The 72,089-nt window shown below is 41.1% G+C and overlaps 1 long non-coding RNA gene across 4 annotated transcripts; it reads right to left on the bottom strand.

Annotated features, from left to right (window-relative positions):
- Positions 1–23,095: 23,095 nt before the first annotated feature.
- LOC104662097 lies at positions 23,096–56,458 on the bottom strand. 4 transcript variants are annotated; one of them, XR_004058423.1, is made up of 7 exons: positions 44,916–56,458; positions 40,303–40,366; positions 35,764–35,900; positions 33,570–33,778; positions 31,609–31,772; positions 24,549–30,520; positions 23,096–23,475 (listed from the first exon to the last, which is right to left on the bottom strand). It is a non-coding gene; the product is annotated as an uncharacterized LOC104662097 (long non-coding RNA). The 4 variants fall into 4 exon arrangements; XR_004058425.1 differs by having other exon boundaries at positions 23,098–24,187; positions 28,627–30,520; XR_004058424.1 differs by lacking the exon at positions 23,096–23,475 and having other exon boundaries at positions 24,227–24,694; positions 28,627–30,520.
- Between the last annotated feature and the right edge of the window lie 15,631 nt (positions 56,459–72,089).

Raw genomic sequence — 72,089 nt, 5'->3', positions numbered from 1 at the left:
GTTATTAGAAACCTGCATTCAGAAACACCTGTTAGAGATCAATAGTTGATTATAAACTACCTTTTAAAGAGGATCAAAACAAGACAACAATTGTCTGTGGATGCTAAAAACTCTTAGGACAACCACTATTGAAGACACTAAGGAAATTTGGCTACTTCTGTGGCATACAAAATTTTACATAACAATTATAACTATTAATAATGTACACTAAGTTATATTAGAATAACAGGAGTTTCTCATTATTTTGGAACATATACCAATTAACACATTTATACAAATATGGCCCAAAGAATACCAAACACTATTTTATATTTGACAATGCCTCCTGTATGATTTTAATATACCAAATAAGCCAAATGTCACTTTTACATTTGTGCATTATTGATTTCAAACCCAATTCTTAATAAAACCTTATAGACAAATCTATCCAATTTTAATGCCTGACAATAAGGTAAGATTTTTATAAACATGTTATTAATCCTTTACATTTTTTGTTAAAGAGCAGATTATAAGCAGGTGTTTGCTCTAAGAAAAATCTGTGTGGGCCAGGCACAATGGATCATGCCTATAATCCCAGCACTTTGGGAGGCCAAGGCAGGCAGATCATGAGGTCAGGAGTTTGAGACCAGCCTGGCCAACATGGTGAAACCTTGTCTCTACTAAAAATACAAAAATTAGCTGGACGTGGTGGTGAGCACCTGTAATACCAGCTACTTGATAGGCTGAGGCAGGAGAATCATTGAACCAGGAGGCAGAGGTTGCAGTGAGCTGAGATCGCACCATTGCCCTCCAACCTGGGTGACAACAGTGAGTCTCCATCTCAAAAAAAAAAAAAAAAAAAAAGAAAAAAGAAAAACCTGTTGTGATTTTATTCCAATGTTCAATTTGTGAAAAAAATTGAATAATACCCCTTTAACTTTAGCCAATATGTTCACACACAAAATTTCTTACAATTAATCTTTGTAGGCCGGGCGCGGTGGCTCAAGCCTGTAATCCCAGCACTTTGGGAGGCCGAGACGGGCGGATCACCAGGTCAGGAGATCGAGACCATCCTGGCTAACACGGTGAAACCCCGTCTCTACTAAAAATACAAAAACTAGCCGGGCGAAGTGGCGGGCGCCTGTAGTCCCAGCTACTCGGGAGGCTGAGGCAGGAGAATGGCGTAAACTCGGGAGGCGGAGCTTGCAGTGAGCTGAGATCTGGCCACTGCACTCCAGTCCGGGCGACAGAGCGAGACTCCGCCTCAAAAAAAAAAAAAAAAAAAAAAAACAATTAATCTTTGTAAACTTTCCACAACTTGTTCAAATATTTAGATGTTTCCTATCTCACTTAAAACCATCCTTTAGCTCTCTGAACTTAGGCAAGCATCCACATTCCCATGCTTTCTTATAATCTTTTATCAAAAGTACATTTTACTTTTCTTAAATGCCTTGCATGTAGAACTGTTTCTGCAGTAGTCTTAATTAAATGTTAGTGTTAACTCTTAGCAACTTTTGGTGAAAAACCTTAGTAAGTTCGGGATTTTAATTATGTACTATTGTGGAGCCTAGCCTAGGATACATCAAGCAGAAGTGCAGATAAGGTCTGACTCTTTCCAGCACAGCTATGGTGCCTGGCTCTCCACATGTCCCCAGGCCTTATCTAGAATCTAATGTCTCCAAGGTAGGTACATTGAACAATTTTCAAAATTCAAAATTTTCAAAAGTCAAAGAAGCAGTTTATGACCTTAAAGCAGTTAGCAAACTTAATATCTGACCTGCCTAATTTAGACCAAATGTTTACATTTTTGAAGATATTTTTGTTTTATCAATAATCTTTAAAACTATTTTTTTATTTTCCAAAGATTACTTCAGTCACATGAACTAAAAGGCATTACACATTTTACTTTTCTGATGAAATATCTGATTTAAGCACTTATTATTTTTAAACCAATTAAAGCTTTTTTATATCACACACACAACACATATAAATACACAGACAGGCAGGGTGCAGTGGCTCACACTTGTAATCCCAGCACTTTAGGAGGCCAAGGCAGGTGGCTCACATGAAGTCAGGAGCTTGAGAGCAGCCTGGCCAACGTGGTGAAACCCCGTCTCTACTAAAAATACAAAAATTAGCTGGGCATGGTGGAGGATGCCTGTAATCTCAGCTACTCAGGAGGCTGAGGCAGGAGAATAGCTTGAACCTGGGAGGTGGAAGTTGCAGTGAGCCAAGATTGGCCCACTGCACTCCAGGCGGGGTGACAGAGGGAGACCCTGTCTCAAAAAGTTAATAAATAAATACACAGACAGAAGAAGATAAAGGGCTTATCCCTAAGGTGGGAATCAAACCCTGAACACAGGCCACCATTGTGAAAAGAAAAAGCACGGCCAAATGGTTACAAGGTCAAGCTCCCAAGGACTTACAAAACAAGAAGGAAACCTCATCCAGTTTTTTCAGGGACCTGCAGCAAAGTTTGTAACTGATCAGTTTACTGGGCCATCTTGAACAGCAGGTTTACAGGTGTCCTAAACTCATGTTCTATCCTAAGATACCCCTCTTTATGACAGAACAATACAGAGAGACACACAACAGATTTGCTACAACTTAAGACTAGCCTCATAAATCAATTTTTTCACTAATCAAAACTTTACAGAGGAAATGAACAGTGATTTTTGCCATCCATTCAACCAGTTTCAGAGAGAGAGAGAGAGAGAGGAAAGCATTGCCTGAGGCAGGGTGGGGAAGGCCAGGCACTCAGAGTGCCAGAGAAAGCCCCACCCATTACAACATCACTGAAAAGTTCAGGTGGCTGCTTGTCAGTCATGAAGGGATTTTTTCCAGCAGTCCCATCAGCTCTCAAGTTTCCCTTTTTAGGGAGGGAAAAGCTCCCCATGTTCCACAATCCTGTACATTCCTAATTCTATCAACCATAGCCATCAGCAAAGAGGGCAAGGCAGATCAATCCAAAGAGAATAGTAGTTAACATCCTATAATGCCAAACCCGTTCTTAGCTGAAAGGGACTTTACTGAGAGGGACTTTACTGAGGGGATCTCTAATCCCCTAAATCTTAGAAGAGACTCTAAACCCTCCTAAGTTGGGCCTCTAACCCAATGTCAGTCAAGCATCTTTGCCTTTTATTGAGAGGAAGCTTTAACCCTCTCTTAAGAGAGACTCTAACTCCCCTAAGTTGAGCCTCTACCCAATCCCATCCTTTACCTGGGTATCCCACCACTTACCCAAAGTTGTCCAATTAGTAGTGCTGCAGTCTATTTCCTTTGTGTTGGGGGGTCTCCTTAGTATTATCCCTTCAAGTTTCACCAGAAAGGTGTTACCAGACCCCATCACTTACCCTAAGTTAGCCTTTGGATCGGGGTTTTCTGCATTATAGTCACTTCAGTGGTTGCCAGAAAGATGTTATCAGACCCCCAACACTTAACCAAAATTAACCTTTGGGTCAGGTGTTTCTGCACTATAGTACCTTCTGTGGTCACCAGAAAGATGTTGCAGGAAAGGGGTCCTGATCCAGGCCCCCAGGAGAGGGTTCTTGGATCTCATGCAAGAAAGAATTCAGGGCGAGTTCACAGTGCAAAGCAAAATCAAGTTTATTAGGAAAGTAAAGGAGTAAGAGAATGGCTACTCCATAGACTGAGTAGCCCCCAAGGGCTGCTGGTTGCCCGTTTTTATGGTTATTTATTGATGATATACTAAGCAAGGGGTGGATTATTCATGCCTTCCCTTTGTAGACCATATAGGGTAACTTCCTGACATTGCCATGGCATTTGTTAACTGTCATGGCGCTGGGGGAAGTGTAGCAGTGAGGATGGCCAGAGGTCATTCTTGTGGCCATCTTGGTTTTGGTGGGTTTTAGCTGGCTTCTTTACTGCAATCTGTTTTATCAGCAAGGTCTTTTTGACCTGTGTCTTGTACTGACCGTCTATCTCATCCCGTAATTTAGAATGCATTAACTGTCTGAGAATGAAGCCCAGTAGATCTCAGACTCGTTTTACCTAGTTCCTATTTAAGATGGAGTTGCTCTGGTTCACACACCTCTGACAGGATTACAGGCATGAGCCATTATGCCTTCCCCAATTATCTGCAATTTTAAGTAAGTAATTTAAACCCTCAGACCTCAGGATCTTATCCCTTAAAATAGAAAATTTCAAGTACATAATTTATAAAGTTAGATTTTTTCAACTCTCTCTTTTCCCAGCCATGCTAATGTGTTTTAAGCCTTACCCCAGCCAAACTACAGAAAAGCAAAAATTACTTTGTTTCACTATTACCCCTAGTGGCTAACACACTAGCAGGTTATCAGAATATTTGCTGTTCCTACAAAATTCCAAGATTCTGTGATGATCCTTTGAGTATAAGAATCACACAGATACATGCTTTCTTTAAGTTATCTATGTTATATTTTCTCTTTACACCCCCCACCCCATTTCTTGACTCCTTTTTAAGGGGACTTTGGGATCATGAAAGCAAAATGCAGCATCCTCAGTGTCATATGCATCCATGTGAAGAGACCACCAAACAGGCTTTGTGTGAGCAATAAAGCTTTTTAATCACCTGGGTGCAGGCGGGCTGAGTCTGAAAAGAGAGTCAGCAAAGGGAGCTAGGGGTGGGGCAGTTTTATAGGATTTGGGTACATAGTGGAAAATTACTGTCAAAGGGGGTTGTTCTCTGGTGGGCAGAGGTGGGGGTCACAAGGTGTTCAATGTGGGAGCTTCTGAGCCAGGAGAAGGAATTTCACAAGGTAATGTCATCAGTTAAGGCAGGAACCAGCCATTTTCACTTCTTTTGTGATTCTTCAGTTGCTTCAGGCCATCTGGATGTATACGTGCAGGCTTGGGCTCAAAGGCTTGACATTCCTGTCTTTTTATATTAATAAGAAAAATAAAACAAAATAGTGTTGAAGTGTTGGGGTGGTGAAAAATTTTTGGGGGGTAGTATGGAGAAATAATGGGTGCTGTTTCTCAGGGCTGCTTCAAGCGGGATTAGGGGTGGCGTGTGAACCTAGAGTGGGAGAAATTAAGCTGATGGAAGATTTTGTGGTAAGAGTGATATTGTGGGGTTGTTAGAAGGAATATTTGTCATATAGAATGATTGATGATGGCCTAGATACGGTTTTGTATGAATTGAGAAACTAAACGGAAGACACAAGGTCCAAATAAGGGAAGGAGAAAACCAGGTATTAAAGGACTAAGAATTGGGAGGACCCAGGACATCCAATCAGAGTGCCTAAGGGGATTCAGCATGATTATTTGCTTGGTTGGTGAATTTTTGGGCCTATCCTTGAGTTTTTTTATGTTGTCATATACCAGGCCAGATTGATTTAGGTAAAAACAACACTCTTCATTAAAAAATATACAGAGTCCCCTTTTTTAGCAGTGAGTAAGTTGAGGCCTTGGCGATTTGGGAAGAAAAAGAAATGCAAAGCCGGCAATTGTTTGTTGAAGAAGGATTAGAAACGGTTAGGAGACAGTGAGTGAGATTGATAGTGTGGTGGAGATAGCTGGGTAGAGATAGAGGGTGGCATAAGAATGGGAATGAGAATAAGAGTGAATATAAAAGTAAAGAATAGGACTTTATTAGGGTGAAAGTATTGGAGTGTGCCTTGCCACTGAAGATCTTCTATTCACCTCAAGAAAGACTTAAGGAAGGCGGTTTGAGGTAAAACAAGGAGATATGAGTTATGATGGTTTGGAGGAAAAGTGTAAACTGGCAGTGTAAACAAGGGCAGGGCATTTACGAGTAGTTAAGAATGGTGAATAGGAGTATGACTAGACAGAAGATAGTAGGGATGACAAGCTTTTGGGGTACAGTCAAAGTAGTGGGGGTGACTGTGTAAAGCCTTGTTGTGAAAAGTAGGGTAATAAACTTAATAGAATGAAAGAATGTATTAGGCTCATAAGGGTTACTACTGTTCTTCAGAAACGTGGGTGAGTTTAAGGAAAGTAGGGTTGAGTACTTGCAACTTCTAGGAAGAAGAGGAGAGATTAGGCTGGCTGTCCAATGGACACAGCTTTATTCTGGAACAGTGAACCTAATGGGGAGGGTCTTGCAGGTGGATGGCAGTTGGGGTATTATAGATGACTAAGTAGGGTCCAGTCTATCAAGGTTGTAGAGTTTGAGGGGTCAGATTCTTAACAAGAACTTATCATCCATCTAGGGTGTCTTTATATGGCTGGGAATATGGACTGGGCAAGAGAAGATTATAATAGTAAAAGTTTAAATGGACTGTACCCTGTAGCATCTCAAGGACAGTCTCTAATTCTGAGAAGGGCAAGAGGTAAAAGAACTGTCCAATCTTTTTTAAGTTGGAGGCTGAGCTTGGTTAGGTGTGTCTTTAAAAGACCATTAGTCCATTCTACCTTTCCTGAAGATTGAGGATGGTAAGGGGTATGAATGTTCCACTGAATACCAAGAGCCTGAGAAACTGTTTGGGTGATTTGACTAATAAAGGCCAGTCTATTATCAGACTGTACAGAGGTGGGAAGGCCAAGCCTAGGAATTATGTCTGACAGAAGGGAAGAAATGACCATGGTGGTCTTCTCAGACCCTGTGGGAAAGGCCTCTACCCATCCAGTGAAAGTGTATACCCAGACCAAGAGGTATTTTAGTTTCCTGACTCGGAGCATGGGAGTAAAGTCAATTTGCCAGTCCTGGGCAAGGGCAAACTCTTGAGCTTGATGTGTAGGGAAGGGAGGGGACCTGAGAAATTCCTGAGTAGTAGTAGTATAGCAGATGGAACACTGAGAAGTGATATTTTCAGGATAGATTTTTACGAAGGAAAGGAAATGAGAGGTTTTAAGAGGCAGGTTAGCAGTTTGCAACTTACATGGAAGATGTTATGAAATGACAACAGAATAGAATGGGCCTATGAGACTGGAAGGAGATATTTTCCTTGGTGCAAGAACCATTTGCCTTGTGTGGAAAGAGATTGATATGTGGAAGTTTCAGTGGGAGAGTAGGTGGGAGTGACTGACTAGAAGGAGGAAAACTGGCCATGAGGGACAGAAGTTGGGAAACTAGCTGCTTCTTTAGCTACCTTATTAACATAAGCACTGCCCTGAGTGATGGGATCTGATGCTTTTTGATGGCCCTTGCAGTGAATGACTCCAGCTTCCTTTGGAAATAAAGTGGTCTTAAGAAGAGTTTTTATTAAAGAGGCATTAATGATGGAGAACCCTTGCATAGCAAGGAAACCTCTTTTAGCCTACATAACAGCATGGTGGTGCAGTATATGGAAGGCATATTTAGTGTCAGTATAAATATTGATGCATAGTCCCTTTGCAAGAGTGAGGGCCCAAGTTAAGGCAATGAGTTCGGCTTACTGAGAGGTAGTGGAGATGGGCAGAGCGGTAGCCTTAAGGATAGATGTGGAAGGTACTATAGCATAACCTGCCTTTACTGATGAGTGGTGATTAGGCCTGATGGACCTGCCATCAATAAACCAAGTGTGATCAGGGTGAGGAACAGGAAAGAAGGAAATATGGGTAAATGGAGTGAATGTCAGGTGGATCAGAGAGATACAGTCATGCGGGTCAGGTGTGGTATCAGGAATAATGTGGGAGCCAGCATAAAACAGTAAGATCAAGTTGTTCAGACAGAACGGCTACAGGGCACGGTCCTGGCTCTTGTGTAAGAATTCCAACTGCACAGTCCTGCACTTTGGCTGGGTGTAATGAAAAAGGGTTGGGATGAGTTAGGGATAGCTAGTGTGGGAGCAGCTTCCAGGGCTTTTTTTAAGGAATGGAAAAAGGAGTGGGGAAAGGATTTAGGACCTATGGAGTCAGCTAGGTTTTCTTTTGTGAGTTTATATAATGGTTTAGTTAGGATGGCAAAACTAGGTATTTAAAGGCAAAAGTACCTAACCATGCCTAGGAAAGAAAGGAGTTGTTGCTTTGTAGAAGGGGTTGGGATTTGGGAGATTAGCTGGACACAATCAGCAGGGAGAGCATGTGTGTTTTTACGAAGAATTATGTTGAGATACCTAATGGATGAGGAAGAAATTTGGGCTTTGGAAGGGGATGCACAATGTCCTTTTGAGAATAAATATTGGAGGAGCAGGAGGGTGTCCTGTTGGGAAGATTTGTAGGAGGTGCTATAAAGTAGAAGGTCATCAAAATATTTAATAAGGTGAGAAGCAGATGGATGGAAAGAGAGTAAATCATGAGAAAGGGCTTGACTGAAGTAATAGGGCTGTCCCTGGAGCCTTGCAGCAGTACAGCCCAGGTAAGTTGCTGAGACTGATGGGTGTCAGGGTCAGTCCAGGTAAAAGAAAAGAGGGGCTTGGACGAAGGGTACAAAGGAATAGTAAAGAAAGCATGCTTGAGATCCAGAACATAATATTGGGTTGTGGAGGGGTTGTGAAGGGAGATATTGAGGATAGGAGAGTATATGGGTTTGGCACCATGGGGTGGATAGGCAAGACAATTTGGTTGATAAGGCGCAAATCCTGAACTAACCTGTAAGACTTTTCCCATTTCCAGTGGCATCCTGCACAGATGGGACATGGCTTAGGAGGAATCCCAGGCTGCAGGCATTCCTTGGCCCAGTGGCCAGATTTCCGGCACATGAAGCAAGATCCTGGGGGAGGAGGTCCTGAAGGAATGCCTGACCACTGTGGCTTAGATGTTTTGAAGTTCTTGTGTGCTGGAGATGTGGCTGGGGTTTCTTTCACAGTGGAGGCAAGTAATTGCAACTCTTCTCTATTATTGTATACCTTGCAGGTGAGGTTGACAAATTCCTGTTGTGTGGTTTGAGGGTGGCAATCAAATTTTTGGAGCTTTTTCTAATGTCAGGAGCTGACTGGGTGATAAAATGCATATTGAGAATGAGATGGCCTTCTGACCCTTCTGGGGTCAGAAGCTAGGGTGGTAAAGTGTCTAAGGGTTGTTGCCAAATGGGTCATGAACTGGGCTAGGTTTTTATATTTGATGAAAAAGAGCCTACACACTAACTGATCTGGGAGAGGTCAGCCAAAGGAAATGGAGCATTAACCTTGACTACACCTTCAGCTTCAGCCACCTCTGTAAGAAGAAACTGTTGGATAGGTGGGGGAGGGCTAGTTGAGGAACACAACTGTCAGCCAGATTGGGTGTGAGGAGGGGAGGTGATAGAAGGATTATAGGGTGGGGGAGCAGAGGCTGAGGAAAAATTGGGACCTAGCTCAGCCTGGTGAAGGGCAGTCTGGGGAGGAGGAGAGAGGTCAGATGGGTCTGTAGAAAAGGAGGATTCAAAGGACTCAGAGCTTGGGGTGGAGACTGAAGGAAGAGACAGGAGAGAAAGAAGAAAGATTTGGGATAAGACACATTGGGAGCAGAGATTAGGAAGTGACTGATGTGCAAAAGAATTCCTGGACATCAGGCACCTCAGACCATTTGCCCATTTTACGACAAGAATTATCTAGATCTTGTAGGATGGAGAAATCATAAGTGCTGTTTTCTGGCTATTTGGAACCATTGTTGAGTTTGTATTGGGGTCAAGTGGTATTGCAGAAGAAAATAAGGCATTTAGGTTTTAGGTCAGGTGTGAGTTGAAGAGGTTTTAAGTTCTTGAGAACACAGGCTAAGGGAGAAGAAGGAGGAATGGAGGGTGGAAGTTTGCCTATAGTGAAGGAGGCAAGCCCAGAGAAAAGAGAGGGTAGAGACACAGAGAGAAGGGGTGGGGGGTACTTGCCCCCCAGGGAGGCGGTGCTTGCCACCAAGGTGAAGGATCAAGGCAGGCATCCCTGCGGTGATCAGACACCTTTGAAATGTGGGTGAATAATCAGGCAGGCATCCCCACAGTGATTTAACACCAAAGGAAGACTGTCTTCCCAAGTCCGTGACTGGTGCCAGAGTTTTGGGTTCACAGATAAAACGTGTCTCCTCTGTCTCTACCAGAAAAGGAAAGGCACTGAAATTAAGAGAAGGGAGAGACTGAAGGGTGGCACAGAAATTGAAAGGAGAAAGAGGTTGAGGGATAGTGAGAGAGGTTGGAGAAGGAGTAAAAGGAGGCTGTTTACCCGATTTAAAATTGGTGAGATGTTCCCTGGGCTGGTTGGTCTGAGGACCAGAGGTCATAGGTGGATCTTTCTCATGGAGCAAAGAACAGGAGGACAAGGGATTGATCTCCCAAGGGAGATCCCCCAATCCGAGTTATGGCACCAAATGTCACGTGCATCCATGTGAAGAGACCACCAAACAGGCTTTGTGTGAGCAATAAAGCTTTTTAATCACCTGGGTGCAGGCAGGCTGTGAGCAATAAAGCTTTTTAATCACCTGGGTGTAGGCAGGCTGAGTCCAAAAAGAGAGTCAGCAAAGGGAGCTAGGGGTGGGGCAGTTTTATAGGATTTGGATAGGTAGTGGAAAATTACTGTCAAAGGGGATTGTTCACTGGTGGGTAGGGGTGGGGGTCACAAGGTGCTCAGTGGGGGAGCTTCTGAGCCAGGAGAAGGAATTTCACAAGGTAATGTCATCAGTTAAGGCAGGAACCAGCCATTTTCATTTCTTTTGTGATTCTTCAGTTGATTCAGGCCATCTGGCTGTATATATGCAGGCTTGGGTTCACAGGTCTGACACTCAGCAGCTACTACCACCACTGGCACCACTGCCACCACTGCCACCACCCCACCACACCCCAGTTGCTTCACTCGTCATCACAGAAGCCTTTTCAGCAACAGCCAATATTTGTACCCTCACCAAGCCCTCTGATTTTCCCAATCACAAGGCCTTCACTACGATATTTTCTTCATTCATAAGTGCAACCTATTCTCCATCCCCAAGGTAAGTCAGTTCTAATTTTTTTGCAAGGGTTGACAGAGGTATAGCCTGTCCAGATACCCCAAAGATGTTTCATCTTGGCAATTCTTGACTCTTTCAAGGAAATAATAATAGTCAAATATAACTAAGTAAAATAAATAAGAATATATAAGGTCTGTAAACCAAAAATAAAAATTCTAAGCCCCCCAACCAACTGAATAGACCCCTCCTCTCAGCCAAGGGCTTTCTAAAGTTAACCTGAAAGACTAGTTCAGACCATGATGGAAATGGGTGATCAGGCATGCCTCATTATATCCTCCTCCCTTTGGAATTTAGGCACAACTGACCAACATTAACATTAAAACAGAGACCTTAAGATTGACAAAGCAGACTCTTTGTAGCAATAAGATATGAACACAACAGATAGCAGGCCCCAAAATATATTTATTGAATATATTTTTAAATGATCCTGCAAAGCTGTCTCTGGTGGGGAAACCTACATTCTGTAGAGAATGCCCTTCCCTTTCCAGTTCTTTTCCCTTATCCAGGAGAGAATTAAGAGTCTGGTACCTTTTTAACTCTGATAAGAAACATTTACAACCTATTCTCTCTGAAGCCTGCTACCTGGAGGCTTCATCTGCATAATAAGAGCCTTAGTCTCAGAAGCCCCTTATGTTAATGCAGATACTCCCTTCTATTGATTTCAGGACTTTAATCAGAAAATATTTGAATTCACCTATGACCTGGAAGCCCCCACTTTGAGTTGTCCCAGATTTTCAGACCCAACCAATGTACATCTTACATGTATTGACTGATGTCTTATGTTTCCCTAAAATGTATAAAACCAACCTGTAGCCTGACCACACTGGGTACATGTTCTCAGGTCTCTTGAAGCTGTGTCATGAGCTATTGGTCACTCATATTTATTTAGCTCAGAATAAATCTCTTCAAATATTTTATAGAGTTTGACTCTCTGTAGACAAGTCCTAGTTTTAAATCAGTTACCTTGTAGATGAAGGAAACCAAAATGCTCCTCTTTAAAATACTGAGGATTGTTGAGCTAAAGAAAATTAAAGTGCAGGGGGACACTGCCCTCCCCCTTCTTGCCTGATGGCAGGATAGCAATTTACAAAGACAAAAGGTCTTCCTGCCCTCCCCTCTGCCATTTTTCACCCCTTTATAAGGCTTATCAGCTCAGAGACAGTGGCACTCAAAAATCTAGAAAATCTAGGAGCAGATTTTACTCTTCCCATACATTTATCTTCTCACATTTTCCTGCCTCTTAGAAGCCTGAAGATGCTCTCTTACTTGTCTTGTCACTATAGGATTTATGGCTTTTTGTTAAAATACTATTTAATCTAGGACCCTAAGCCACTGCCTTAAGGGAGAGATACTTTCAAGCTGAAGCCTCTCCTGCATGATGGGTGTAGCACAAATCAATAAGCTTCTGCTGGTTTTTCTCTTGTTAATTTTACTTTCGTTTTTAGGAGAGTGTCTCAACTAAGAACCTATGAGGGAAAGAAAAGAGATTATATTTTCTCCCCTGCACAGATAATCTGACCACTTCTCTGAGCTCTCCTAAATACAATACAGCTAAATTATCTTAAATAACATATACCCATTAGTCAGCAAGTCGGTCCAGTGCCTCTGCTGGCATAGCTATAAACTAAATGACTTGTTTTTATTTCATTTATTTATTTTGAGATGGGGTCTTCCCTCTGTTACCCATGTTGGAGTGCAGTGGTACAATCTAGCTCACTGTAACCTCTGCCTCCCAGGTTCAGGTCATCCTGCCACTTCAGTCTCCCAAGTAGCTAGAACCACAGATGTGTGCCACCATGCCCTGCTAATTTTCTGTATTTTTATAGAGATGGAGTTTCTTCATGTTGCCCAGGCTGGTCTCAAACTGCTAAGCTCAAGCAATCCACCTGCCTCAGCCTCCCAAAATGCTGGTACTACAGGCATGACCCAAGGCACCCAACTAAAATGACTTGTTTTTAGACAAGAGGTTAGAAATTTCTTTCCTCAAAGGGCCAGAGAGTAAGTAGATTAGGCCAGGGTTTCTGAACCTCAACAGTATTCACATTTTGGGCCAGATAATTCTTTATTGTGGAGTGCTTTCCTTTTCACTGTAGGGTATTTAACAGCATCCCTGACTTCTACTCCCTAGGTGCCAATAGCATCTTATTCTCAGTTGTGACAACCAAAACATTTTCCAGACATTTCTAGATGTCCCATAGGAGGCAAAATTGCCCCGAGGTGAGAATAACTGGTATAGACTTTGTATTCCATATGCTATCTGTCACAACTACTCAGCAGTGCCATTATAGCACAAAAGCAGCCATAGACAATATGAAAATGAATGAACATGGTACTTTCCCAATAAGTACTATGTATGGAAACTGACATTTAAATTTCATATAATTTTTGCATGTAATAAAATATTCTTTAAAAATTTTAAGCATTTAGAGATGGAAAAACCATTGTTAGCTTGTGGGACAAACAAAAACAGGTGGTAAACCATAGCTTTCCAACTCCTATTTGTTTTGCTTTTGAAAGATTAATAATATATGTAATTTAAACTACTATATCAAAATAATACTATTTTAACATGTGGTAATTATAAAAATCAATTCATAAATTCAGTATGTATTTTACACTTACAATATATCTCAATTTGGACTAGCCACATTTTAAGTACTGAATAGTCATATATGGCTAATAGCTAGCTAATATATTGGGCCATGATGCCCTAGAGTATTTGCTTTTAGTTATTAGTCATACTTCCTCTCAAGAGGCCCTAGTCATTGGGAACATGAGGTCACTTTCCTTTGAAGGTAAAAGCCTCTAAGTCCTGTTATTGATCTAAACTCACAAAAAGAAAAAAATAAAAAACAAAAAAAAAACAAGAAAAAAACACTGTAAGTAAGGTTTAAAAGACCACCATGACAAGATTTATCCAATTTGTGACTGTATTTCTGATTGGCAATTCAAAATTGTATTTGGCTTAGTAATTTTTCTTGCTATCTTGAAGAGGATCAATCCCAGAAGGTCTGATAGACAGTGAGTGTTTTGGTGTAACTGGGTTTCTTTATGTACAAAGCTACAGAATTCCCCTTGAAGACACTGTCCTTGACATCCCTGAAACAGCAAAATAGCCTTTTTTGTTTACTCCACAGCTATGTAGTATATGACAGTTAGTGCATTGTAGATAGGGCCATCTATTGAAATCTACATGTAATTATACTCTATTGAATATCTACTTTAAAACAGCAAACATGAGAGCCTACAATTGACATCTCACTGTTTAAAAAAAAACAATTTCACATATATATTCACAAACATACTGAAGTGGTCAATATTCAAAGCAAATAGTAAAGACTCAGATATTCCTCACTTTGCACCATGGTTTAGTTAAATAATACAAGTAACCCAACAACACAGTTTAAATTTCAGTTACCATGGTATATTGACTGTGATACTAAATAAAGTACAAATTTCACTGCTAGGTTTTCAGTATGTAAATTACTATATAACTAACAGATGTGCATCATGATCAATTGTGAATCACATCACTTCTTTCACAGTCTTTGGTGACTGGTCACTTATCATCTATTCAGTATATGTGCAGAGAACAAACCATGTGTTTATGTTGCCTCTTTGTCTCCCAGTGATAAACCCAAGTGACATTTAACAAAAATGTATAATGAAAGAGGGAATTGGCCAATAGAAGATGAAAGCTCAAGAAAGAAACTAAAAGGCACAATGCTGGAAATGAAATTCAAATCAAAGGTAAATGAAGTTATAGAGGAAATAGCTGATGGTGGGAATGTTGACACTTCCACTGGTTGGAAAGGCTATATAGATATGAAGCCAGAGGAACTTAGTTAAATCAGACATTGACATAAATGAGGAATTTGGTTGTGACAAGCAATGCCTATTTTAAACCAATGGCTTGTGTCCTCATTAGGGACTGTCAGTATACCAAAAGAATGGGTGTTAAGTTTAGGAAAATTATAATACATCCTTATGTTGACTTTTAGTTCCCAAGATTTCCTATGACTATAATTACTGTTTTTAGTATTTAGATATTACTGCTAATGGTAAAATGGCCTATGAGTAGAAAATATGAAATTTACATTTCTCTTTATCCAAATTTCGCAGTGGATCCCTGGCCCTAACAATGTTTACCACTTCTTACTGTCCATTTTCACAGATATGGGGTACATGATTATATGCCCTCAACCCCTATGTTTTCTAGGTAACTCTACTACAGAATAAAGTGGTACTCAAATAACTCTCAGCTTGCTTAATATCCACTCTAGGACACTGAAAAACAAACACAAAGGGACTAAACAAGATGAATAGTATGTATTCCATTTCTTTTAAGTCCACTATCTTGATATCATGAGGCCCCCTCACTGGTTTTATGTAGATGTGCTACTGGAATGCATAAGCTAGTGCCAATTCTTATTTTCCAAAGATGTTAAAAGTTTAACAAAGGATGGGAGGAGAGTGAGGATCAAAAAAACTACCTATCAGGTACTATGCTCACTACCAATGTAATGAAATCATTTGTACATCAAACCCCATGACACACAGTTTACCCATGGAAATTTACCTGTTGGCTTTTGCTGCAAAAGTACCCCTTGAACCTAAAATAAAAGTTGGAAGAAAAAAAATTAACATAGCAAATTTTTAGACATTGTTCTGACTTGTTTGCAAGACCTATGCTTTCTTCCTAAGCTGGTGCTGGATAGTTCTTTTGATTTTTTTTTTTTTTTTCATTATCTATCTTCTCCTTCCCTAGCATTGCCACCAAGGGAAACTATTTCATGTAAGACATTCTTTTCCCTCCGGCCACTTGGTTGGCCCTAATTTCTCTGAGCACATCTTTTCTACCTGTATTGTGAACCACAGAGCAGGCCTAAGGGAAGGTTATAAAGAATGTAAGATTGGTCTATATTGTCTCAGTCTCTTTTAATATCTACTCCCTTGTGTATGGTACTCCTTCTTCTCAGAGACTGAAGGCCTATTCTCTAGCTTCTTCATAATCCGCTTTCTTTTTTTTTTTTTTTTTTGAGACGGAGTCTCGCTCTGTCACCCAGGCTGGAGTGCAGTGGCCAGATCTCAGCTCACTGCAAGCTCCGCCTCCCGGGTTCACGCCATTCTCCTGCCTCAGCCTCCCGAGTAGCTGGGACTACAGGCGCCGCCACCTCGCCCGGCTAGTTTTTTGTATTTTTAGTAGAGACGGGGTTTCACCGTGTTAGCCAGGATGGTCTCGATCTCCTGACCTCGTGATCCGCCCGTCTCGGCCTCCCGAAGTGCTGGGATTACAGGCTTGAGCCACCGCGCCCGGCCCATAATCAGCTTTCAAAATAGGATCTGCTAGCCGGGCGCAGTGGCTCAAACCTGTAATCCCAGCACTTTGGGAGGCCGAGACGGGTGGATCACGAGGTCAGGAGGTCAAGACCATCCTGGCTAACATGGTGAAACCCCGTCTCTACTAAAAATATATATATATAAAAAATTAGCCGGGCGAGGTGGCGGGCGCCTGTAGTCCCAGCTACTCGGGAGGCTAAGGCAGGAGAATGGCGTAAACCCGGGAGGCAGAGCTTGCAGTGAGCTGAGATCTGGCCACTGCACTCCAACCTGGGCGACTGAGCGAGACTCCGTCTCAAAAAAAAAAAAAAAAAAAAAAAATAGGATCTGCTGTCAGCGATTTATCCCTTTAGTGCTAGGATGGTAAATAAATTTTATCTTGCATGCCAACTCTAAATTATCAGTAGCAGTCACCTGAAATGCTATGTGAAGGATTCTGGGGATGCATCCAGTTGAATTAGTTATGAGAAGAAAAATTGGTTACTATAGGAAAGAGAATCAACAATTCAATGGATTAAAGAGAAAGAATGTTAATTATTTCTTACATGACAGTATCAATGTAAAAAGTTCAAATCAGAGAGGGAATTCTGTTTCTTAGTCATTCAGGGACTTGATTTCCTTCCAAGTCACTGTACTTTCATCTCATAGGGAACCACTCTCATCTGTATGACTGAAACTGGGTAGCCATTACATCTGAGTTAAAGCTGGTGGGAGAAAGTATGGAAAGGAGAGCATACCCTGTGTCTTAGGACCCAGGTGTGGAAATGGCACACATCATTTCTACTCACATTTTATTGATTATAACAATCATTTGGCTATGCAGAACTGCAAAAGAAGCTGAGAAATGTAGTCTAGCTTGGCAGTCACACATCAAGCAAGAATGGGAGAATGTATTTTGGTGGGCAACGAGCAGTTTTTTCCTTACTAGGCTTAACAGGAATCAATGCTGTGATTAATGAATGAAAGTTTCCACGAGTTGGAAAAAAGAAACTGTGGCAACCACCCATATTATGGTATTAGCTGATTTTGCCTTACGTGTGAAATGGAAGTCTTGTTTTCTTTCCTAGAGGGTTCTGAAGTTTAAATATAATTCAAAAAAATTTAACAGACATTTTCTACTATGAGAAAGGTAATTTTGTTAGGTACAAAAACAAACTAGTCCCTGCTTTATCACTTATTGTAGAACCAAAGATTCATCTCCAGATAATGGAATTTCAGACATCAGCTACCAAGGAGGGCAAATATAGGCTTGGGAAAGAGGGCCTTCTTGTATGAAATCACACCACACAGGCACTAGACAGCTCTAATTACATATAAGTTTAGCTCTGTAAAAATGAGATTGGGGTGTTTCAGATATTTTATTAGGAAATGTACAGAGAAAACAGTTGATGGGGCAAAAGCTATAAACACTAAGGTGAGAAGGAATCAGAATATAGGCAAGAGTTATAAAAGCATCTAAATGGCATTTGTATCTGTTTAATCAGCCTATCAGGTAAATCCGCCCACTTTTCTCCCTACCAGTGAACATCTGTTTTGAACCTCTAGGATATGGGACCTCTTACTTGATACCACAGTCTTTCTGTGCCTACCTATACTAAAGCCTGATGTCATCCTCTGTGCCTTCCCTTACAGGCTTATTTCCTTCAACACTGACCATTCCTCCAGCATTTCTTATTCTAAAGAAGAACAGGTAAAGAAACTTCATTGGAGGGAAAATTAAGCAGGGATTGGCATTAGAGAGGGAGCTGTGCACAGTCCCTGTCTCAACAAAAATAGCTTAAGATGAGATGAGTACCTTACTTAGCATAATCTTGCTACTGAAGGGGCTATTCTAAATGTCCCCCAACACAACACCATTATGTAAACATTCTCTAATATTCACTACTCAATTTAGATAATCCACCTTTCCTTCTGGCCATTGCATTCCTTATCTAGCAATGCAGGAAAAGGGCAAGAAATCAAAGGGAAGGAATAAAAGGACTTCTGATTCCAGACTGTATTTTGAAGGGAAGTCATGGTTGGTTTGTGATTTTCTTTAGCTTTTGCTTTGCCTTTGCAGAATAGCTAATATTATTGTTTTACCTATGGGAACTGGTATCCAATCTAGTGCCTAATGGGGCTGTTGTTACTAGAGCTATTTTCTGTGAACCTCACAGTGGACTCTCTTCTGCTGAAAATGAGATTTACTATTCATTCTGGGTTCTCTCAAAAGCCAGCCTGCCATCTACAAGAATTAGCGGTCACATCCATTTGGCTATAGTTCAGGTAAGTCCCATACTTCATGTCCTGCTTCTCAGCAATCTGCTGCTCAGAGCCAAAAACCCTATCTTAGAACCCCAAAATATATGTCTAGTTGCTGTATTAAAAACCAGGTAGCAGCCTTTACAGAAAGTCCCTTCTCTCAGAATCTAGTTAAGCCAATACTAGGCAGTGGCCACTACATTCTTCTTGGTTCATTCTCTTTCTTTTGGAGGCAACAGCTTAATATGGTGAGGAAAACTGGAATCCATTTCTACCTATTCACCACTTTTTAAGTAGTAAAAGTGGTAACTCAAAAGTAACTTTATTCCCTGCTAAGTCTCACTCTTTCCAATTATTATTCAAACATGAGAGGTGACAGTGAGAAGATTGGTTTGGCATTATAGGATGGTACCATGCAAGGTACTCTAACAACTTGCCTTCTCTCTCATGGTCTATCTCCCTGCAGATTCAGGTTGCATCAGCTGTCCTTCTATGTCCACAATCCAAATGCTATGGGATACTATGCCAGACAAGTTTTCCAGTTCTTCAGGAAGTAGCAACTGTGAGTACTCTAGCTCACAATGGGAGGAGCACAATGACTGGACTCCAGCCATGAGCAAATACAAGTAAAGGTTTAGCTGAGACTGTCTGCTCCCCAGTTCTCCAACCCCTGCCTACCCCAGGCCCCTTTTTGTCTTCATTTATAGTAGAAAAGTAATAGCCGGCCGGGCACAGTGCCTCACGCCTGTAATCCCAGCACTTTGGAAGGCCGAGGCAGGTGGATCACCTGAGGTCAGGAGTTCTAGACCAGCCTGGCCAACATGGTGAAACCTCGTCTCTACTAAAAATAAAATTAAAAAAAAAATTAACTGGGCATGGTGGCAGGCGCCTGTATTCCCAACTACTCGGCGGGCCGAGGCAGGAGAATCATTTGAACCCAGGAGGCAGAGGTTGTAGTGAGTTGAGATCACGCCATCGCACTCCAGCCTGGGGGACAAGAGCGAGACTTCGTTTCAAAAAAAAAAGAAAAGAAAAAGAAAAGTAATAGTCACAAAACGGATATAAAAAGAGAGGTAACAATGGGAAACTACAGGGGGGAAATTAATACTTTTATAGTTTCAGCAGTCCTGTAGTAATAGAAGAAAAACTGATTTTCACTTGGTTCTGACTATCTCCCTGGGCTAGAAGGTATAGGGCCAAGGTAGAGGAATCGGAGGTAGATGAATTATCTTCCTGTGTCTTCCTTTAAGTAGTTCACATTGCTCCCATTTAGGTACCAGCTAATAGTCATAATTACTATAATCCCTCTCTTTGGATATTCTCTAAGACTTTATTTCCCCGTGAGCATAAAGACATACAATAGTACACTGGAGGTTAGCTATGATTAGGAGGAGCCATTCTAACTATAAATTACTCATAATCCAAGCTCTTTCCTGATGAGCATGTATACGTTATAAAAGAGGCTATGATAATATACAGTGAGAAAAGAATTCATTTAGAAATTAAGTGAATTTGGATCTAGGGTCACCTCAGCTATTTTGCACTGTGACATTGAGCGAGTTATTTTCTCTGGGTTTCAGGTGCCTCATCTTTATTTTGTGCATTTAAATACACAATTCTAATTGGTCTAATGGGAATTACACAGCTAACACCATCATGCAGCAAAACAAAATAAAATACAGTGGAATTGAAGTGAGGGAGTGAAACCACCACACTATGCAGATGAGACTATCTGCCTAGTAACAAGACATTTCTTGGACTCTGGTACTTCAGCCAAATGTCCTCTGGGGGTGGGGAGGAAAACAATATAGCCCACTGCCAGATAGAACCCACATCTGTTCCACCATTCTCATTGTTACTGCGTTTCCCGGGATACTTTCAGAATAATTCATTAGCAAGGAAAAAAAAAACAAACAGCAAGGAAAAGGCTATAAGGGGAAGGGTCTTTCTACGTGTTTGGGATATATCTAATAATTTCTTCACGGAATATTATAAAGTAGGGTCCACTCAAAGCTCATCCCTCACAAGCCACCCAACCTTTGACATTCTTCTTCCATTTAATACGAGTCTTGCTAAGGTTTTTTAAAATCCTGCCTGCAAAGCCTGCTTATGAACTTTTTTCCTTACCATGGAGTTCCCAAAAAGGGACAGGTTCTGCCTAAGTAGTTGACTACCTGCAAGGCTGCTCAAATCCAACTTTCTTTCCCATTCTACTTTGCATTCTACTCTCCCTTTGCTCTCCTTTCCTTAGGCCCTCAAGTGATGCCAGCTTTTGTTCTAGCACTCTAGAAAGGAGTTACAATTTTGATCCAGAGTACACAGGGAAGAGAAACTGGAGTGGGTAAAAGGAAGCTCGTCACTGGGAAACCTGGTACTGGGAGAAAGACTGTGGCAAACCCAGGAAATACTAACAATAAGAACGCCTCAAAAGTTCACCTTTATCAAGCCAATGGAAACAATATAGCTGAGTGGGGTTTAAATTTTGAGACCTATTCAAATGAGTCCTCAGCTACCATGTAAATTGCCTTGGTGCTCCATTTGCTATAATTCATAGGAAAGGTACTAAGGTCCTTCAACTGGTTTTCCTTGCTACCTCCACCTTTGTCAGAAGTTGAACCTATGACTAGCACACTTCCTGCTTATCCATTCACAGTGAATAGAATGGCTGGCTAAATTTTAGACCCCATTTAAATTATTTCACTTTGAAATTTGAATGATAGACGCTTGCCTAAGTCTACTAGCCTCAGTAACATTACCTTTTCTCATGACCAAGGGTAAAAGAGTAAACTGATAGGAGGCACAAGTTTTTGTGGATGTGGGTTGGGCTGGCAGCAAATCTAACTACAGACATACAGTGATCACTTCATACTCACCACAAAAAAAATACAAAAGCTGAAAAATACTATCAAATGCTTTGACATTTTCTAAACATTCCTACTGCCCCTATAAAATTGCCTTGTCTGACCTTTCCTCACTAACCAGGAGACATGGTGTTTTTCATTTCCTCTCCCTTCAAATTTTACAAGAGAATGAAGAGAATTTGAGGGCCAAAGCACCACAAACACAAGAGTAAGCACAGCAGATATGACAAGGGGACTGAAGTAAGCCCCTGTGGGAATAGGATCGGCTGAAGGAATCAAGAGGGATGGACAGAGGAACAGAAGACACTCAAGAATAACTTCAGGAAGTCTCCTTACCTCCTCACCTGCTTTCCCTCTGTCCTACACATCTAGCCTTGCAAAGAAATAAGAGTAAAGTCCGTGTAGGACCCTCCCAGTTCAGAAGCAACCCCTAGGATATGGGTCAACTTTATCACCTCAAACTCTACTCATTTATAATGACAAAATTCAACTGTTAACACATATGTAAGAGTTCTTCAGGCATTGGTTTTGAAGGTACATGTACTGGGACGGGCGCAGGGGCTCACACCTGTAATCCTAGCACCTTGGGAGGCCAAGGCAGGTGGATCACCTGAGGTCAGGAGTTCAAGACCAGCCTGGCCAATATGGTGAAACCCAGTCTCTACTAAAATACAAAAATTAACCGGGCATGATGGCGGGTGCCTGTAATCCCATCTACTCTGGAGGAGGCTGGGACGGGAGAATCGCTTGAACCTGGGAGATGGAGGTTGCAGTGAGCCGAGATCACACCACTGCACTCCAGCCTGGGTGGCCGAGCAAGACTGTCCAAAAAAACACCATAGTTTCCAGTTTAATTTCCAACAAAGGAGTAGGAACTTTTGCCTATAGAATACCGTGCTGGGGGCTGGGCACGGTGGCTTATGCCTGTAATCCCAGCACTTTGGGAGGCCGAGGTGGGTGGATCATTTGAGGTCAAGAGTTAAGAGACCAGCCTGGCCAAAATGGTGAAACCATCTTTACTAAAAATACAAAAATTAGCCCAGTGTGATGGTACATGCCTGTAATCCCAGATATTCGGGAGGCTGAGGCAGAATTGCTTGAATCCGGGTGGCAGAGGTTGCAGTGAGCCGATCACGCCACCGCACTCCAGCCTGGAGTGAGACAGACTCCGTCTTAAAAAAATAATACTGTGCTGCTTCATTTGCCTATAAAGTCACCAATCTAATGTTTGGGTATTTGATCATTCCGAATTCTAGAAACACTGAAGATCCTTTCACCTACTCAGCGTCTGGGCCTCTTTCATAAATGCTTAATTCCCACAGACTTAGTTTATTTATACCCTGCTCCTCTCCCACTTTTGGTCCTCAATACTTGTTTGCTTCTCACATTTTTTATTGGGTTTCTGCTTCTCAGTAGCCTTGACCAAAACAACTGACACTGTAAGAAATTAGACTTCAAATCATTTACCCGCACTGGGTGGTTAAGGTCATTTTAAAAAAGAAAGAAATGAGACTGGGCGCGGTGGCTCCCGCCTGTAATCCCAGAACTTTGGGAGGGCGAGGCAGGTGGTTCACTTGAAGTCAGGAATTCGTGACCAGCGTGGCCAAGATGGCGAAATCCCGTCTCTACTAAAAATACAACAATTAGCCAGGCATAGTGGCTCGGAACTGTAATCCCAGCTACTGGTGAGGCTGAGGCAGAACTGCTTGAACCCAGTAGGCAGACGTTACAGTGTGCCAAGATGGCACCACTGCACTCCAGCCTGGGCAACAAAGCGAGACTCCATCTTCAAAAAAAAAAAAAAAGAAAGAAAAAAGAAATGAAGAACTTAGGGTAATTAGTGTGGTTAGGGACAGTGAGTTAGAAATTGTCACATCAAAATACAAAGTTTTCAAAGCAGTATATTTTATTTTACAATAGCAACTCAACTCCCCAGTTTGTTTCAATTGTGACATCTAGATGGCTTAAGATTACTTTTTGGTGGTCACCCATGCTGAACAATATTTTTCAATCTTCAAAACAGCAAAGACTCAAAAGAGATTCTGCATTTCCCATCAGTTCACAAGTTCAAGAGTCTTCCATTTATCTTAGCATTTTGGGATAAATTCTCTTGAGGTAGAAGGGCAATGACGAAGCCACTTAATTCCTTGTGTCTGCATAAAAGCAGATTTATTCATCACAACTTCATTTATGTGAATAAAGCAGATGATGATAAAATGTTCTCTTATTCTTGTTTAATCAGTAGCGGTAGTGATGCCAGAAACTGTGAAAGGAAGGCTTTTAGTTACTTTCTTCTTTCCGTTTTCCAATAATGCATTCCCCATCCCCACTTGAAGAAAGGGGTGTTACTGAGTCCAGCTGATATCACACATTAAAAGACAAACATTAATATTTCAAATCTGATGTCTAACTAAAAATGTACAGAATGAAAGCTAGAAAATTTCAACCCCAGATTATCTTCAACCTTGCTCCCTCGACCAATCATACTTTAACATTTATCTATTTCCTTCTCCACTTATGGATGTAATTGACTTGCCATGGAAACTACAGTTTAGATGCTTTGAAAGTATGTATGAACTACAATGAACAATAAAGTCCTCTTCTTTTGAAGCATATTTTGGCTTCAGCTTTAAGATAATCTTACGACAAGAGGGGTCACACTGATTCACTTAATAAATTCCATTCTTACCTAACACAAGGTTTAGTTGATAAGCACTTGGACAAAAATAATTACTTTTCAAAAATATAAAGCAAACTAGTGAGGACAAAGGATTTTGTCCTCATCTCAACAATGAACAGTTATTGGAACTGCATGAAACTAAACACTTTAGACCTGGAGCTGGTAATGTTCTTAAGGCCAATTCAGAACAAAGGCAGGCTGCCCTTAAAACAGATTTGACCTTTTCCTTCACTCTTCCTCCTGTCCCACCCTCTGTGAGTGATTTAAAATGGAAAAGGTCAAAGCCCAGCCAGGCCTACATTTAGAGAAATTAAAAAAAAAAAAAAAAAAAAAAAAAAAAAAAAAAAAAAAAAAATTCCTTTCAATTTTAGCCAATTATTTCCAATTTTTATTTTATTCTTAAAACTTAAGCATGGTAAAATGTTAAGCTGTTTTCATCCACTGATATTATTCTACTATAAAAAGCCCCTCTTGAGTAGATTTGATAAAAAGGAGAACATTTCTAAGGTATACATTGAGAAGCTGTTGCATGAGAAATCATGTCTCCATCTCCATTTTGCTATGCATTAGCTGAGGATTGTTTCTGAAAGAGATCTATTTAGGCAGTGTATGTATGTGTCAGCACGTAAAAAGTAAATAACTGAAAATAGACAAACCTTGTAAATGCACTTCAAAACCAATTGTGGCTCAAATATGGGTGGTTCCCCAAGGCTGGTACCAATGAGACTGGGGTTTGGGAATTAGTTAGTCATCATCCCTCCTGGTGCCCAGCAGTGGTCAGTCATTTTTCATGAGGGATGGGCTAGGAAAATGAAGTGTCTATTATAAGGAGAGTTCCTGCAACTTAAGGAGCAAGCTCACTACAAAACCCAGCTCCCTGCTTATCGTAGTGGCCAGAGTGGTAGAAGAGATATGGAGTAGGAAGTAAACCACACAATGTTATTTAGGGACTAAGCCATGCCCCTAACAAGAAAACAAGCCAAAAGGAAAGTATTAGGCATTCTCTGGGAAGGGATGCATTTTTTTTTTTCCCATGTCTCTGGGGCCAAAAACCTTATACCAAGTACCTATTGGCACCCAAATATATTTGTAGAATGAATGAATACATGAAAAAAAATAATAAACAGTAACCTTTCTCCTATATTCTACTTTCCAAGCCAATTAATAAGCAAGTGTCTTTTAGTCATGATCTTTTTTGTTTTCTGTCTAGCATTTAACACAATGGTTGATATAACAGTCACTTCTGTTTGATGAAGAGTATCACTTCATTCCATTTATTGTGTTTTTGTTGCATCTCCAAGTCAAAATAAATGACTTTTGGAGCAGATGTATTTCATTTAGCATTTAGTATCATCTTCATCAATATTCATATGACTGAAAAAATAAAAAGCCCTTTCTTATTCCCACTCTACAGAGCATGTCAAAGGTGATCTGTTTAGTTTTTCCTTAGTAACGAACATATCACAGCTACTCAATGAAGTTTCCTCTCAACTAAAGAAACAGTCTCTTAGAGAATGTGTTCCTGTGTTTCCACCATAAGATAAATGAGATAAAGTGCACTTTGGTTTAGGTCTTTCAAGCACTTAAGAACAGCACTTTATTCAGTTTTAATAAATTTTTACTAAATATGGTAAATGGGAAAGAATTTTTTGTATTGCTCAAATGTCTTCCTGTCTCTAAGCCAGACCAATGAGCAAATACCTTTAAAACTAGTTGTTTCATCTTGAACCATGTAACTGCAATAAAAGCAGAATGTTTGCTTAATAAATTAAAGAACAAACCCTGAGTCCTTTCATCAGTCTCCTGGCTTCAAACTAAGCCAATGAGCAAGTGATTTGGGGGATTCCTGAAACTAGGAAAAATGTCTCCATTTTGAAAGAAACTTGCCTTTTTCTTTTTTCTTTTTTTTTTTTTAAATCTCAAAGGCAATTGAGTGTGTCTTCTGGATCAGACCTATTTAATTTACTAATTTACCAAGCATAGGACCTTGCAGAGAATAGGCACAGAAATATTATTTACACAATCAAGCCAAAGATGTTCTTCTATCTTCAGCTGTCAGTAGTCTAATGCCCTCACCTCTCTCATCCTCAGGACCCAGAAAGGTACATTCCACATAAAAGATGCTTTGTTTATCAAATGAATCAAAAAGCAAACCTGAGGCATTTATTTTTACTCCTTCACTGTCTGTAAGCCAGGCCAAGGTGGGTCTAATTCACTTCTATCATCAGTACTTAAGAAACTGGATGGAAGACCACAACACCTTGTTTTTTGCGAAAATTTTCCATCTCTTCAATCAGGCCAGGGAGCACATATCTTCTGGACAGGACTTTATCTCTCTACTTAGCTTAAGTCCATTTGTCCCATGTTTTCATCATTGAATAAACTTATTAAGTGACTTTTGGTCTGGATCTCACACCTATTACTTCATTTCCTTCTGTGAGCACTCTATAATGATGACATCTTTTTTTATATCCTAGGGCATGTAGTTCCGAGCCCCACAGAAAGTAATCACCATTCAGTAAGCCAATAGTTCATTCCTATCTGTATAGAACTGTAGGCTTTGTAAATCAGAACGTAATCACCATTCAGTAAGCCAATAGTTCGTTCCTATTTGTATAGAACTGTAGGCTTTGTAAATCTACACAAAGGTCTCTGTTGTAGGTTCAATAATTATAATAAATGTTTGTGCCCCCAGCTGTTATCTCTAAGGATATGAGTAATCAATGATCATTCAGCAGATACTGCTTATATATGGGTGGCAGTTTAGAAATTATAAATTGATTTTACACTTATTTTCTTCTGCTACCCAGGACACAATAAAGATGGTTTATCTTTGCATCCCCAATGCCTAGCAATGAGATTGGCACACAGTAGATAACTACTATAGTGGCATTCTTCAGACAACCAATCCCTTGCATATGCGTATTCAAAAGTTAATCATTGTTACTCAAATTTTCCTACTTTATTTGCACAATATAATAACTATCACACAATTGTATAACCTAGTACTCAGCACCAAGTAAGAAAATCAACAGTTACATTTACATGGTGCCTCAGAGTTCACAAAATGCTAACATAGGTATTGCCTTATTTTTGGCTGTGGGTAAATGAAATATGGTAAATTTTCAGTGCCTTTAACAATGAGTTCACATAGTAGGCAATCAAAATTGATCCATTTAACAGGTATTTAAACCCTTGGTTTGTATAACTACTTATAGAACCCTTCTCATTGTGGTTTAAGTATACAATGAGAATTTTGTAGAGACAATACCTATCTTACAGAAAGTTTTATTCATACAGAAAGCATCGAATTTTTCACATTTACAAGTGCTTTATAATTTAGAAAGCACATTCGCAAGCTTAATTAAGTGACTTTTGGTCTGGACCTCACTTCTATTACTTCATTTCCTATACTAGCTCCTTCCCGGTTACCCGGGAAAATGTACCGGTAGTAATTTAACTCAACCTCACCAGTAACGTCTTGATTGTTTAAAATCAAGCAATATCTCATTCCTTACATCTGAATAGTCTAGAGGATAAACTTTCCTTTTATTATAGGAGAATTAATCTTGTATTTCACAGTACCCAAAACAATAGCTGGTATGTAAGAGGCAGTTAATTTCATTCATTCATTCATTCATAAATATGTAGCCCATTGACATTTGTATTGTGCTTTAGTTTACAAAGCACTTTAATACGCACCTTTCTGAAATTTTTTGTTCTATGAGAGTATTTTTTTCCCCTTTGGTAGCTCTAGTGCCCAGCATGGTATCTGGCACATTATAGGTGACCACAATAAGCTGAGTCCCTTATGTTTTCAGTATACTTTAAAGTTTAAAAGCAGTTTCCATGTGTTTTCGTTTCTGATACCTGGAATACTGCATTTTTACTCAAAATTACCAGAGCAGCAAACACAAACTGGCCTCAAATATACATATAATTTATTCATTTATCAAACAATTCTTTGTGTCTGCATAGTACTATATCCTTTTGAAAGAGCACTTTTTTATGCTTGCTCCTTTCTTTGTATCCACAATGTTTATCACAGTAGAATACAAGTGCTTTATAGTTTACAAAGCATATTCACTATTTTTCTTCAGGTCACCTACATGTGAATAATCATTGCATTTTGAGTGCCTAGCACAGGGACAGGCACAGAAAAGGAAATTATTAGTATTCAGACATTTTATCTGAATAACGAATAATACATCAGGGGGTGGTAAGCTATGAGCAGCAGGCCAAATCCAATTGGCTCAAAAACTAAGAATGATTTTGACCTTATAAAAAGGTTGTTTAAAAAACAAATACGTAACAGAAACCGTATGGCCCACAGTCTAAAGTATTTATGATTTTGACCCCTTACAGTTTCAAATGTTAACTATGCACTTTCAAATGTTAACTATGCATGATTGCCAATGCACTATTAAGGAGCACGGCTTGGTTTTTCTCTTACATTTTACAGTGCTTTCATATACATTATCAGTCATTTAAATCAACTTCCCACATAAACAGGAAGGAAAAAAATCTGTGCTCAATAGTCCCAGGTTCTCTCGTCTTTAAGCCTAGAGACGGGTATTAAACCCAGGAGTAGGGTTGGCACAGTCCACCAAATTATTTGGCCACTACTATGAGCAGGGAGTTCAGGCTATCCCCTTGGGACCTCACTTTGTCCCAGGCCCAGTCACCCTTTCCATAACCATCACTAGAAATCCCAAACCCCAGAATCCTGCTCACCTAAGCTCAAAGAAGGAAGCTGTTGCTGGCAGATGCTTCTCAGAAGTCTGGCACATCTGTGTATTTCTTGTCTAATTCTTCTCATTGGCCTGGAGCATCTCTTCACATTTTTCTCTAGAGGGCCTGGCACTTTTTTTCCCCAACAACCTGACCATTTTATCTTCTCAGTCTAGGGATTCTGGGGTTAAAAGAGGGGACTGAAATACAGTATCACCTATATGAATGTTTGCTCCTGAGGGGAATAACAAAATCCAGATTAGATACTGACTGGATTCTGGTGTCTCTCTCAAGTGGAGTAGATGTGAATAGAAACAGAAGTTTACAAAACACTAAAGCCTAACAAATAGGTAAAAGCTGTGATTTAAAGCTGGCTCAAGACTGGCCCAGGCATAATACTGTCAATCTAAAGATATGTTCCTTTAAGGTAACTGGCAACATCAAAAAGTACATCTCAAAAGAATCAGGCTTAAAGAGAAACAGGAGAACTGGAAATATGTAAGAGTAAGAAGTATAAACAATAGAAAAGAGGTGGGGTTTGGGGTTCTCATCTTGGGATTTCCCCAGGTCTTCAAGCTTCCATCCTTCCTGGGTTCTGGGTCATGGACCTCCAGATTCCGGCCTTTAGTCTTGAGATATCTGTTTCACTTGGGTCCTCTATCCATATAGGTAGGCTTTGTGACAGAGGCCTTCCATCCTTGGGTTGTAGGTCTTCCAACTACAACCCTGGGCTAATCTTAGGTCTTTGGCCTTGTGTCACAAGTCTCAGTTCTTAGGCCTTCCATGTGTCCTGTCCCAGGTCTTAAGACTTCGAATTCAAGACTTGAGACGTCCATCCAACTCAGGCCTTCTGTCCAATTCAGACCACCCTCTGTTTTCTTGGCTCTTGAGGCTTTTGTTCGTTTCAGGCCTGAGGCTTCTATCTATCTTGGAACATGGGCTTTCCATCTTAGTCCTCGGGTCTCAAGTCTCAAACCATCTGTCTTCTACTTTGGGCCTTTTATCCATATGAGCCTTCCACCTTCTGTCCTACTTGAGTATTGGGTTTTACTGCAGTCTAGACTCTAGGGCCTTGTTTTGGTCTTGGATCATCTCACACGGCAGCCTGGCATAAGGAACCGCTCCACAACGCTCATTCTGATAGCCGACGTTCTGCACCTATCAAGCAGGGGTTAGGAAGCCCCTCTGCCACACATGACACACACACACGTATACATGCCCACATATGCAAAGAAATACTTAAGGAGAGAAGATTACATGAAATCAAAGAGAGGGAGATAGATTCATGAAGAGGCTGAAATACTCAAAGGTGAGTAGAAAGGGAAGAAGCAGAGAAGAAACACAAGCCAACGGAGATTAATACTGAAATAGAAAAGCACAAACAGCAAGAGATGCTGAGGCACGCAGGGGAGGAAAAAGGGAGAAAATAGCCCAAGAGAGGCAGAAAGGAAATGTAGAAATGAGAAATGTGAGATAAAAAGTAGAAACAGTAGAAAGGAGGCCAGACTCAGAAAAAAGGTGAAATTTAAAACGAACAAGAAGGGGAAGGGGTAACAAATAATCACAGTTCACAAAGAGAAAAGAGAGGTAGGCAGAGAAAGGAGAGGTAGACAGAACAAGAGGAGGACAAAAAGCACACACGTGACCCAAAAAGGAGACATGAAATAAAGCGTGAAAGAAGAGCCACATTTAGGAGAGCAAAGAGAAACAGCAACAAAAGGAAAAATGAGAGATATGTCTAAGACAAAGCACAGACCAGTCTTGTGAACAAAAAGAGAAAATGAGGCAAAGGCACACATGAAAGAAATTAGCAAGAAAAAGATGGAAATGGGTAAGACACACTTTAGATAGAGAACAAAGAGCAAAGACAAGGAAGAAAGAGACTAAGAAATACACACTTGAGTGCAAGAGATAAGCAAAGGCAGACATTCAGAGAAAGTAAGTAGCAGAAGAGACAAAATACAGTGAGGGGCACAAGCAGCATGAAAAGCATCACAGAAAGACAAAAAAAATCAAAAAGTGTCATTAGTAATTATATTAAACTATTGTTACTACCAATACTATTTATACTACTACAATAATAATTATAACAACCACCAACACCAACACAGATGCTCTTCTATTTACAAACTTTTACCTTAGGGATTTCTTATATAGAACCAAAGCATGCCAACTCTGCCAGCTACCTGATAGTGCTAGTGGTCACTTATATTGTGGGAAATGAACTTATGAGTCTTCTTGGCTTACCTTTTACTTGCCATGTGCCAGGCACTGCAATAGTGCACTTTACATACATGATTTCATTTAACCCTCACAAACAGGCCAAGTCTAATCAGAGACTTTAAGTTGCCAAAGGTCATATACCTAATGAGTAGCAGAGGATTTAAAACACACAATGTGTGCCTCTTAACATTCTGTTACAATTATTCACTAGGATTTCTGGAAGAGCCAAATGGGATGTCACAGATAACTAAATATTTTCATAAAGGGCTCTTTGATAAGACTTGCTCAATCCCCTCCTTTAGCATCACCTTTCCCCAACTCTTTGGAAAACTGACTTCATTCTCACACTTTTATAATGGCTACTTCAGAGTTTAGTTTTCTTTTTACACTAATCTTAACTGACGATAGAGTCTCTCACAAATGGAGATGAGAAAGGGCTACCCTTTCAGCAGAAAGCAGAAATGGTGTTTTAAGCTTCTCAATGTTTAAGGCTCTAAGAATGACAGAGGACGTATACAGTGAAGACACAGAACACACAAGCAAAGGCTAGATTCTTCTGTGATACAACTGGTAAGAAGACCATAATGTCTTTGAGTCGCTTCAGCGAACTTGGTAATAAGGAAGACAGGTCATCTTTCCATCTCACATTTAGCCCCACTTCACATTAGACCAACACACCACAGCCAACACCAGCTCCCAAAAAACAGCTGTTATTAATAGTTCTGAAGTGATCCTCACAGGACTGCAACACCAACAACTTACTTCATTCAGCTCTCCTAAAGTGCTAGAGTGCCAAGCATGTTGATCTTCAGGTAGGAAGGCTGACCTCCTTCAATGTGTTCAAATTTCTTAGACCTGCTGAAGACTCAGCTCTCTGCACTGCTTGTAGGAAGTGTAATGATTTGGCAGATAGGAACAATGAAGAGCTATAAAAACACATGAGATAAACCATGTAAATGCCATAAGTATTGAGTACTGTGCTAGAGTTATGTAAGATTCAAATTAATAAGCAATAGAAAATGTTTCCACAGAACTTTGAAACCTACAAAGTCAAAACTTTTAGGTCTTTAGAGAGAAAATTTCCTCATTCAACAGAATAGGAAACTGGCATAAATGGGAAAATGTCTTGCCAAATATCACTTGATGAGTCACTAGAGACACCACCACCAGTCATAGCCTTATACCTTGGTTAAAGACTAGAACTGCCAGGCGCGGTGGCTCACACCTATAATCCCAGCACTTTGGGATGTTGAGGTGGGCAGATCACCTGAGGTCAGGAGTTTGAGACCAGCCTGACCAACATGGAGAAACACTGTCTCTACTAAAAATACAAAATTAGCCAGGTGTGGTGACACATGCCTGTAATCCCAGCTACTTAGGAGGCTGAGGCAGGAGAATCGCTTGAACCCGGGAGGCAGAGGTTGCAGTGAGCTGAGATTGCGCCATTGCACTCCAGGCTGGGCAACAAGAGCAAAACTCCATCTCAAAAAAAAAAACTACAATCCTGTTGTAAGTGCCAATCAGCTAGGAAAGAGTCCCTTTAAATGATTAATAACTGAGATCACAAAAATAATAGATATGAGAGGGAAAAACATAAGGTATTTCCAATGTTTAAGGCTCACTTCAATGTTTTAGGACCACCTCAAGTTTGCTTTATTTAAGTCTCCTGGCTCAGGACTAACAAAACACAGCCACAGAGCAGCATTTCCAAAACTCGTAATACTGCTCTTTGAGATAAAGGTGAGTCACTCTGGAAGGCAAATATTCTCACAATAAGAAAATTCACATAGGTTGTTTAACATTGCAGCTAAAATACCAAAAAAAAACAAAAAAAAAACAAAAAAAAAGAAAAACAAAATTTACATAGGCTACTGGCCCTAGGAGAATTTATCTAAAGATTCTGAGTACAATAGATAGATCTTCCTAGATAACTCTCAACTTAGCTTTCTAGTTCCTAGGCTTTCTAACAATGTCTGTTAGTAACTTTCTCTATTTCTAAATCTACAGAGCTTTCTAGTCATATTTCATGAAATTTATAGGTACCCACTATTTATGAAGAATGCTGGGCAAAGCCTATACGATCAGAATTTATTGCACTGAATGGTCACCTCTATCTGCCAATCCTCACTCGCTAATCAGCCTCTCCCAACACTGACCTAGAGAAGGTAGGGTCCTGGTTCTTTAGCTCCTGCCTGATGACAGATAACTTTGTGCCATTTTTAGTCCATTTGTATTTATGCAGCTTCCATCAATCAGCAACCATAGCATAAAAAGACACACCTCTCACTTGTCCTATTATATCCCATGGCATGCCAAGCCATCCCGAAGTATGTAAATGATTGGCAAAGTTCTTCTGTAAGGCTTTAAGAGAGACTTTGGGGACCAGATGGAACAGAATGATTTGCCCATGTGATCAATGTCACTGATGTGGCAGTTGTCCATGTTCTCCTAAAAGAAAGAACAATTTAGCTGTAAGCCTCTGCCACACGTTATAGTCCCACTCTAAACACCCGAACACATGCAACCTGCTACCCTCTTTACATCATAAATTTAACCAATCTCACACCCAGTTGCTTCCCAGGTAAATTAGGAAGCTGTTTTTACCAAATCATATGCAGAATAATGATAAATACGACCTCAGTGAAACGCTAAGTACAATGTATACTGGAAAACAAAATCAAAATTAAGACTACTTATTATGCTTTTAGGGACAGCTTACGCACCTTGACGTGTGGTGGTTGTTTTTGAGACTTTATCTTCCCATCTGGGACCAGGAAAGTATCCTGACAGAACCTCCTGACCTAGGGTTGTTGCCCAGTGGTAGTGACCTTTTCCCCTGGAGGATCCTCATGCCCCATCTCCACCTAGGGATCGTCAAAGGGAATGGATCACTAACACTGTAAAGCAACAAGCCTATTCTTCTGAGGAAGATCTGAAAAAGAGATAAAAGAAAAAGTTTTGAAATGGAGTACACTGGGAAAGTCTCTCCTAATGGGCAACTAGTGGTTGAGTTCAACCATGTTTACCCTTTTCTTCATGTGGATTGAAGAGTGGACATTTACAGTTGTGTGGAGCTGTTATATTCTGGCTACCAACCTAACAAAAAAAAAATTGTCCTATTTGTCCCAGCTCTATTCTGTATGGTTTCCCTCATTTCTAAGAGAAATTGAGAACTGAATAATTGCCAATATCCCCATACTGCATTTTATTCTCCAGTCTTTATTAATGAGCGATCCTCTAAAATGTGGGTTGTTAATGCCCTTGTGTTCTCAGCACAAAATACAGTAGAAGGATCAAGAAATCAAGAGGTTGAAACTAATGGAAGGAGAAGCTAATGCTTTCTCAACCAAGAGAGCCATGAAGCCACACAGAAAAGGTCCAATGTGGTCTAACCCTACGATTTCTGTAAGAATTCTCCTCCACAATGCCTCTGGCTTCTTTTATAAAGCGCTATTTTAAGAAATGAGCAATCCACCTCAATCAAAGTGCCTGTCAGCTAGTTTTGTAGCATTCCCCTCTTTTAATTTGTACTTTAAGTAGTGCCATGCCATAATATTGCCAAGATAAAGAGAACTGTTTTCTACTCAATCCACATGGTAACATTTCTTCAACAACCTGTATGACAGGGAGCCACCAAAGTTCTAGGATATTCAGAGAAACCAAGAATGGTCACAAGCATACAGAACTCCAGTTATAACAACAGCTGGTCAGGCGCAGTGGCTCACTCCTGTAATTCCAGCACTTTGGGAGGTCGAGGCGGGTGAATCACCTGAGGTCGGGAGTTCGAGACCAGCCTGACCAACATGGAGAAACCCCGTCTCTACTAAAATACAAAATTAGCCTGACATGGTCACGCGTGCCTGTAATTCCAGCTACTCGGGAGGCTGAGGCAGGAGAATAGCTTGAACTTGGGAGACGGAGGTTGCAGTGAGCCAAGATTGCACCATTGCACTCCAGCCTGGGCAACAGGAGCGAAACTGTATCCCCCCGCCAAAAAAAAAAAACCCACAGAAACAGTTAAGCAAATCTATGCAGAAGGAAAAACAAGGTACAGAAGACTAGGGATTCAGTAAATTCCTTACACAGGCCACCCCCCAGGGCTCTCCTATTCTACTTTTTAACAATTTCAATTGTTTTTCAAGCTAAGAAACTTTCAATTTCTTAAAACAAGAAAATGGCAGTGATAATGGAATTAGGCCTACCAAAACTGAGCTAATACAGATGAAGTTGGTCTTATTTGTAAACAAATCCTGAGAACTTAATACCCGTCTGCCAAAGGAAAGTGGGAATAATTTAAAAGCCCACTAATCAAAAGGTGTTAAGTTCATTGTATTTCTCTTGCTAACTATGTGGTGAGAAAGGAAATAACTTATTGCTTTGCATCTCTCATTCTTTATTTATGAAATGGGGATCAAGTATGCTTGCCCTTACAGATCTCACTGGAGCCCAGCTCTGAGGGGTAAATGAAACAGGCCAAACTCATTATGAAAAGTTACAACGTATGTGTATATGCAAAAGAAAAAGTATAGGAATTAATGAAAACTGGCTCATGTTCTGCTTTTCTTTCTTTTTAAGAGACTGGGTCCTGCTCTGCCACCTAGGCTGGAGTGCAGTGGCTAATCATGGCTCACTGCAGCCCTGAACTTCTGGGCTCAAGCAATCCTGCTGTCTCAGCCTCCAGAGTAGGTAGGACTACAGGCACTCACCACCAAGCCCGACTAATTTTATTTTATTTTATTGTAGAGACATGGGTCTTGAACTCCTGGCCTAAAGTGATCCCCCCCACCTCAGCCTCCCAAAACCCTGGGATTAAAGGCAGGAGCCACCATGCCCAGCTGTGTTCTGCTTTAAAAACGAGAGTTATAGGAAGTTAAAGCCAAAGACAGACGCCCTACAACAATAAATTCCCCGAATTACCTTTTTCTCCAGGTGGCTGGCAACCCATCCAAGTAGATTTGCTGGAGCTTGGCCAGATTCTCAAAAGGAACGATATGCTGAATTTGAAGCCTCTTGCAGCTGTTTGCAGTTCTCGGGTCTCACATGCTCAGAATGTCCTTGAGAAGAAAGACAGGGCTCAGTAGGCTACCAAAGCACCGGTAGGATACCAAAAGAGTTACAAAAACCCCAACAAAAAAAACCTAGGAAGTATAAACTGAAGCATTAGACATAGGCATTTCCTGTCTCTACTTTCTAGCCTGTTTGGTCTCCCTAAAGTCCTCTAATAACAAGCCCTGGCGGTATCACGGGAGGATTAGACAAGTGAAGAAAAAGAACTACATGAAAATATGGGTCAAACCAATACTGACCTTAAGGGCTGATGCTAAATTTGTGGCTAATGGTCATCCTGTCGCTGAAAATACTTCAAGATTCAAGGTAGTGTGGCCATTGCTACTACTGCTTAGAAGTGCAATTGTCTTGATTGTTTTTAATAATTGGCTATCTAGGCCGGGCGCGGTGGCTCAAGCCTGTAATCCCAGCACTTTGGGAGGCCGAGACGGGTGGATCACAAGGTCAGGAGATCGAGACCATCCTGGCTAACACGGTGAAACCCCGTCTCTACTAAAAAATACAAAAAACTAGCCGGGCGAGGTGGCGGGCGCCTGTAGTCCCAGCTACTCGGGAGGCTGAGGCAGGAGAATGGTGTAAACCTGGGAGGCGGAGCTTGCAGTGAGCTGAGATCCGGCCACTGCACTCCAGCCCAGGTGACAAAGCGAGACTCCGTCTCAAAAATAATAATAATAATAATAATAATAATAATAATAATAATAATTGGCTATCTACCTTTACTGTAGCACAGGAGCTCACTAAAGCAGATCTAAGCCAAATTTGCAGCCTTGAAAGCATTTTGCATGGTATATGGTACGGTGTGAAAAGCACCCAGTATGTTAAACCCGAGGACCTTAAATGAATACAGGCTTCCAGATTCCTGATCAGGGATTATTGTATCATGACGAAACCTTTATGTCCATGTCAAACAGGAATGTATGGAAGATCACTTATTCAACTCTATTCTCTAGCTTTAAAAAGGCCAAACTGTTCTATGATGTTCTCAATATGAGCAGAACAAGCTTCAAAATCTCTTGCCAACATCCTTCCCCATCCTAATTTAATCTAAGATTAGATACTTCACTTCCAAATGCAGGCTTCCAGTTAAACATGGCGGTTCATACATGTTTATGCATTTACTGCTTCCTGAAACTCCGTTAATGAGAGTAAAAGTGCACTCCATGTGCAAGCAAATTGACCTAAAGAAATTTTAAATCAATGGACACTAGCTCAAATTCATTTATACACTGGCATCTAAAAGGAAACAACTATTCCAGTCTCCCCAAGTCTTCTTAACCATATTTATGGAGTATCTTGCTTTAGCATCAAAGCCCTCTAGTTTTGCCTGTCACTATGGTGATGACATACTCAAGGAGCATTCCCTTTCCCTTAACGGGAATCTAAGGCTAGAGAAAATGGTTACATTTTGGAACTGGAAATCTAAGGCTAGAGAAAGTGGTTACATTTTGGAACTGATACAGAACCATACATTTCACTAGGGTTCAATATTCACAGACAAGAATTTTGAGAATCTGTCATATTGCAGACCAACGAAATATCAAAGTATTATGGAGAGAATAGCCAAGTGGCATAGGCAGCCATCTGGTTCAAATACTCCAACATCAGACAGAATTGTCACAGATAGAAGTGATATTAATAATCACATAGGCCAGGCGCAGTGGCTCATGCCTGTAATTCTAGCACTTTGGGAGGCCAAGGCGAGTGGATCACCTGAGGTCAGAAGTTCGAGACCAGCCTAGCCAACACGGGGAAACCTCGTCTCTACCAAAAATACAAACATTAGCTGGGCATGGTGCCGGGCGCCTGTAATCCCAGCTACTTGGGAAGCTGAGGCAGGAGAATTGCTTGATCCTGGGGAAAGGAGGTTGCAGTGAGTCGAGATTGTGTCACTTTACTCCAGCCTGGGCAAAAGAGCGAAACTCCATCTCAAAAAAAAAATTTTGTTTTTAAATTAACATAATTCAACATTTTCATTCTCTAAGGAAACTGGGAACCCAGAAGATGAAACTACCTCAATGTTACACAAACAGTAGGTGGCCAAGTGATACTTAAACCCATGTCTTCCCTCGATTCAAAGTTCTTTTAACTCTGGGGTTTGTGCATGGATTCTCAGGATGTATGGGAGCTTTCTACAAAACTTTTACAATACTCTCATTTCACTGTAAGGATAGTCTAGATCAGCTATATGACTACCTCATAATATAGGACCACATTGCCAGATTAGCGGCAAATGTTCTAGTTTTGCTGCCTGGGGATAATAGAAAAGAACAGAAGCAAACAATATATAAATGTGTTTTGTGCCAAATGAAAGCCAAATAGCATTGCTATGTGCTATAACAGCAGGATTTAAAGCAGTTTGAAAACAGCAGTTTGGTGAAGTGCATCAACACAGCATGTGATAGTACAGACACACCACTCAAAGGAAGCTATAATACTATAATAGTAGTACCATATTTGCATTTTAGTTATCTATTAACTACTAATTTGTACATCTGCTATGTTTTATAGTTGTATTATAGATGTAGACAAACAGATTTCATCCCAGGTTTGTTCATACACTTTAACTTAACAATTATTCCCATAAACCTAAAGAGTACATAATAATATTTTTCTTCTACAGAAAAAGTTTAATCAAATATAGCAAAATATTAATTGTAGAATCTAAGTGGTAGATTATGTAGGTGCACACTGAATAATTCTTTTCTTGAGAGAAAACCTCCATACTATCAAACTTATTATACAGACTTGAGAAACACTGTCTCAAACTAATATCTAATATAAAATATTAAAATTATACTCAACACAATTTCGTGTTATTTTAAATTGCTGATTAATATGCGAGGCACATGGCAATGCTGTTAATCAGGGCAGTTTTTGTAACAGCACACCAACTTTCTTGACTAAACTTGAAAGGTTAAAAATTACATTTGGGTTACAATTGCCAAGGAAGACATCTACTCCTTGGGTCTTAAATAGGCACTTTGGAAGGCTAGCTGGAGGTCAGTACATGAACCTTTCCTATGCACATGTGAACATGCCTTTCCCCTCCTTTCTCACCTCCAGTGTTCTCAGGGTCCTTTAGCTCTTAGAAAAAAACTGAAAGAAGAAATGCAGAAATGCATACCCAAGGAACAGCTTACCTGGCGATATCAGAATAATTTAATCTGAAAATCAATGTTAAAATGTGGATTGAAGTAAATTCTGGTTCTTAAGATAAAGTTTGTTTCTGCAACCTATTTTACGTTTCAAAATTGGCAGAAACATTTAGGGCAGAAGGGTCATTTCTAGTTTCAAGAATACCCTACAGCTAAACTCTCCCTAAACTTAACCATAGAAGCAAATGTCAAACACTCACTACCCTAATATTAACAGAAAAATTTCCCAACCAAGCCAGGTTTCTCACTGTAGAAATGGGAGGTAACAGATAAGCAAGGAGGTGAGACTATAATGACCCATGTGGCAATGATTAGAGTTGGAGATGTAAGTATAAACACATTTAGTTTAATATAGATACAGATGGTTATATATGTTTATAGATATGTGCATATACACAAGTTAGAATGCAAACATGTATCTCCTTGCTCTTGTCAACTGAAAAGGTCTTGAAGGAATGACACTCCAGAAGCAATGAGCGCACCTAGCACTCACTTCTTGATTTCTAATATTACTCTCCAATAAAAAGTATCAAGGCTCCTTGGAGAAATATATCATTCTAGGTCCAGGCAGGAGATATGCAAATGAGCCTGAAGCATCTTGTCGTGCCAAAAATAAGAAAGTGCTCAAACAAAAAACCCACATTCATGGGGTTACATCAAAGCCAACTGAAAGAACTCCCAATGGCCAAAGCTGGAACAATTTGAACAACAGAATAAAGTAATACTGTATTATAACCCAAAGTATAAAATATCCCTGAGATCATACTAATATAAACGACTGAATAAACACAATACATTGTGGAGAAAAGACATCCCATGCAAAAGAATTCCAAATAATTTATGTAAATACTCTGCCCTCAACAAAGTGGAAGATAATTTCCCATTCCTTAGTACCAGCTGCACATAGTGACTTTCTATGTGAACAGTACAGTATGGAAATGGAGAAATAAAGACTAATTTTATGCTGGAGAAATCTGACTAATAGTACCTCAGACAGGTGATTAAGGATAACATAAACAGTGATAAGTCATGTTGATAGCATGTACTCTTGATAAATGATAAGAATGGCACTCTACCTTTGTGGTGTTCCTCCTAAACACTCATAAACCCAATCTTGTCATGAGAAGAACATCAGACAAATTCCAATAGAAAGACATTCTATAGAACACTGGACCATTAGTCCTCAAAACTGTGAAGTTCATCAAAAACAAAGAGTCTGAGAAACTGTCATTACCAAGAGGAGCCTAAGGAGACATGACTACTAAGGACACGTGCAGCATGGTATCTTCAGTGGAATCCTGGAACACAAAAAGAACATTAAGGAAAAACTAAGGAAATCTGAATAAAATATGGACTTTAGTTAATAATAATGTATCAATATTGGTTTGTTGTGATAAATGTACCAAACTAGTTTAAAATGTTAACACTGGGAAAAACTGGGTGTGAAGTACACAAAAGCTCTATCTTCAGAATCATTCTGTAAATCTCTACACTGTTCTAACGTTAAAAGGTTATTTTTTTCTAAAAAATCTCCCAATCAGGGCCGGGCGTGGTGGCTCAAGCCTGTAATCCCAGCACTTTGGGAGGCTGAGACGGGTGGATCACGAGGTCAGGAGATCGAGACCATCCTGGCTAACACGGTGAAACCCCGTCTCTACTAAAAAAATACAAAAAACTAGCCGGGTGTGGTGGCTGGCGCCTGTAGTCCCAGCTACTCGGGAGGCTGAGGCAGGAGAATGGCGTAAACCCAGGAGGCGGAGCTTGCAGTGAGCTGAGATCCGGCCACTGCACTCCAGCCTGGGCAACAGAGCGAGACTCCGTCTCAAAAAAAAAAAAAAAAAAAAAAAATCTCCCAATCAGATACGGAAGACTTATAAGATAGTTTTTAAAAAGCAAGCAAAATGGAACCTGAGAACTGGTAAGTCTATGTTCCAGATTTTGCTACAGTAGGTACCATCATTGTTTGCAGATCTGACCTAAAGACTTACTCTCTTTCTTTTCTGTTTATATGTATTTATAATAGGTAATTTTGATGTTAAAACATACAAGGTCCAAATAACCAGGTATCCATAATATCACAAAGTTATTTTTTAAAAAGCATTAGCAATTAAACTTTGTTTTTGTACATCAACAGATTTCCTGGAAAGACCTAGTCAATCTGCTGTAAAAAGTAAGTCAGTGAGTTAGTAGCTAATTTTCAGTGAAGGGAGATCTATAAGGCTGGCAAACTTTAATGATATATAGATTGTAGAGTGATTATATCCCATCACTGTTCAATGCCAATCACACTAACACCATACTATAAAATAGTTTTATAGTATGTGCAAATAGTTTTCAAAGCTATGGGTAAAGTAACATAGATAATTTTATAATGGGACCTGGTAAAGTACAGTGATGTTCCAGTCACATTCCTATTTTTAAATCCTTATATACACTTGATTAGATTATGTAATAAGAGAGTATTACTTGGGTCTACTGCATAACCTCTCATGTTTCTGGGGACACTAGAAGAATAGCATTCTAACTGGTTAAGGAAAATAATACTTTAAGTCTACCCATAATTTAGGAAGTCTAGCACCGGTCAAATTTATATTTTGTTTCAGTCTCTCATCCTAACATGAAAAAAAAAAATCAAAAGTTATTTCCAATACAAACATCAAAACAGTAAAGGAGAGGCTTCTTTACCAAACTCATTTGTATAAGATGCAAAAGGAGCCCAAGTTCCATGTATCAGTACTCAATTTGAAAAGGTCAAGGAAGAGCTATCAAATAAAGCCTAAGTCACCAACAAAAACATACCCAACTCAACAGTCTAATACACATATATATAGTGATATATAACTGTACATGGCCATTGAAGTTTAACTTGTTAAATTCAGCAGGCCAGCTATGTCTTAAATACATGAGCCCCAACTTCAGTTGGATTTTGAAGGAAACCTGTGTAAAATGCTACTTGCCTACAGCCCAACATTGATAGTGAGAATATCAATTTTCTCCCAATCCAGTCTTTAAGACAAGGCAGAGGAAGGCATTAGCTCTGTTTAACTAGACATATTATTACTCTTTGCCATCCAAACTTATAAGGTTTGGGGGAACAGAAGAGGCATTAGCTCAGTTCAGATATAATCATTAGTTTCTCTTTAAGCTGGTAACACATTTTTCCAGGATGCTTTCACATATAAGAATATTTTAGCAGTCAACAAAGGTCAACTCTTAATTCATTACTTTAAGACACAAACTCCCTCCAAGCTCTACATTTGATAATCAGGGCACAAACACCCTGAAAACAAATTATGTATGCCTAATCACAGCAGCCCTTGGTCTCATAGTCTTCTGTAATTTAGGGAGGTGGCTAGAGAAATGGAAGTTACAGAAAGATAAAGCTGAAAGAGGATATGAGAAAACGGTAAACTTCCCCCAATCCTACATGTTAAGGTTTTATAAAGGGAAAAGTCAGAAAAGAAATAACAATAATCATTTAGAGAAATGCCAAAAAAAATGTTTCTTTTATTAGACTTTTGAAAATTTTCCAAATCACAAAATGTCAGGGATTTAGGTATTTGATTTAAGCCCCTATCTTATTTCACTAGCAGTCTCGAGATGGTCAGACTGATGGTGATTTGAACCAAAGTCAGAGCCAGGACTAAAGTCTAAGCGTTTCTGCCCAACACCATAATGATTTCCTTCTGCATCCTCCATAAGAAAGCAAATTCCTTGATATAAATCCTGTCTTTGGTTTTGCTATTTATTCCAGTACCTGGAACAATAATATTTGTTGAATTAACACAATAATTATCTCTATTTTGAAGATGCCCACATTTCCAGAGCATCCCTTTTTACAATTGCTAGAGATTTTTCTTAACGGTAGAAATTATTTCAAGCAATGAATTTAAATACAGCTTCAAGATTCACCTTTGGATGCTATCTAGCAGAATCAATCCACCTAAAAGCAAGCCATCCTTCCTCTTGAGTTAAGGTACAGAATCACCTCTAAATTCATTCCTTTAAAACAAATTCCAATAATAATTATAATTGTATGTCGACAATGAATGACAATTTAATTAGCAATCCAAGATTTCATAAGCATAGACCAGTATTTCTCAAATTGGGGTGATAATCCTGGGGATTTGTGGATATATTCTAATGGATCCCCAAGTTCTACATAAATTATATAAAACACATCTTTGACAAAGACAACATGAAATTGTAAAACATATTTCTTTTCTTTTTTTTTTTTTTTTTTGAGACGGAGTCTCGTTCTGTAGCCCGGGCTGGAGTGCAGTGGCCAGATCTCAGCTCACTGCAAGCTCCGCCTCCCGGGTTTACGCCATTCTCCTGCCTCAGCCTCCCGAGTAACTGGGACTACAGGCGCCCGCCACATCGCCCGGCTAGTTTTTTTGTATTTTTTTAGTAGAGACGGGGTTTCACCGTGTTAGCCAGGATGGTCTCGATCTCCTGACCTCGTGATCCACCCGTCTCAGCCTCCCAAAGTGCTGGGATTACAGGTTTGAGCCACCGCGCCCGGCCATGTAAAACATATTTCTATTTCAAATACCTTTGTTAAGTCAGTGTTCCTCAAAACACATTTTTTTAGGATCTCAGAAAATTCTGTTCCTTAGGTGTTTCATCATGAAGCATTACTTGAGTTTGAGAAACAATGGCACAGACCATGTTTCCAAGAAGGCTCAAGACCATAATGTATATTATCCCCAGTCAGCCAGACAATGTTGTTAAGCATCTGGAGTGGGGGTGGGGGGCATGGAAACAAGCCATGAGGAAATATGGATGTGAATTAAAATGGGCTATAAGTGAAGCCAGTTCATTTATATGGTTCTCGTTGCTCCTGCTGCGATGCATGAATGTGCACCAGAAAAAAAGTTTCAAATGTTATGTTAAACAATATTTTTTCAGTTGGAAAACATTAAGGAGGCCAAGCTGCTTTTAGCTTTACAAAAGCTGGGAGGAAAGAGGGTATATAAACTACAGCATAAAGTAGGCAAGGAAGGTCAAGGTTTTGACTTCACTTCTCCACTACTCTCTTGGCAAAAAGATTCCGAACTAAAAAAGTATTTATGATATGCATTGTCCATGGTTATGTGTTCTTGGGCAGAAATGTAGTAAAATTGTGGAAAGAGCCGAAGTATTAGATTCATACCTTCAATCTCTGAACTTTAAAATACTCAAGCTTATGAGATTTAACAATCACTAATTTGCCAATCTTGGCAAAAAGCCAAACACAATGGCTATGCCCTATCCCTTTCATCTCTTTCCACGGCTCCAAAAGAGGTAAAAAGCAAATGAAATTAATATAAACCAACTGGACTATCCAGATGGCTGCAATATTAATCCTATCTTTGCTTAAAGAGAAAAAGCAACCCCACTTCCTTAAGTTTATTCTATCAACTTCAAATCCTTGTGGGTTCCCTTCTTAAAACTACTACTTATGATTCACACAAAACAGCACTTTATTATTATTTTCTAAAGTTATTTCAAATGTGCTTATATTAGCTCCTCAACAATAAAACCATCTCAGGAATGGAATTATATAGGATGATATCATTCCCACCCAGGTTATCAATGTAACCTAGCATAGAGCTGGGTCCACAATATTAATTCTACAGTTCTGCTGGTTAACTCACACATATGTATTTATGTATGTATGAATCTATCTATCTATCTATCTATCTATCTATCTATCTATCTATCTATCTATCTATATATATTGCAGATGAGGTGGGAAGAAGGAAAGAAACTTACTGGACCCTCTGACTTTTCTATAGGTGGCATCTAAGAGAAAGAAAATAGAATAGGAAAAAGATTACTTAATAGCTACAAAGTAGTACTTACAGTATTCTAAAGAGCCAGAGACTCTTCTTACAGCTGTCCGAGGAGCTAGTAGGGCAAACTGCTCCCTGAGCTGGGCCGATCTTTTGACATCCTTCTCAGAGAAACAATATTCTTTTTCAGTTATTACAAAGAACTGCTGTTGTGATAACTAGTTATTTGCTTGAGCAGTTCCATGTTACATACTCCTTTGCCACAAAACACCCTGTACACTAGTGGCTGGGATATTATTCATTTCCACTAGGCAGCTATCTCACTGTTGAAATTTATATCCAAAAGAATATTTAATTTTGGCTTATTTTTCTTATAAAATAGGGAACTGGTCTTATCATTTTTAAGTCCTCACCTCAGTGTGGTACTTCGAACTACTTCAAATTATTAGTATAATTAAATGCTTCATTTTATATGATAGACGAATTAATAAAAAAAGGTGGCATATGCTTTTTAAAAGCACCTCTGCATATGTTCCCTCATTTAATCGTTTTACTGCAATCTTCTTGAAATAAGTAGGGGCAGGTGCTCCAGATGAAAAAATTTAAGGATTATAAAATTTAGGTAGTTTTTCTAAAAATGAATCCTGGTAAAGCCCACACAAAGATACTGGTCTTAAGAGTTCCACTCTAGAACGCCTTTGATAATATTAAAGTAGCAAGAGTCAGTGTTCTATCCACAGACCCACCACCCTCAGTTAAAATGAGACACTGGTCATCAGGCACATAGTATAAATGGATTTTTTGGCTTCAAAAAAATAATGACCAGGTTACTGAGTCCAGTCTACAATCCAGATGTCTTTCTTAAAAAATTTTTTTAAATAATAATAACAGCAATTTTTCTGGCTGTATCCTGGCATTTGGCACTTTACAATAACAATATACAAAGGGAACAACAAGAGATTCTTAACCAGGCAATCTGCTCTGGAAAGAAGAATGCAGAGAAAGTGCCAACCTTCCTTACTGGGGAGACAATTTGATAGTGCACACTGGAAACACAAAATAAAAGATGGCAATCCAGCTCCCTGGGTCTGACTTGCCTTGAGTATTTCGCACAGTAAAGCAGTAACAGAGGTGGGTAAGAATGGTTCTTGTCCCTAGAATCTGACAATAATTGAAACTGGGATCATTAATAAATGAAAGAAAATGAATGAAGGCTTATCCACCTAGTTCAGGCCTGCTTTTCATAGTCAACACTGCACAAACACAACAAAGTGGTAGGGAGATCTTGGACTGATGGGCTGAAAAATGGGACAATCAGTACTGTGTTCATTAATAACACAGAAGGGGCTTTGGGTAGTCAGCATACTCAGAAGCAATACAAAAGGAAGTAGAGGGGTTCATGTATAATGGATGGGACCAAGGAAAGTGCAACTGAGTATTTTTTAAATCCAAGAGAAAGGGCCTTGTCCAGTCAACATTACCCAGCAAAGAGGCAAATGGGGCAGGCCAGGGGGAAGGGAGGAGGGAGAGAGCACAATCTTATCTAATATCTGGATATATGGATATCTAAGATTGTGAGCAATAGTCTGTAAAAAGGGGCCAAGGGCACACAAGGGGCAGAAAGGCAAGACTTCGTACATAAAGCATGACACCATGGCTACCTGTGATTTTACACACTGGTGCAATGCAGAAGGGGTGGGAGTATGGTCCACTGTTTGATGGACAAGTGCATGGAATATTCCAATGCTTATACTTTATTATGCCATGGGAAACTAAGAGTGGGGTGCAGTGCTTGCTTAACAAGATCAGTGAGGGAAAAAACCATTGATAACTGCCATTGTGCCTATTAACAGTCCCAGGAGAAGTTTTGAGTAGTTGGCAGCCCCTGCAGTAAAGCAAAGGGGATACTAAGGCATAATATCCCATTCTAACAGAAGGAGACATGTATAATTGCAAATATTCACATTAACAGTCCAAGGGGCCTTAGTGGGTCAGTACCCCGATGTATGCACGAGGAGGCAGGAGTCTTATCTAATGATCAGTGCCCTTGATAACTGTTATTAATGCATATTAATTGTCCAAGAGCTGAGATTATGAGCAGTTAGCACTTTTCAGCAGCAATCCAAAGGGTAGTAGAAGGAACATAGAGTCTTTTTCTACTACACAGGTCCACAAATAAAATTGTGACATTAATATTAAAAGAAAAGGGTTCATTCATAATTAATATCCCCCTGATGCAAGGGGAGTATGTGGAGATCAAGTCTTAGTCTAAAAGAAGAGGTGGACAATTGCATTAATGCATATTAAGTCCAAGAGAAGGGGCACTAAGTGATTATCATCCCCCTGCTCTAAAGCAAAGGTGGTACAGGAACATGCTTAGAGAATTGTGTTTGTGCACATGAACATTCCAAGTGAAAGAGTCTTGAGTAGTGGGCACTACCTGCTAAAAACGCTAAGAAAGTAGGCAGGATCCTTATCTAGTGCACAGACCAGGAGCAAATGTAATTGCGCATATTAACAGTCCAAAATAACAGGACTTTGGTTGATCAGGACACCCTGCTGTACTACAAAGGAAAGGTGATGGGGTATGACTTTAATCTACTGACAAAGACAAAAGAAAATTTCAATTATGTATGTTGATAGTCCACCAGAAGGGGCCTTGCAGGCAAGCATTATATCCCACAGTAATGCAAAAGAGGTGCAATGGTCCTAGAAGTGATACGGTTGTGGACAACTGCAATTATTCCCATTAACTGTTCAAATGTAAAGATCATAAGGAGTGGGCACCCACTATTGAAAAGAGGTGGGGCATCCTTGTCTAGGGCACAAGAACCCACATAAATGCAATTATGCATGTCAATAAGCCAGGAAAATGGGACTTAGGGGTCAGCAACCCTGGTATACTGCAAATGGAGGGTGAGAGGGTACGACCTTGTTTAATTAGGATGAACCATGTGGTGATTATATACATTAACGTCCAAGGGACACTGTTGTGGTCCATTAAAACCATGTACTTTGGACAAATATAAGAATCTTAAAGTAATAGGTACTCCTTCTTGAAAAGCAAAGGGAGTCCATGAGAAGGTGTCCTTAGCTAGTACACAAGAATACAGACAAGCCAAGAAAAGAGGCCTTAGTGATCAGCACCCCAGCTATACTGCAAAGGGGGTCTGAGAGTAGGACCGTATTCAAATAGGATAAGCCGTGTGCAGTTATGCACGTCAATTTCCAAGATGCATGGTTGTGGTCACCTACAATTGTGCACCTTGATTGTCCAAATGTAAGGGTCTTATGGAGTGAGCACTCCCTGCTGGTAGGAAAAGGAAGATTACAGGTAGGTAGGGTAGGGCAGAGGAGGCTTCCTTGTCTAGTACACAGAAACCCGGACAAATATAATCACACACATAACAGGCCAAGAAAATGGGCCTTGGTTATCAGCACCCCTGCTGTACTGCAAAAGGGGTCTGAGAGTAGGACCTTATTCAGATGAGATAGGTCGTGTGCAGTTACACACATTATTGTCTAAGGTGCATGGCTGTGGTCACTTACAATTGTGCACCTTGACTGTCCAAATGTAAGGTTCTTATGGAGCAGGCACTCCCTGCCAGAAGGAAAAGATTGGGGTTGGGGTGGGGCAGGGGAGGCTTCTATGTCTTATACACTGGAACCCAGACAAATATAATCACGTACGTTAACAGGCCAGGAAAAGGGGCCTTGGTTATCAGCACCCCTACTGTACTGCAAAAGGGGTCTGAGAGTAGGACCTTATTCAGATGGGATGGGCCATGTGCAGTTACACACATTTATGTCCAAGGTGCATGGTTGTGGTCACTTACAATTGTGCACCTTGATTGTCCAAATGTAAGGGTCTTATGGAGCAGGCACTCCCTGCCGGAAGGTAAAGGAAGATTGGGGGTGGAGTGTGGCAGGGGAGGTTTCCATGTCTATTACACAGGAACTGGAAGAAATATAATCACACACATAACAGGCCAGGAAAAGGGGCCCTGGTGATCAGCACCCCTGCTGTACTGCGAAAAGGATCTGAGAGTAGGACTTTATTCAGATGGGATGGGCCATGTGCAGTTACGCACATTAGTGTCCAAAGTGCGTGCCTGTGGTAACTTACAATTGTGCACCTTGATTGTCCAAATGTAAGGGTATATGGAGTGGACACTCCCTGCTGGAAGGGAAACGAAGATTGGAGGTGGGGTGTGGCAGGGGAGGCTTTCGTGTCTATTACACAGAAACCAGGACAAATATAATCACACATAACAGGCCAGGAAAAAGGGCCCTGGTGATTTAGCACCCCTGCTGTACTGCAAAAGGCATCTGAGAGTAGGACCTTATTCAGATGGGATGGGCCATGTGCAGTTATGCACATTAATGTCCAAGGTGCATGGCTGTAGTCACTTACAATTGTGCACCTTGATTGTCCAAATGTAATGGTCTTATGGAGACGGTACTCCCTGCTGGAAGGGAAAGGAAGACTGGGAGTGGGGGCGGAGGAGGGGAAAGGCTTCCTTGTCTAATACACAGGAACCCAGACAAATATAATCACCCACAAAACAGGCCAGGAAAAGGGGCCTTGGTGATCAGCACCCCTGCTGTACTGCAAGAGGTCTGAGAGTAGGACCTTATTCAGATGGAATGGGCAATGTGCAATTACGCACATTAATGTCCAAGGTGCGTGCCTGTGGTCACTTACAACTGTGCACCTTGATTGCCCAAATGTAAGCGTCTTATGAAAGGGGCACTCCCTGCCGGAAGGGAAAGGAAGATTGAGGGTGGGGTGTGGCAGGGGAGGCTTCCATGTCTAACACACAGGAACCCAGACAAATATAATCACATACGTAACAGGCCAGGAAAAGGGGCCCTGGTGATCAGCACCCCTGCTGCATTGCAAAAAGGGTCTGAGAGTAGGGCCTTATTCAGATGAAATGGGCCATGTACAGTTATGCACATTAATGTCCAACGTGCATGCCTGTGGTCACTTACAGTTGTGCACCTTGATTGTCCAAATGTAAGGGTCTTACGGAACAGGGACTCCCTGCCGGAGGGAAAGAAAGATTGGGGTGGGGGTGTGGCGGGGGAGGCTTCCACATCTAGTACACAGGAACCAAGACAAACATATTCGCACACATACCAGGCCAGGAAAGAGGGCCTTGGTGATCAGCATCCCTGCTGTACTGCAAAAGGGGTCTGAGAGTAGGATTTTATTCAGATAGGATGAGCTATGTGTAGTTATGCACATCCATGTCTAAGGTGCATGGTTGTGTTCACTTAACAATTACACATCTTGACTGTCCAAATTTGAGAGTCTTATGGAGTGGGCACTCCCTGCTGGAAGGGAAAGGTGAGACTGAGGTATGTGGGAGGACCCTCCTTTTCTAGTGCATAGGATCCCAGACAATTATAATCACACATAACATGGCACGAAAAGGGAACTTGGTTATCAGCACCCCTTCTGTAGTGCAAAAGGGGTTGGAGAGTAGGACCTTATTCACATGGAATGAGCAGTGTGCAATTACGCACATTAATGTCCAAGAGGCATGTTTGTGGTCACTTACAATTGTGCACCTAGACTCTCCAAATAAAAGGGTCTTATGGGGTGGGCACTTCCTGCTGGAAGGGAAAAGTGGTGATGAGGGGGGCACTTCCCTTCACTAGTGCATAGCAACCTGGACAAATACAGTCACACATATTGAGAGGCCAAGAAATGGGGCCTTAGGTGTCACCAACCATGCTGTCCTTCAAAAGGAAGGATCCTAATGTAATTGTCATTAGGCACATTAACAGTTTGAGAAAGAGGCCTTAAGTGAATAGTACCCCATGCAATAAAGCAAAGAGGGTGTGAAAGGTCAGAAACCCAAGTCTAATTGAAGGACCACTGACAACTGCAAATACATGCATCTACAGTCCGAAGAAGGACTTAATGTTGGTTAGCACTCTCTGCTTTGATAAGTACAGGAGTCCTGATAAAAGGCACAGCTGTGTACAAATGAAAATGTGTATATAACAACTAAGATTATGCATGCTAACTTTACTAGTCAAAGGGTCTTAAGTAGTAGGTACTTCCTGCTGGGATGTAAATAGAGTGGGTGGGGTCCTTGCATGGTAAAAAGGTACAGGAATAAATGTAAGTATGCACATTAACAGTCCAAGAGAATGAATTCAGGCTAGTTAGAAGCTCCTGCAGTAATGCAAATGGAGCAAGGAAGCGGGAATTCCACTCTAACATAGAGGCACATCAACTACTGTTAATTATGCGCATTTAAGCAGTATAGGAGAACTAGCTTAGCACTCCTGCTGCTATGCCAAGGAGGGATGAGGGGGATGGGATTCCAGGGCAACTGTTTTACTTTATTTTTCTTTCATGTTGGCCAGGCTGGTCTCAAACTCCTGGCCTTAAGGAATCCTTCCACCTCAGCCTCCCAAAGTGCTGGGATTACAGGTGTGAGCCACCACACCCGGCCTCAGGGCAATTTTGCACACTGGAAGTTCAAGAAAGACTTCAGGAAATCAGTACCCCCTGCTATGATACTGAGGAGTCAAGATATTAGCTTACTGCGAGGTACCACAGACAATTGAAAATATGCACATTAAGAGTCGTGGACAATTAGAAATATACACATTAAGAGTCCCAAGAGAAGGACTTTGGGTTGCCAGCATCCCTTTATATAATATAAAAGGGGTAGAACATTGGTTTAAAGGGAGAGATCACTAACATCGGAATTTTGCACATTCATAGTCCCAGGAAAAGGTAACATGGGTAATTAATACCCCTTGCTGTAAAACAAGGAGGGTACAATGGATGTGATCTGAAAGACATTGCTGTGATGAACTGCCATGGTTCACATTAACTATCCTAGTACAAAGGTCTTGAGTAGAGGTCATCCACTCCTGAGCACAAGGGAAGTAAGTGGGGTCTCTAGTGCACAGGAAGAGGGACAAATGCAAGTAGCACATTAACAGTACAAAAGAAAAGTCTTTGTGATTAGCACCCTCTACTGTAATGCTAAGAGGGTTAGGATCTTAATTTAATGGAAAAGACCATAATTGTAATTATGCGCATTAACAGTCCCAAGTACCCCCTGCTGTAAAACAAAAGGAATATGAGGGGATGAGACCCCAGACTAACAGCAGACAGGGAAATTGCATTTTGCACATCAATAATTTCTGGAGGAGGGGCATTAGGTAACCAGCACCCTCTTGATGTAAAGCAAAGATGATGCAGGGACCATGATATAAAAGACTCAGTTCTAATCACTTAGGATTGTGCACATAAACTGTCCTAGTACAGAGGTCTTAAGTAGTAAGGGTCCCCTGCTGGAATACAAAGGGAGTGGCAGGGTTAGTGCACAAGATCGTGGACAAACACAATTATGAACATCAATGCACAAGAAGAGTCCTTGGGTGATCAGCCCACATTGTAACATGCAAATAGGATACAGAGTCCCTTTCTAATGGACAGGACTTTGGACAATTTCAACTGTGCAAATTAACTGTCCAAGGGCTGTTATTGAATAATCTGCACTCGTTAGCAATATCCCACAGAAGGTGGGATGGGGTGGGAATCCATTTTTATTGCACAGAACCATGAATATATGCAATTATGCATATCAACTGTTTAAGAGAAGGGAACTTGGGTAGTCAGAACTCAGCAGCAATGGCAAAGGAGATATCCTAGACTAACGAGTGGGACCATAGGCATTTAGTGTTTTACATATTAATGCCAGGTGGTAGGCAGTTCACACTACCTATGAGCAATGATAAGGGCATACATATAAGTGAGTCTCTCTTGTTAGGCAGAACCATGAATAATTACTATTGTATCCATTAATATTCCAAGGGAAGGGGCTCTAAGAATGAGTCCCTCTGCTGTTACGCAAAGATGTTTGCAAAGGCCATACTGTAACTAACAGAACTATGGATAATTGGGATTTTACTCAATAATTTAAGAAACTCTTAAATCTCAGGTAGTCAGCACTGCCTCAAGGCAAATGCAAGGGCGACTGGTAGCCTTCAAGATTAATGGGTGAGACAATTAGCAATTACTACTTTGTTCTTTAATCGTCCAAGAACAGCAGGATTCTCCAGAAGCACAGCAAAAAGCGCAGTAGGGTGCCTTTGTTTAATACGCAAAGCTATGACAATTGGGACTGAGCATTTTAACTGTCCAACAAAAGACGGGTTGTCTGAGACCCCCTACTGAATGCAAATGGGGTTCAGAGTGCTGTCTAATCCAATGGGTAGGATTATTGGCAATTAGAATTTTACTCAATGCAAAGCGTTTTAGGTGGCCAACACAGTACACAATAAAAGGTCACTACTCAAAATTGGGACTGTGACTACAGAAGCAATGACAGAGAAATGGTTTCTCCTTTAAGGGCAGGGGATTGGGAAAATGATTAGTAACTCAAACTGTGGGCAATAATGCTCTGATAGAAGGCTCTCAATTGACATTCCCTAACTTCAACGTACTGAGTAAAGAAATTCCGTTCTGAGATCACCGACAAATGGGATTGTATGCATTAACTGAAAATGGTCAAGGAGTCAGTACTGAAGATCAGCGATGCCAAGGATAAACAGAATATCCCAGTATAATAGGATAAGCAATGGACAACTTATTTTGAGCACTGAATCAATGAAACTTAGAGTGACTTTCCAGAGAAGCTGGGCGGGACTGAGGAACTAGGACTGGGGCTAGGGCTGGGGGCTTAGGGGGCTGGAGCTGGGGCTGGGGTCGGGCTGGGGCTGGGGCAGGGGCAGGGGCTGGGGCAGGGCTGGGGTGGGGTGGGAGAAGGGCTGGGGCTAGACTAGGGGGGTTTGCTGGGAGCAGGGCTGGGGAGGAACTGGATGCTAGGCAGGCAGAATACAACAAAAAATTGAAATGTGGACATTAATACTCCCATATAAGTCTGAATAGAGGACACCAGACCACAGCAATTCAAGTTTCCTGCCTGATAAGTAGGTGATTAGTCAATTAGTGCAGCATCAAGGATGGGAACAAAGCAAGGCCTGGACCTGTGTAAACCTTCAAACACTCTTTTTTACATTAGATCATGAAGTTAAATTTTTAACTGTTTCTGTGCTACAGACTCTTCAAAATCCAAAGGAAAGTAGTTAAGTCAATTTCAAAGACAATAATCAGCACATTTTTTAAAAATTAGAAATGATTTGACTTTGACTATCTACTGCCAAAAGGTTAAGGAATTTGTAAAGAGAAACTAAAAACTTTAAGGAATTTTAAGGAACTCAAAATAAAAACTCATTAAATGTAATTAAAATGAATTCTACAAATAAAGCCTCTTAATACATTTCTGTAACAGTCACTTAAGACTTAAATTCAAACACTAGCAAACCACAAAATCAGACTGTATGACTGACATCCAAAAGATAAATATAAATCAAAATCCGACCCCAGCATAAGCCAAGGGGTAGGTGTTCCTCTTGAGGAAGGCAGGAATTCCTCTTCTGCCACCTGTTGGCCAACGATCATCTGTAATCCATTCTGGTCCTTGACACGGGTCACCACCATGTCCACACCAAGCAGGCCTGGAGCACTGCGCATGGCCGCAGTGCAGTGCAGGGCAGACCAGAGGGGGTGGGGCGGTGGGGGGTAGGGAGTTGGGGGAGTGGGGGGGGTGGGGGGGGGTGAGCGGAAGTATACTTAGCCTTAGGTGCGGCACCAATACAGAGGGATGAGGTGAGGTTCAGACCACACAGCCAGATATCCAGCACTGCAAGAGGCAGCACTGGACAGGAGGTGACAAATCAGAGGGGACAGAGGTGGAAAGGCCAAATGTCCTTGAAAAGACCTTGAAAACACCTGGTGTACCGCCCACTGGGAGACATACACGTGGCCCCTCCACTTCTTTCTTTTACTGGCTAAAGACAGCTGCGAAGTGCTATGCTAATTCACCCAAGTCCTCGCTGAGTAGCTGGACAGTGTGTCATCAGTCTAATTCCATCTTCTGCTCTAATTGGCTGTGATCAATTCCACCCCCATTTCTAATTGGTTGGGTTATGCGACAATCCAGCACTGTCCATCCCACTTTCTCTCCCGCTCTGCATGGCACTAGGCGGCAAAACCCGCCATCTTTAACAATGCGGCAAGCCCGCCAAGATTGCACCGAGCAAAAGCCCGCCATGATGTCCACGTGACAAAAGCCATGATATACACATGACAACGCCTGCCATATTGTCCCTGCGGCAAAACCCAACACGAAAAGCACACAGCAAAGACAAAGAGGCCCGCCATGTTTTACACTGCGGCAAGACCTTCAGCCGCCATCTTTTCCTGTGTGACCGCACATGTCCACCACCATGCTAACCACTTAACAAAGCCTCGCCCATCATGATGTGGCCTTCCCGCCACTTGAACACTGCGACAGAACTGGATCCGCCATTTTGGACAACCTAACAAAGCACAGCCCGCCATGCTGAGCAATGCCGCAATGTCAAAATCGCCATTTTAAGCCTTGCACCTTAGTCTTTTCTAACCTTTCATTCTCAAGGAGTGCCTTGTACTGACGAAAGACGATTCTATCTTACTGCCTCCCGATACAACAATCACGCAAAGCTCGTAACAAGCCCCAAATCAACTCATTCAGATAGGTTTAGCTCATGCAATGCACATGACTTCCTCTGCCTGACCTATCATCCATCTTGCCTCCCTAGTTTAAACTTAGCACAAACGACTAGCCCTAAGCTGAGTTATGCGGCAAGTCTAAAATGGCGGCCACTTTTCCTCCACGCCCTTAGCTTAACTGCAGAGTCATTCCCTGCCAAAGCCATAGGTACACTCACACACCACCAAATGATCAGCAGCAAAAAAAGTGTAGATATTCCAGAGAGTGCAACAACCCACAAAACCAATATTTTTTCATCCATAAAAGGCACCGACGGGCGATGGAAAAAAAAAATCAAAGCAGGTATCCGCGGCCCCGATGGGCCAGAAAAACAAAAATTAAAGCAGGTATCCGAGGCCCCGATGGGCAAGGAAAAATAAAAAATAAAAGCAGGTATCCGAAGCCCCGATGGGCCAAAAAAAGAAAATTTTTAAAAAGCAGGTATCCGTCACCCCGATGGGCCAGAGTGTTGGGGGGTCAGAGGGGAAGGGAATCAGCAGGTATCCGATGCCCCGATGGGCTAAGGAAAAAAAAAAAAATAAAAAGCAGGTATCCGCGGCCCCGATGGGCGAATAAAAAGGAATTAAAAGGTAGGTATCCACAGCCCCGTTGGGCAAAGAAAAAATAATAAAACCAGGTATCCGCAGCCCCGATGGGCAAAATATAGAAAAGAAAGTGGAAGAGTGGAAAACTGATCCACAAAATCAAAGATGTCAACCAAAAATGATTCCAAAAAAAATTCCTTAAAAATTAAAAATTGCCTCAAAATATTCCAAATACTTTTTTAAAAAAAAATATGGAGGACGTGTCAAGAAAACACTAGGAGAAAGTATAGAATTTTAAAAAATATTTTATGGAATTTAGGTGATTTTTTTAAAGAAATACGCCATAAGGGGTGTTGGGGGACTAGAAAATGTTCTAGAAAGAACCCCAAGTGCAGAGAGATCTTCAGTCAGGAAGCTTCCAGCCCCGAGAGAGGAAGAAATATGGCTGCAGCAGCGAATTGCAGCGCTTTAAGAACTGAGGGGGGGCTGAGGGCGGAGAGAGCATAAGAGGCGTGGCCTAGAAGATTGAAAGCCCGACATCTTTGTGATTTGGTTGGTTCAAAATTTACCCAGTAACGACAAAAAAGGGAAATTTCAAGAAAGCAAAGATATACCAGAAAGAACATTAACTGGAAGTAGACTTCATTTCTAGACCAGGAGTCACAACTTCAATGGGTTTTCCAGTTCTCATCTATAACATGGGGACATTGAGTAAATCAAGCAATAATTAATGCTAAAATCCTCCATGAACTACATAATAAATGTGAAGATGTTAATTCAGTTAGGTTTTGAGATTGGGGGAAGGGATAGGGAGAGCTCTGATGTGTTGATAAAGTATCCAAATGTATCATTCAAACCAGAATTTGTAACTCCTCCACCAAACTTTTGAACCAAAGAAGCTAGAAAGGAGTAATACATTGAGGTTAGTACCATCTTCAAGGGACTTCCCATTCTGTTATCCAATGTAATAGATAATGGAATATGTATTACATAGATAATAATAAACGATTATTCCTGTTTTATACATTATAATAGGGTTCTATAGAGGTTACATCATGTGCCTGAGGTCACACACCATGATTCAGAGTCAATGTATTTTTTACTCCAACACCCTACCTTGTATGGCTCCAACCATAAGAGAACAAAAGTGCTTATGAGTCAATTGGTGAGCAAGAGAGAAAAAGGAAAGAAAGACATTTCATAGAATGGCTATTTGGTTCCTAAACAATCAAGAAAGAGTACTGTTTGTGACCTGTTTGTAATTTTTTAACTATGACTCCTTAATCTTTACTATTTTCCTATTTCCTCCATGAATCTGAGGAACCCAACATTGGACCAACCATAATGGCACAATAGTGAAGTTGACCCTCTGTCAGTAACTGGTAAGTGGTAGGAAAAAAAGCTCGTATAAAAGCCAAAGCTGCCCTCAGAAACCTGGCTATTTCAGTAGGAAGCAATTAATCTCATAAACTCTTCTATATTATTCGAGAAACAACAGAGAACCAGACAGGAGACAATGGCAACTTAAGCATTATAGAGCAACTTCTAGAAAGTCAAAGGATACATTACCCTCCCAGTGGCTGAACTGGAAAGTGTAACCATCAACCCAAATCTATCAGGTAAGCTTGCTCTTCAGTTTCCAGATAAATAATAAAGTATGCAAATTTTCTTCCTTAAGAAATACCTTCCATCTTCTAAGTGTCCTTGGATCAAACAAAAAAAGTAATCTGACTTGTCATTCCAAATGAGGGTTATTGTATTGTAAAGTGGTACAATACAATGGTACCTTTGAGAAAACAATGCTTAACAAAAAGTGAAACTACCTACAGTGACACCTATGAAGCAGCTATCAGAAAGACTGGATTACCAAACCTCTAATACATCTTTATCTACTAGAAGTTTCTGCAAGTGTGGAAATGTTCTATACTTTTAAGAAATTTGGTTGGCCAGGCATGGTGGCTCACGCCTGTAATTCCAGCACTTTGGGAGGCCGAGGTGGGTGGATCACCTGAGGTCAGAAGTTTGAGACCAGCCTGGGCAACATAGCGAAACCCCGTCTCTACCATAAATACAAAAATTAGCCGGGCATGGTGGCAGGCACCTATAATCCCAGCTACTCGGGAGGCTGAGGCAGGAGAATCACTTGAACCCGGGAGGCAGAGGTTGCAGTGAGTTGAGATTGTGCCACTGCACTCTAGTCCAGACGACAGAGCAAGACTCCATCTCAAAAAAAGAAAAAAGAAATTTGGTTGGGGAAAAATTTTCTAAAGACTCAAGTAGCATCAACTATAAAAGACTGATAAATTTGACTCTGAAATTAAAACCTTTTGTTTCACAAAAATACCTTTTAAAATAAAAAGGCAAAAAGACAATTTATAAACTGGTTGCCCTGGGTTTCTGTGACCAGGCCCTGGTTCCAGGTGGGCAGTCACGCTAGCAGATCACTCTCATTGGTTGTCACTGGATTTTTTTAAATGGTAATTCTTAAGGTTAGGCATGCAAAATGGTGCTGATGTGCCATTATGGGATGACACTCACATTGGGCACAGGACATGTTCAGAGCTGTGGCCTACCTAAGTCCACTGTTGACCCTTAGGCTAAAGAAACTGCAAAAGCGAGAAATTTATAGTTTCAACACAAAGAAGTTCCAGAGTGCCATTGCAATGGAAGTAGTACAGTGTTGATATGTTTTTCTCATGGAGGGAGATATGAAATTAGCCAGGAATGGTGCATTTAACAATAAACATAAAGAGATGATTTCTCGACCTAAAAAGGAAGATATGGTGCAAGGTCATGATAAAAATTGGTATGTGAACTGTTGAATAAACAAATATGTAAGCATCTCTTCTCCACCTGGTATTCTAAATTTTCATTGATAAATCACTACACCTCACATGGGCCCATGTATTTGTAATATATTTTTAATCAAACTGTTTACATTGAAAGGAACTTCTGAAAAATATTTGCCTAGGCCTTTGCCCTAGAGCAGTCCTGCCCTCTTCTGCCATTTATTACCTTCAGGTTTTACTTACGCCCCTGCCCTCACTAGCTTTCAATTCACTTTACTTCCTCCTCTTCCCGACCTGGCCTCACCTTCACTACTGCTTGGCTCCATTTTCTAAACCTGTTAGGATCAGAAGTATGGAAACTGAGACACTAGACGGAAAAGTGACTTGCTCAAAGTCAATTAGCTAGTGAGAGTTGGGCTCTGATGGGGATGTTTCAGGCATAAATGTGGCCATGCCACAGCTGTGTTAGCATCCTCTTCTTTGGGCTCCCAATCACGTGGCACACAATAGGAAGAAATCAGGTCCTCTTTTTAAAGATTCAGATTATTCCAGTTCTAGGAATCTGTACATCCTCTCCCCTGCTAAATTAGGACCCAAAAAAGCCGGCACTGTCGATTTAGCCACGAGATGGCAGCATAAAATCACCAAAGAAGCACTGAGCCTGTCTGCGGGAAAGGAGCCAAAGGCGTATACCGGGCAGAACCAGAATCTGATATAAAGGGGGAAAAGTCTGATTCATACAAGGTTAGTATCAGAAGAAAGGGTCAAAGAAAAGTGCTCAACCCCCTCTAATTTGAAGAGCAACCCCCACTAAACAGGAGTCTGTCCTTGGCTTGAGGGCAATGCCATTTAAAGAGGACTTCGATAAAGCCTTCTAATTAGCAGGCTGGTGGGGGCCCTCCAAATCATCACCAGTGAAAAGCAGTTAAAGGGACCAGGACATATTATGGAAAAGAAAATAAAAGACCTGGGGAAGGGCTCTTTACAACTTAAAGGGCTGTCTGCAATGGGGGAAGTTGATGAATAGTCTTGTTGTGTGTAGCTCTAATAAATAAAGATGTCTAAATACTCTGAGCTGTCCAAAGATGGAACAGTAACACCTCCAGAACTGGTGAATGCCAATCTCTGAAAACCTGCAAGCCAATAGTGTATTTTGTGAGGATGCTACAGAGACAATCAACAGATAGAAAAGTTGTGCTATATTCCTTGTAAGGGTCTTCCAAATAGCCCCAAATCCTATGAACCTCATTACAGTATTTGGGCCATTCCTCTAGCCTTCAAACACACTATTTATGATATCCTTCAAGAGTGTATTAGGACGTTGGGAAAGATTTTATAGTTTATCGAAAGAGAACAAGGGGTTATACATATTAAAGCTCAGTGAGTGTACTCTTAACAATTGTATACATACTTCACGTCAACATTAAAAATACTGTAAATGGGCTGGGTATGTTGGCTCAGACCTTTAATCTCAGCACTTTAGGAGGCCAAGGCAGGAGGATCTTTTGAGGCCAGGAGTTTGAGATCAGCATGGGCAAAATAGCGAGACCTCTGTTGCTACAAAAATAAAAAATAAAAAAATTAACCAGGCGTGGTGGTGCATACCCGTAGTTCTAGCTTCTCAGAAGGATGAAGCAGGAGGATTGATTGAGCCCAGGAGTTCAAGGATACATTGGGCTGCGATTGCCCCACTGAACTCCAGACTGGGTGAGAAAGCAAACACTACCTCAAAAAAAATTACAATCTATTAAAAACATCACCAGTGGCCAGGTGCGGTGGCTCATGCCTGTAATCCCAGCACTTTGGGAGGCCGAGGCAGGCAGATCACGAGGTCAGGAAATCAAGACTATCCTGGCCAATATGGTGAAACCCGATCTCTACTATAAATACAAAAATTAGCTGGGCATAGTGGCACATGCCTGTAATCCCAGCTACTCAGGAGGCTGAGGCAGGAGAATTGCTTGAACCCAGAAGGCAGAGGTTGCAGTGAGCCAAGATCATGCCCAGCCTGGCAACAGAGCAAGACTCCATCTCAAAAAAAAAAAAAAAAAAAAAATTCACCAGCAAACACTAGGGAGAGGGAGGAATTTTATTTCCCAAGGTATCACATTATAATATTTAAATGTGCAGTTTTCATTAAAAAATTACAAGGCATACAGAAAACAGGAAAGTATAGCTAATATACAGAAAGAAGGTAATTAACAAAAAATGGTCCCTGAGAAAGTACCAACATTAAACTTATTAGACAAGGATTTTAATTAATTAATTTGCTTATTTATTTTCTCATTTTTAGTTTTTCTAGTAGTTCTTTTTCAAATGTATTTTTAGTTCACAAATAATTGTATATATTCATGAGGTAAAATGTGGTATTTTGATATATGCATGCATTGTAGAATAATTAAGTCAAGCTACTTACTATATATCTCAGCTCACATACTTATTTTATGATGAGAATACTTAAAATTTACTAAGCAGTTTTTGAAATGTACAATACCTTATCACTGTTGTCATCATGCTGTGCTATATATCTCAAAAACTTATTCCTTCTCTCTAAAATTTTTATCCTTTGATCAACACATTTCGACCCTCTCTTCAGATTGTTAACCACCAGTCTACTCCTTATAATTTCAAGTTTTGAAAATTACACATATAAGTGAGATAATATAGTATTCATCTTTCTGTGCGTGGCCTAACTTAGTATAATGTCCTCCAGGTTCATATATGTTGTTGCAAATGACAGATTTTCCTTCTTTTTAAGGCTGACTAGTGTTCCATTGTGTATGTATATCACATTTTCTTTATACATTTATCTGTTGATGGGGACTTACATTGATTTCATATCTTGACTATTGTGAATAATGCTATAATAAACATAGGAGGGCAAATGTCTCTTCAACACACTGATTTCAATTTCTTTGAACAATACCCACAAGTGGGATTGTTGGATCATAAGGTAGTTGTATTTTTAGTGTTTTCACAAGCTTCCATAATGGTTGTACTAATTTATATTTCCACCAACACTGTATAAAGTTTCCCTTTTCTCCACACCATCACCAATCCTTAGCTTTTGTCTTTTTGAAAATAGTCATTCTAACAGGTGTGAGGCAATATTGCATTGTGGTTTTGATTTGCATTTTTCTTTTTTTTTCTTTTCTTTCTTTTCTTTTAATTTTTATTTTTTTGAGACAGAGTCTCTCTCTGTCACTGAGGCTGGAGTGCAGTGGTGCGATCTCGGCTCACTACAACCTCCACTTCCTGGGTTCAAGCGATTCTCGTACCTCAGCCTCCCAAGTAGCTTGAGTAATAGGCACCTGCCACGATGCCCAGCTAATTTGTGTATTATTAATAGAGACAGGGGTTCACCATGTTGGCCAGGCTGGTCTCAAACTCCTGGCTCAGGTGATCTGCCCGCCTCGGCCTCCCAAAGTGCTGGGACTACAGGCATGAGCCACTGCGCCCGGCCTTATTTATTTATTTTTTTAGACAAAGTCTCATTCTGTTGCCCAGGCTACAGATAATGCAGTGGTGCTATCTCGGCTTACTGCAAACTCTGCCTGCCGGGTTCAAGTGATTCTCCTGCCTCAGCCTCCTGAGTAGGTGGGATTATAGGCACCCACCACCATGCCTGGCTAATTTTTGTATTTTTAGCAGAGACAGGTTTCACCATGTTTGCAGGCTGGTTTCGAACTCCTAACTTCAAGGGATCCTCCCACCTCGGCCTCCCAAAGTGCTGGGATTACAGGCATGAGCCACCGCACCCAGCCTGTTGGCCATTTGTAAGTCTTATTTTGAAAAATGTCTATCCAGGTTCTGTGCCCATTTTTTAATTGAGCTATTTGTTTTCTTGATATTGAGTTATTTGAGTTCCTTCTGTATACTGGATATTAACTCCTTACTGGATGTATGGTTTACAAATATATTCTCCTATTCCAAAGGTTGTCTCTCACTCTGATCATTGTTTCCTTGCCTATGCAGAAGTCTTTTAGTTACATGTAATCCCATATGTCTATTTTCGCTTTTATTCCCTCTGCTTTTGTGTTCATATCTAAAACGTTATTGCCCACACCAATATGATAAAACTTTGGAACAATGATTACAGTTTAAGAGTATTCTGAATTTGACCATGTGTTTACTTTTACTGCTAAGTTTTATACTTTCATATCTTTTCATTTCATTAATTAATGTCTTCTTTCAGATTGGAAAACTTTATTTAGCATTTCCTCTCAGGCAGGCCTTGTGTTGATGAATTCCCTCAGCTTATGTCTGGGAAAGTCTTTATTTCTCATTTAATTCTGAAAGACAGCTTTGCTGATTATAGTAATCTTAGTTGATGAATTTTGACTTTAACACTTAGAATATATCCTCACACTCTCTCCTGGCCTATAAGGTTTCTGCTGAGAAATCTGATGGTAGCCATATTAAAGCTTCCTTGTATGTGATATGCTTCTTCTGCTCCTTTGAGAATTCTTTCTTAGTTTTTGAGTTTTGATAGTTTGATTATAATGTGTCTTGATGAACTCTTCTTTTGGTTGAATTTAATTGCATATTCCTGAGCTTCTTGTAATTCCATATTCTCTTTTCCCAGATGGGAACTTTTTGGCCACTATTTCTTTAAATAAGCTGTCTGCCTCTTTCTTGCTCTCTTCACCATCTATAGTTTCAGTATGCAAATAGTAATTTTCTTGGTGGTGTCCCATAGACCTGTAGGCTTTCTTAATACCTTTTCATTTTTTTTCTTTTTCTCCTCCAACTGGATGATTTCCAGTCATCTATATTTGCATTCACTTATTTGTTATTCTGCTTGATGTAGTCTGCTGTTGAAGTATCTTTGGTATTTTTTACTTCAATCATCATATTTTTCAGCTTGAAAATTTATCTGGTTCTTTTTTCAAGTTTTGAATCTCTGCCTACCTTCTTGTTTTGTTCATATTCTGTCTTCCTGATCTTTTAAAATTATTTGTTTTTTTGTAATTTGCTGAACTTCTTTAGAACAATTGTTTTGAATACTTTGTCAGGCAATTCATGTACCTCCAATTCTTTGTGGTCACTCACTGGAAGTTTATTGTGTTTTTCTGGCAATATCATGTTTCCCTGATTCTTCCTCATCCTTGTAGTCTTGCAAAGGTGTCTGCACTTTTGAAACAGCAGTCACCTTTCAGACATTATGGCCTGGCTTTGGCAAGGAAAGCCCTTTACCTAAGAAGGAAAAAGGGAGACATACTAGGTGCACTGTGGTACTGGGTCTAGACCATAGGAAACCAAATGTGGGGGCGTAGTGTGGCTCTGGGTCTGGTGGTGTGGCGGCGGGTGGGGGCTGAGTCTAGTCAGCTCAGGCATGCATAAGTCATTGGCAACTGCATGGTCCTTTGTGTCAAGAGCTGTGGGAGGTTCGCAAAGATTATGAGGGCTGTTGGGGTCCTCAGCTATGTATATGTGACAAACAGCTAGGGTCTGGGACTGGCAGCAGTGGAGGCCAGAGCTGAAAGTGTGCACATGCTCCACTGTGGAGTCTGGTTGCAGCAGCCTGTTGTAGCCTCACACATGGTAGCAAGAGCTTGGGTCATATGCCAAAGCTGGGCCTGAATGTGAGCGTAGATGTGGTGGTAGGTGCTGCAGGTTGCCCATGCCTGATCACAAGGGCCAGATGCATGATGGCAACAGGGGTCAGGCTGTCCGCATGTGTGTGTGTGGCAACTGCAGGGCTCAACTGGAGGTGGGTAGGCATGTGCAGCATAGTGATAAATGCAGGACCAATGGGGCAGGGCCAGCAGCTTATGCATGAACCACTATAGGAGCCAGGGCTGACAGCATGCAGTAGTCCTGCAGAGATCAGTCGTGAGTGTATGTGGGGTCAATTCCTGAGGTGAGGGGCTTTAGGGTTCTTTGTAGGCACAGGTGCAATAGCTGCACTGGGTCTCTGGGCCAGAGCACCCATGTAAGTAACATCAGGGGTGGCTTTGGAAAGGATGGTTGTCTTAGGCACCTGGAGTATATGAAGGCCACTGCAGTGGTACCCTGGGCTGGGACAACCACAACAGGAGCAGTTCAGGTGGCTTTGCGGAGGAGGGTGGTTGGTTAGGCACCTAAAGACTTCAAGGCTCCTGGGTTGTGTCACCAGGCTGAGGAAACTGCAGCAATAGCAATCCTGCCCTAGATGGCTCCTGGGAATGGGAAGGGGAGATGACTCCAGCACCTTAGACTATGAATGTGAAGAAAACTGCAAGGCCTTCTGTAGCAAAAGTGGCAGGGGGGTTTATTGCTGATGTGCTGGCATTTGTTTTTCTCAATAATAAAAGCTGCTATGTTCCTCTGCAGGACAAGCTGCTGGGCTCCACAATTTCAAACACTGAGGAATCCTCAGCGGTTAAGGCTGTGGAGTCTACACAGCAGCTCCAGGGACTGTTTGGGTCCTCAGTGGAGAAGTCTGCTGCTTTCCCATGTCAGGTAGGCCACTGAGGGTCACAATAACTTGCACCTTTTGACTGATTCTAAAAGAGCTCATGCAGGCCAGGCGCAGTGTCTCACGCCTGTAATCCCAGCACTTTGGGAGGCTGAGGCGGGCGGATCACCTGAGATCAGGCTTTCGAGACCAGGCTGGCCAACACGGTGAAACCTCGTCTCTACTAAAAATACACAAACTAGCCAGGCATGGTGGTGGGCACCTGTAATCCCAGCTACTCAGGAGGCTGAGGCAGGAGAATCACTTGAACCTGGGAGGTGGAGGTTGCAGTAAGCCGAGATGATGCCATTGCACTCCAGCCTAGGCGACAGAGCAAGACTCTGTCTCAAAAAATAAATAAATAAAAATAAAAATAAAACCTCATCTCTTGTCTTTGTTCTTGGCTGTCTCCAGATATCTCAGCTATGCAGATTACCCCCAGAGATCTGGGTGGGTTGAAACTGAAGCTAGTCATATAAGCAGTGTCCTAAAATACTGGCAAAACTGGTTATATACCTTGCTCTGCTTTGTCTTGCAAGGCAAACTCAAGCTAGGGAGGTCCCTCTCCATGCTGAGCAGTGTCAGCATGGAGGATGGAGTGATGGAGGTAAAATGAACTTGTTCTTATTACCATTTTTGTGTGGCTCTTTTTGGGTTTTCTCTTCTACTGTATTGTTGTGTCACCTTAAGTGGATCCTAGCCTCTTCCAGAGATATTTTGGTTCATGGATAGGTGCAGAATTGTTCTTCACAGGGAGAGGAAGGCTGAATCTTCTATGCTGACATGCTGACCTCGCCCCACTAGACAAGGAATTTAAATTAAGTATTTCAAATATGCTCAAAGACTTAAAAGAAACAACAGACAAAGAAGTAAAAAACACCGAGAGAATGATGTCTCAACAAACAGAAATTATAAATTAGAAATAGCATTTATAAAAAGGAACCAAATAGAAATTCTGGAGCTGAAAATACAACAACTGAAACAAAAAATTCATTCCAGCCATTCAACAGAAAATTTGAGCAGCCAATAGAAAGAATCAACTTGAATAGGTCAATTGAAATTATTCAGTCTAAGAGGCACAAATAAAAAGAATTAAGAGAAATGAACAAAATGTGAGGGACCTATGGAACACCATCAAGATTCCAACATACACAGTATGGAAGTTTCAGGTGGAGATAGAGTGAACTAGCATAAAAAAATAAAAATAATAAAAAATAATTTTAAAAAGGAGAAATAATGGTTAAAAAAAAAAAAAAAAACTTCCCAAATTTGATAAGACACATTCATCTACACATTTAAAAAAACCTCAGTGAGCCAGGCCAATCCCAGCAGCCCCAGGCTCCAGACCAGCTCACCACTAGGCCAGCCCCCATAGTCCCAATCTTCAGTTCCACCCCAGCAATCAGCTGTTCCCTGCAACTGTAGTCATCAGGCTGGCAACCACAAACCCACCTCCTGGTCAGCCCCTGTGGTGCCAGGTTTCAGACTTGCTCCAGCACCATGTCAGCAATGCTGGACTCAAATACCAGGCAGGCACCCACAGACACAGGCTCCAGGCCTGCCCAGCACCAGGCCAGTCCCCATGACCTCACACTCCAGCTGGACCCTGTGGCTTCATGCTTCAGCAGACCCAGGGTCCAGGCCTTTCCCAGTAGGTCCCTGTGCTGGATTTGCCCCTACAGACACAAGCTTAAAGATTGCCCCAGTGTATCCGGGTCACAGGAACCCTCAAGTCCCCTAAACCCAGGCCAGCCCTCACAGTCTTAGTCTCTAGGCCAGCACTTACACACCCAGCCTCCAGGCTGGGACAAGTGGACGTGAGCTCCAGGCTGAGCCTGACAGCCCCTTGCTTAAGACCAGCCCCAGGATCTCCAGGCATGAGGCCAGTTCCCATAGACCTAGGCTTCAGACTAGACCCTGTGAACCCAGGCTTTACACCAGCCCCAGCACCAGGTTAGCCCAGGTTGATCCCAGTGGAAACAGGCTCCAGAAAACACAAGATCCAGGCTTGTTCCAACAGACCCAGGGTCAAGGCCCACTGCAGTAGACCCCAGTGCCGGGCTAGACCCCATGGACTGAGGCTTCAAGACTATATCTGCAGACATAGGATCCAGGCCAGGCCCTGTGGACCCAGGACCCAGACCTGCACCATGGACTCAGGGTCCAGGCCAGCCCCAGTGCCAAGCCAGTGCTTGTGGACTCAGGCTCCAGGATCATCCCAGCAACTGCCCAGCCTCTGTAGATGTAGGCCTAAGCCCCACCCCACCAAGTGCTAGGTCAGCCTCTGGACCAGGCTTCAGGCTTGCCTCTGGAGACACAGGTCTCAGCCTCAGACTCATGGACCCAGGCTCTGGGCTCAACAGTGCAGTCCCAATTAACAGGTTCACCCAAGTGGATGCAGGCCCAGACTCAACCCTGCAGGTGTAGGTGGCCTACGCCTGTCTACCTACTGACACAGGCGTAGGCCAGCTTGTTCAAGGACTCCAGCAACAAGGTTTTCTTCAAATCATGCCTGAGAGCCTGCTGAGAATATTTGGATGAGCTGATTGGTGAAGGGCTTTCCCAGGGAAAGCATTCTATAAAAACTGAAACAAGGCCCAAATTGTTCAAATCCACAGACATCAGCTGAAGGCAACAAGAAACATGAAACACCAAGGAGACATAACTTCACCAAAAGAACACAACAATCTCTCAGTAGGCCAGGCGCAGTGGCTCACACCTATAATCTCAGCACTTTGGGAGGCCAAGGCGGGTGGATCACGAGGTCAGGAGTTCAAGACCAGCCTGACCAAGATGGTGAAACCCCATCTCTACTAAAAAAAAAAAAAAAAAAAAAAAAAAAAAAAAAATTATCCGGGCATGGTGGCGGGTGCCTGTAATCCCAGCTACTTGGGAGGCTGAGGCAGAGAATTGCTTGAACCCAGGAGTTGGAGGTTGCAGTGAGCCGGTGAGCCAAGATCGTGCCACCGCACTCCAACCTGGGCAACAGAGGAAGAATCCGTCTCAAAAATAATAATAATAATAATAATAATAATAATAATAATAGTTTCTCAGTAGCTGACCCCAAAGAAATGGAGATATACACACTGCCTGGCAAACAATTCAAAATAATTATTTAAGAAAGTTCAGGCTGGTGCAGTGTCTCATGCTTGTAATCCCACCACTTTGGGAGGCCGAGGGGGGTCAATTGCTTTAGCTCAGGAATTCAAGACCAGCCTGGACAACATGGTGAGAACCTGTCTGTAGTAAACATACAAAAAAAATTAGTTGGGTTTAGTGGTGCACACCTGTAGTCCCAGCTACTTGGGAGGTCGAGGTGGATCGCTTGAGCCCTGGGGGTGGAGGTTGCAGTGAGCTGAGATCTCACCACTGCACTCCAGCCTGGGTGACAGAGTGAGACCTACCCAGTCTCAAAAAAAAAAAAAAAAAAAAAGTTCAACAGCTTAAAGAAAACAATTAAAAGTAATAATGACTAAAAGAAGAAATTTAACTGAGATTGAAATTAATTTTTTAAAAAGTCAAACAAATTCTTAAGCTGAAAAGTAAAAGGAATGAAATGAAGAGGAAATCTGTGAACTCATAAGACTAGAAATTTGAAAATATATCATCCGAGGCTAAAGAAGGAAAGGAATTAAGAGCTTACTACATTTATGAGATAACATCAAAAGAACAAATATTCAAGTTATGGAAGTTCATTAAAAAGAAGAACAGGCTGGGTGCAGTGGCTCACACCTGTAATCCCAGCACTTTGGGAAGCTGAGGCGGATGGATCACCCGAGGTCAGGAGTTCGAGACCAGCCTGGCCAACATGGTGAAACCCGTCTCTACTAAAAATACAAAAATTAGCTGGGCATGGTGGCAGGTGCCTGTAATCCCAGCTACTTGAGAGGTTGAGTCAGGAGAATCACTTGAACACAGGAGGCGGAGGTTGCAGTGAGCCGAGATTGCACCATTGCACTCCAGCCTGGGCAACAAAAGCAAAACTGTGTCTCAAATGGAAAAAAAAAAAGAGAGAGAGAGAGAGAGAAGAATAAAGGGGAAGAAAGCTTATTTAAAGAAATAATAGCAGAAAAAAATTCAAATTTGGAAAAGATGTAAATATCCAAATACAGGGAGGTTAAAAGTTTCCAGTCAGAGTCAATCCAAATATAATAAGACTATATCAAAACATATTATAATGAAACTGTAAAAAATCAAAGACAAAGAAAAAATTCTAAAAGCAGCAGGAAAAAAGAAACAAATAATATATAATGATTTTTCCAATAAGGCTAGCAGGAGATTTCTCAGCAGAGACTTTACAGGCCAGAAGAAACTTGGATGAGATATCCAAAGTGCAGAAAGAAAACTGCCAACCAGCAATACTGTATTTGGCAAAGCTGTCCTTCAGAAATAAAGATGAGGCTGGGCACGGTGGCTCACGCCTGTAATCTCAGCACTTTAGGAGGCCAAGGTGGGCAGGTCACTAGAGGTCAGGAGTTCCAGACCAGCCTGGCCAACATGGTGAAACCCCATCTCTACTAAAAGTACAAAAAATCAGCCAGGCATGGTGGCACACACCTGTAATCCCAGCTACTCGGGATGCCGAGGCATAAGAATTGCTTGAACCTAGGAGGCAGAGGCTGCAGTGAGGCAAGATTGCGCTGCTGCACACTAGCCTGGGCAACGGAGTGAGACTCCATCTCAAAAACAAAACAAAACAAAACAAAAGTAAGTGAAAGGTCAAATGCTCTAATAGTGTAATGGTGGTCGTTTGTAAATCATTTTTATTTTTAGTATGAAGGTTGTAAGACAAAACTATCAAAATAACAGTAGCACCTTGGGAGGCTGAGGTGGGAGGATCACTTGAGCTCAGGAGTTCAAAACCAACCTGGGTGACATAGTGAGACCTTGTCTCTACAAGAAAAATTTTTAAAAATTAGGTGGAGTGGTGCCACATGTCTGTGGTCCTAGCTACTTGGGAGGCTGAGGTGGGAGGATTGCTTGAATTCAACAGGTAGAGGATGCAGTGAGCCATGATGGTACCACTGCACTGCAGCCTGGGTGACAGAGTGAGACCCTTTCTGAAAAATAATAAAAATAATAATAGCTGCAATAATTTGTTAAGGGATACACAATATAAATATATGTAAATTGTAACATAAAAATTTTTAAATGAGGGAGGGAACAGAATAAAATGTAGAGTTGTTGGTTTTTTTTTTTTTTTTTTTTTTGGTTTTTGGTTTTTTTGAGACAAGGTCTCACTCTGTCACCCAGGCTGGAGTGCAGTGGTGCAATCTCAGCTCAGTGCAACCTCTACCTCCTGGGTTCAAGCGATTGTCATGCCTCAGCCTCCCAAGTAGCTGGGATCACAGGCACATGCCACCAAGACCGGCTAACTGTTTTTGTATTTTTTGGTAGAGATGGGGTTTCACCATGTTGGCCAGGCTTGTCTCGAACCTGACCTCAAGTGATCTGCCCGCCTCGGCCTCCCAATGTGCTAGGATTACAGGTGTAAGTCACTGTACCCGGCAAACGTAGAGTATTTTTATGTATCTAAGATAAGCTGTTATCGGCGTAAAAGAGACTGTTGTAACTATAAGAAGTTTTATGCAAGCCTCATGGTAATGACAAAGCAAAAACCTATAGTAGATACACAAAATAGAAAAAGTAAGAAATGAGTCAGACATAGTGGCTCACATCTCTAATCCTAGCACTTTGGGAGGCTGAGGTGGAGTATTCCTTGATGCCAGGAGTTTGAAAGCAGCCTGGGCAACACAGTAAGACCCCCTCTCTACAGAAATGTTTTTAAAAAATTAGCCAGGTTTGGTAGTGCATACCTGTAGTACTGGCTACTCAGAGGCTGAGGCAGGAGGATTACTTGAGCCCAGGAGGTCGAGGCTGTGGTGTGCCATGAGCATGCCACTGCACTCCAGCCTGGAAAACAGAGTAAGACCCTGTCTCAAAAAATAAATAAATAAATAAATAAATAAATAGTAAGGAATGAAAGCATTCTAATAGATAAAATCATATAATTACAAAGGAAGAAAAGACAGGAAGAAAGAAACAAAAGATCTACAAAATAACCAGAAAATAACTAACAAAATGGCAGTAGTAAGTCCTTACCTATGAATAATTACCCTAGTGTAATTGGATTAAATTCTCCAGTTAAAAGAAAGAGTGGCTGAATGAGTTTTTTTACAGCCAAGAAAAAAAAAAAAAAAAACAGCTATAGGCTACCCACAACAAATGCACTTCACCTGTAGGAAAACACACACAGTAAAGGGATGGAAAAAGATATTCTATGCAGATGGAATCAAAAGAGAGCAGAGCACACTGTATTTATATTAGACAAAATAGACTTGAAGTCAAAAACCATAAAAAGAGACAAGGGAGATCACACTGTAATGATAAAGGGCTCAGTTCATTAAAAGGATATAACAAATATAAATGTACATGTACCAGCTGGGCATGGTGGCTCGTGCCTGTAATCCCAGCACTTTGGGAGGCCTAGGGCAGGCAGATCACTTGAGGTCAGGAGTTCGAGACCAGCCTGGCCAACATGGTGAAACCCCATCTCTACCAAAAATACAAAAATTAGCCAGGTGTGGTGGTTCACACCTGTAATCTCAGCTACTTGGGAGGGTAAGACAGGAGAATTGCTTGAACCTGGGAAGCAATATTTGCAGTGAGGCAAGATCTCACCACCACACTCCAGCCTGGGTGACAGAGCGAGACTCAGTCTCAAAAAAAAAAAAAAAAAAAGCATACATGTATACACACACACACAAACACACACACACACACACCCGTAATATTGGAGCACTTAAATATATAAAGCAAATGGCCGGGCGCGGTGGCTCA

This window comes from Rhinopithecus roxellana, chromosome 7 (assembly GCF_007565055.1).
Source record: "Rhinopithecus roxellana isolate Shanxi Qingling chromosome 7, ASM756505v1, whole genome shotgun sequence".
NCBI lineage: Eukaryota > Metazoa > Chordata > Mammalia > Primates > Cercopithecidae > Rhinopithecus > Rhinopithecus roxellana.
This window is presented reverse-complemented; position numbering and strand designations above follow the sequence as displayed.